The sequence below is a fragment of the Athene noctua genome, chromosome 28 (assembly GCF_965140245.1).
Source record: "Athene noctua chromosome 28, bAthNoc1.hap1.1, whole genome shotgun sequence".
Lineage (NCBI taxonomy): Eukaryota > Metazoa > Chordata > Aves > Strigiformes > Strigidae > Athene > Athene noctua.
Window position 1 is genome coordinate 3,545,181 of NC_134064.1, and position 60,948 is coordinate 3,606,128.

The 60,948-nt window shown below is 46.2% G+C and overlaps 1 protein-coding gene across 3 annotated transcripts; it reads right to left on the reverse strand.

The window, feature by feature from the left end:
- Positions 1-5,856: 5,856 nt before the first annotated feature.
- DPYSL2 (dihydropyrimidinase like 2) lies at positions 5,857-60,722 on the reverse strand. Of its 3 annotated transcripts, XM_074928739.1 has the most exons (17): positions 60,516-60,702; positions 54,783-54,804; positions 50,089-50,125; positions 48,586-48,638; positions 45,705-45,797; positions 44,188-44,372; positions 26,197-26,361; positions 25,187-25,248; positions 23,929-24,009; positions 22,972-23,040; positions 18,307-18,427; positions 14,726-14,882; positions 14,422-14,563; positions 14,036-14,206; positions 11,042-11,221; positions 9,435-9,600; positions 5,857-8,783 (listed from the first exon to the last, which is right to left on the reverse strand). In XM_074928739.1, the coding sequence occupies exons 1-17, from the start codon at positions 60,685-60,687 to the stop codon at positions 8,692-8,694; spliced, it is 1,968 nt and encodes a 655-aa protein (XP_074784840.1). In that variant the 5' UTR covers positions 60,688-60,702; the 3' UTR covers positions 5,857-8,691. The 3 variants fall into 3 exon arrangements, with proteins under 3 accessions (XP_074784840.1, XP_074784839.1, XP_074784841.1); XM_074928738.1 differs by lacking the exons at positions 48,586-48,638; positions 50,089-50,125; positions 54,783-54,804 and having other exon boundaries at positions 45,705-45,793; positions 60,337-60,722; XM_074928740.1 differs by lacking the exons at positions 48,586-48,638; positions 50,089-50,125; positions 54,783-54,804; positions 60,516-60,702 and adding an exon at positions 48,995-49,155 and having other exon boundaries at positions 45,705-45,793.
- Positions 60,723-60,948: the final 226 nt, after the last annotated feature.

The following is a 60,948-nucleotide window of genomic DNA, read 5'->3' on the forward strand; positions in this document are numbered from 1 at the left end:
AGAGAGGGTAGGAGAGCAAAGGGGAGCAAACCACAGGGTCTTGTGTGGAGCTTTGCTCAATCCACAGATAATCTGGATCTCAGCCTTGAAACGTCCAGCTGGGCTGAGTCCTCTAGGACTTTCCCTGCTGGGACTTTTTACGTTTCTCTCTGACCAAGAGGTAATACGAAAGGCCCAGAGAGGTAGGCCACATTAAATCTCATGGCGTGCCTGCTCTTTAAAGTGTCACACAAAGCAAGCCATCCCTGGGAATCGTCTAGCATTTGGAGCCAGAAGCCTGAGAGTAGTTGATGAGCTGTGACATTTGAATGTCATCTAGTCCCAGTCCAACCCCCAACTGGTGTTTAACTTGGCAACTGGCCTCCCCTCCCTGTCCCAGAAATGCAATGCTCCACCAAGGTGACATCCACCTCCAAACCTCTCTGCCTCTCCCATGCTACCTTTGTCTGTGTCCTGTAGGAAGAAAAAGCTACAAAGAGATGCATAAATAAAACAAGATGTTTTCCTGTTTAACTGATGCCATTAAGGGAGAGAGATGCAGCAGTTTTCACCACGCTTTGACTGTCCTGTAACAAAAAACTTGCAAGAATGTGTAGAAAATGCCTATAGGGTGACTCTGATGGGACTCTTAGAAAATCACTAGTTAAACTATAGCTTTGCTGCAGAATTCTGTGTGTGAATTTTAAAAAATGCAGCGAAAAACAGATGATTCCCCATTACACTTACAGGTAATTTTGATTTGGAAAAAAAAAAAAAAAAAAAGAGATTATTTCAGTTGTGTATGAACCAGCATCTATCTAATCTAAGACAAAGTAAAATATGGCAGGTTCTGGTGTTGAAAAGCATAATATATATACACATGCCAAGGCCTGTGTACTCTGTTTAAGCAGGTCCATATGTGTTTATGGAGGAAGCAATGTGAATACGAGGAAGAAATAACCTCAAGAAACTCATAGAAAAGCAACTTAAACACGTGTATCTGGTGCCCTCCTGTGGAAACGAGCCACTTCCGAGGAAAGGAGCAAATCCTCGGTGGTTTCTGATGAGCAAAAAAAGTCTCTGGGATAGGGATTACTTTTTGGATTTAGGACTAAGAAACTAGAGCTCTGTTACCAATTTAACTCATCATTTCCCAAAAACTGCTGTGTGATTTTCTGGCCTAACAACTGAGAGAGTTTTACACACTGTTTGAGTAGCTGTAGTAATCACAGCCCGTTGCTATTACTACCTAACCATTAGTAAACAAAGAGTTTGCATTGGAATGCTGTGCTCTGCTTCCTCCTGTTTTAGGGACTGGCAGAGGACAAGATGTGGCTGTTGCACAAATGAAACTGGAATTTATACGTGAGCTTACGTAAAGTTTCCTACCACTTGTCTCTGAGATCTGAATGAAACAAAGCAGAAAAAAAGGGTAGCAATCGTTATGTTTTGGAATTGAAATTCAGAAAGCAGATCAAGCTCTCACTGGACAAAACTAAGTAACACTGATTTGTGATCTGCTTTATTGATTCTTGCATTTGCACTACTTTATATCTTAGGAATGTTTTGTGTGACAGACATTAAATATAAATGCCCTCAACTGCTGTATGGGGTCTGGCTTGGGCACCGAAGCATGAATTTCTTGTCATCCTCTACGTTCCAATCCTAACAACTCAACACTGCTGGTTAAATGTGATGTCTCTTACACTCACAGTTCACATGGGAAAAAGGAGTATTTTAATTTATTTTTTTTTTGACCAATAAGCATTACTGCTTTTTAAACTGCACTCATGGGGAACAAATATTGGCCTTATTTACAACTTCAAAAAAAAGAACTGCCGTGAAAAGAGGCTCTTCATTTTCTACATGCACTTACATATACCAGCAACAGAAATCCACAGCCACAGCCAAAACCTGAAGAATGCAGGCTCCTCGGGTCAGCTCCTCCCACAGTTTGAGATGGGGTTTTCCATGGTGTTACGAATCCTCTGCAGTAACCCCGTCTCATCACTTCGGGCTGGCTGGACCGTAGCTCAGATGGGCCAGCGAGGGGAAGCAAAGGGTCAGAGAGGGGAAAGCATCACAGCCTTCCCCAGCACGCAGTAGCTGGCTGAGCTGGTAAATACTCAGGGGGATGCTGGTTGCAGATGTATCACTCTCCTGACACGAGGGGACACGCTGCCCCTCTGCAGCAGGACGTGGTGGGATCGGCTGCTTGAGCCACCCATCAAAGAAGAGTCCCCCATCGCCCTTAGAGGCATCTCTGCTCTACTGCGGGAAGGCAGAACAAAACCTCCTGGTGAGAAATGAAAGGCAGGCCAATTCAAATCAGAAGCAAGGGAAAAGAATTAACCATGAAAATGATTAATCCATGGAATAAATAACCAAGGGATTTTCTGCCATTTGAGGCTTCGCAAGTCAGCACTGAAAGACTCGCTATAAGGTGTCTGCCAAGTTTTATTGGTTAACGGTCAAAAAAAAAATGCTTGTGGAGAGAACACCACACTCAAGTACACAGTGGTAAATCCACAGTCAGGGTGCCAAGGCTGTAAGTCAATCACAACTTACCAGAGTTAGCAAAGGGCAACTTCTCTGGCCTGTGTTATACGGGAGAAAAAAATAGATAATGCCCTCTAATTGTACAAGCAGTCAGTTGGCAAAGTTTGCAGTTCTACAAGAAAGAGGAATAGGAGGAGCAATAGCAAAGAAGGAAAATTATTCTCCTGCAGATACAAACCAGCAGCTAGCTCTTGGAAAGGCACGGTGGCACAGTTTGATGCTGATCAGAATTAGTTTTGATTATTTTCAAGAAAGAAAATGATTTGGTTTTCTGAGTGGCGTTGGTTTTTTTTTTTGTTTTAAGGGAAAACTTTTCCTGCTACTGGTAAGAACAACACAGAGCAAAAAAAAATCTGCGTATTTTCCATGTTAGAGAGGAAGAATCTACGGGGTATTTTTTCTGAACTTCTATTTTTCACTATTTTCTCAATGAGAAACGAGTGGAACAACTAATACGATAAACCAAACAATCGTTCATTCTTTCTCTCTTTTTCCCCCTCCACCAGTAGCTACTTATGCAGGGGACGGCTGCACAAAGCCAAAAGCCAAAAAATTTAACCACGGGAGAGGGGCAGGAAATGGCAGAGAAGAAACAGAAGCATTTCAGAGGATGGAAAACTCTGCCATTTCTTCAAAACTACCTTACCTCTGCTCTTGGACATCATACTTTTGTGGAGAACAGCCAAAATCGGTTTAAAAAAATAATGTTTGGGGTTTTTTTACCTGTAACTAAATTGGTAGATAAAGTTTATGGCTTGCTCTGTATTTTATTACAGGAGGGTGGCTTGTTGGGCTTAAACTGTAACAGAACGCACTTAGATGATTCATATCTTTTTAACATTGAAATACTATCCAATATATTAATATAATAGAAAGGATATATGTGTGTGTCATCTCTCTGTCACAGTAATCATAAGCCCTGTGCATGTTCTACATTTATTACATCCTATATCATTCTCAGGATGATCCATGTGCCTCAAGGGAGTTTGTCATGTTGTAGGTCCTGCTGCCACCTAACGGGAGTGAGCCCAACCTTCACCTTTTGTGCTAAAAAAAGGGGAGAAAACCGGTTCCGAAGCTTCTGTCTGTGCAGAGCAAGCAGCTAACAGTACTAAATGCTTTAATTTTTAGAGTCTTAAAAGTCTTGGGAAATTTAAGTTAATTAAACTTAGTATTAATTAATAGGATTTTTGTCCTGCACAAGCCATCTAGAGTCACGTATAGTAGCTTAGTTAGGGGCTTGATACCATGTTCCATGTGAAGGTGCCAGCCCACACTAAGGGTTACCCAACAGTGGGGTTTTTTTTGAAGTGCAAAGCAAGTAGGTCCATACTGCCAAGGAGCCTTGGGGGCCTATGCACTCAGACACCCTCAAATTACTGTGGTAGCTGCAGAAATACTGGTTTTAGCTGGCAGGAAAATAGTGCAAATTAAGCTTGTCTGCAGCAAAACCGGTTGGGTTGGACAGAGGCACGTAAATATGTTTTTATATAGATATATAATATAAATATAGATATGAATGAGCCCTAGGTCAGAGAAGCCTTGGCTTTGAAAATGCTGTGCTAGGTCTTGGCATATGCTGAAACGGGACAGATGAGCTGCAGGGACCAGTGACAACTGCTCCCAGCACCCTGCCACGCTGCCCTCTGCTCCGATAACCCACCGCCCCTCCCGAGCTGACAGCTAGTCATCCAGGCCACTGAGTCAAATTCATCACCTACTTTCTTTCTCCTCTGAGCCACTAATTCTGTATCAAAGTTAACATCAGATTAGCTCTGTATAGGTGCGTGGCTGCAGAGAACCAAACCAGCCGTGAGCTGGCCCTCACCGCTGCCGGCACAGAGAACCACCTGGGTTAAGGGGTTGACAAAACACGACTGTTCTCGTGCTCTTCTGCAGCAGCAAGTCCTGCCCCACTGACCTGACCCTGCTCCCGAGATGGCTCCCTGGCTTGGCTCCTCAGTACCCGTTAGATTCAGATCTGGCTGTTGATGAATTCTTCCTGAGCTCAAAAACTTCCGTAGGTTTCAGTTGATATTTTTTGGCCTGTTCCAACATGAACCAGGTTCACTGAGTCCCTGGAATTGATTTCCTGGGGAAGAGTTTTCTTTGGTTTCCCGGGGGAGAGATTTCTCTCTTTCCAATTTAGGTGCTGGAAGACGAAATAATGATAGAATAAAAACATACGTCTGCAGAGCCTCCATTTGTTAAGTAAACCCCAGTGCTTTAGGCTGAATGTATCTTTCACTGGGATATTGCTGGGACAAGCTAATAAGTTTTATACAAATACCCACCAATCCTATTCTATGGGATTTGATTGCATATATGCTAATAGCTAATTTAGCTGCCAGTAGCCAAATAACTGCCTGTCATTTATGACAGAGCCAGGATCCCCACATTAACCAGAACTCTTTTTATTAGTTTATTAGATCATTTATTAGATCATTGCCCCTTCTCAACAGATAAAAAGGAAACCCTCTTAAAACCTCCCACTGGCTAGGGGTGCCAGGTTTAAAGCCGTGTGGAGACAGCGAATTGCCTTTCACCGAGCACTTAAACATTTGGTTTTGTTCGGATGAGGAACAAGAGCTAAACATCACTGCAAAGACAGCTGCAAACTCCAGCTGTGCTGGGATTTGGGGGGAGAGCACCGAGAGGGTCGATCTGGCGGATGCAGGGATGCGGCAACCAAGGACCCGAGCGGCTGATAGCGACGGTGGCTCCTTGAGCCCTTCCCACGATCTGCTGCCATCTCTCTCACAGCATCCCTGTAACACAATAAAACCCAACCACCACCACCACCAGTTTCACTGGCGTTCCTCCAGGCAGCTCTAACACTCCCCATTCCGTTATCTGCGTGTGGCGTCTATTTACGGCTGTACTTTCTCTCCCCTCCTCCATCGCTGTTCGGAGGGTCCAAGTAGAAACACATTGGAGGGCTGAGGGCTATGCCAATAGTTTTAGCTTCTTTTGCTCGCATTTCATCAGCGATCTCTGCAATGCGGAGCCAGGATTTTTCAAGCAAATGCCCCTCCTTTGCCAAATACTGTTTTAAACAGACAACTGCCCCGAGGCTTGCTTTTCTCTAAAGGAAATTATACTGCAGACCACTGATTCCTCTTTACCATCACCATCCTCCAAGGAACCACGGGACCTTATTTCAGCTCTGCTACTGTACCTCTCACTCCTACGCAGGACTACCACCAGCCTACACGAGCACCAGCTTCAGGGCTCAGCCTGTTTTTAGCTGTTGAAGGCCCCAGCCAAGGTACGCGGTTACACAGAACACGTATTGCCTTGAGACACAGATGCACCTAGTGAAACAACAACATTTTGTCTTTATTAGGAGTTCCCATGGTAATATAACACAGAGTTCTTAAGGAATAAAACACAAGACTTGGGGTTGGGGTGGGGGTTTTTTTGCCATTGAGACAATGGTCAAATATCAGTACTTCTTTTCGTCTACACACATGATCAGCTTTAGCACTTACAGCTCCTCCACTCATGGTTCACAATCACAAATCCAAGGGTTAAATCCAGCTAGTATTAAATCCTACTTTTTTTTTTTAATTTTATTTTTAGAGCTTCAAGTCACTGCGGTTAATTAATTAATTAAGTCATCGTCTTTTTTTTTTTCTTTAAGCATTTACATATGACATTCATTAAACAGACACAAAGCGGACGAGCTCTCACAGGAAAAAACATGCTTACATAGCCTGCAAAAATCTTTTTTTGTGATTTTTTTTTTCCTTTTGAAGAACAAATTAAAACTAAAAAGTCATCATGAGTCAGTGAAGGAAAAAAAAAAAAAGGAAGACTTAAGTGAATACTGAAGAGCCGCAAGTGTTTCGCAGAATTGAAACGGATCTGCAATTCTTTTTTTTTTTTTCTCCCCAACTCGTTCAAATTGATTTTAACATACAGGTGAAAAAAAAAAAAAAAAAAAAAAAAGAAAGAAAATAGCTGCAATATATATTAAGTTCACGGATTACTTAACAAACAAAGTGCAAACTCTTTTATGCAAAACTAAAAGACCCAAGAGTTAAACCGAAATGCAAAATGCGTGGATGAATATGGCAATGTTTTTCTTAACTTTCGTGTTCAAAAGGGCCTAAAGGAATTAGGTGCTGAAGCTGGGAGGGTTTGGGTACCTAAGTAGCTTCCAGATCCTTTGCAAATCCCAGCATTGATACTTCATAACAACAAATTTGGTACTTGTCTCTTAAAAGCCTTCATATATATAGTTTTTTCCCTAAAAGAACCTGTAAACACCATTTAAGAAAATACTCACACATATGAAAAAACAAGGTCAATGTACGTGGCAAAGTACAAATAGAAGAGAAAGCAGAAGATGCAGCCAAGTGCCAGGGCATGCAGAGAGTGGAGGTAATGCTGTGTTAACTGCGGGTAGAAAAGCTCTCTGGGCTAAGAGACAGGCCAAGTCCGTGGGACTGCCGAGCCCTCCAGATGAGTTTAAGTGGGAATCTAACGGTGCAGATTTATTCTCCATGTCCTGAAAACAGTGACCCTCCAATACCAAGGCTCAAAGACCTTCAGTCCCAAAAGAGAGTTAAATGCCTAGATCCCGCTCACTGCCACAGAAGCTGGGGCTCCTGAACTCCTTTAAGGACCACTCGAGACCTTTGGTTGCTCCAATCTGAGGCAGCAGGCATCTGAGGAAGGGTGGGGAACCACCAGGCCTTCTCACGAATGTTTGCACAAAGGCAGATTCCTGAAGGAATGAGCGACTGTGAAATTCGCACCACGTACGAAATTCTCAGCTGCTGTTGACCCGTGGAGCTGCTCTGAGGCTCCCAGTTACAACAGCTGGGCATCTGGACTCGAACTGGAATGGCCGCAGATGCTCGGGCACACCCTCAACTGACCAGCCTTTCGGCCAGAGCCAAAGATAAGCTCTTGTAAAGTTTTAAATAACCACTTGTTGACGGCCAGGAAGGGGGAACATGGCTGCTACAGAGATCTTACAAGCAACACGTTGCTCTTTGCCCATGGCCCCATGCTTATCCATTTCCACCTCCAGGAACAGCAGACAAACTAACCACTAAGAACTTCTCAAGAGACTCTGTCTCAGCTCCCCAGCTGGTATCCAGCCCCTCTGTTTGCACCAGCTCGAGTACACTGAAGATCATAGCTTATGAACCTGCTCCGTGGCCTCGTCTTGCAGCTAAGTGGCAAGTGTTGGCTGGAATGATGCAACCTAGGAACACCTGAAGTACCAGGGGGGCAGTGGCAGTGACACTGGCGGGAGTCTGTAACTTGAATGAGGTTTGGGAAGGACCAGAAAGAACAGGGAGATTCCCAGTTCTCAGATAAGGCTTCGTAAACACAATGATACAAACATATTAAAAACACACACACAAACATAAAAAAAAAAAAAAAAAAAAGTTTCCTCAAGGACCTAATTTGCAGCAAAATCCAGAAGGAAAAAAAAAAAACAACACATAATGAAAAAACAAACCAACAGAACCAAAGTCCCCAACGATTCTAGCTCACCCGATGGGTGGGTGCGATGCGCTGTGTCAATTCCTAGTGCTGGGTCCTGTTTCTCTCTCTTGGCGGCAGACAGCTATTCAGTGACCTCAAAGGCAGTGCTGGGAATGGTTACAGACAGCCTGGGATTCCTGTCCCGCCGTGCTTGCCTAGCTATTCTGCTGGAACACAGAACCCTACAGAATATCCAGTTTAAAACCCTTGAACTACTCTTCTGCTTGACATTTTTTTTAAAAAAAAAAAAAAAAAAAAAGGTATTTTTTACATTTATTATTTATTTATTCCTTTTTTGTGTGTGTCTTAAAGGCAGCTCCCGGGAAATTCACTTTATCCTTCCTTTATTAAAAGAAAGATGCTGAATGGGACAGAGGCCACATATCTCAAACATCCTCTTTACATTTACTTTCGCATGTCAGAGGTGTCAAAACAGGGTTTATTTCTTTAAATGTGTAGGGGCTGAAGGGGGAAGTGAGAGGGGTTGGTGAAGATGAGGAGGGAATCTGAGGGGACTGAAAGAGGCGCCTTACTTCAGCCCCCCCTCACTGGTTGCCCGCAGTAACTGTCACAGGCTCTAAAAGGATCAGAAAGGGTCTCCAGGTGCCCCGTCCCCGTCCGCCGGGCGGGCACGGGAGGGGTCGGTCCTTAGCCCAAGCTGGTGATGTTGGCACGTCCGCCCGGCGGTGCCACGATGCGCTGAGTCGTGCGGCGTGGGATGTTGTCATCGATCTGTGCCCCTGCGGGAGAGAGAAGCAACGTCAGGTCCCCCCCAGGGCCAGCGAGGGTTTGAGATGAGCGAGGGGCAGGACAAGGGAGTCAGGAGGGCACCACGGCACCAAACCCCATCCAGGCTCTGACGGTGTGACCAAGCTGCATCGTCTTTGAGGGAAAAGCCCTTACCAGCCTCCAGTGCCTTCATTCTGCTGAAACCTGCTCTGCATTAATACCTCCAGAGCCAACACCTGAGCCCCCCAGCCCTGCACAGGTAAGAGCTGGCTAGGGGGTTTGCCCTTAGGGAGCCTTTTTATTCCTTTTTACAGTTTTCCCTGACTGAACTGAACCAGCACGCTGAGAAACCAAACCTGCCACATCCCAGACCCACAGCTGGTCTCAGCTGGCAAAGCTCTGCTTGAAGTTGGTGCCATCTGCCCCCTCCAGACACCCAGCTGAGGACTGAGCCTGGAACACGAGGGGGTGTTCAGCACTCATGCCACAGCACGAACGTCAGCAGGACTTTCCTCCTGTACTGCTCTTCTTCCTTTCTAAAGGGATAACCTCCAAGCTAAAAACACATCACAGTCTCTCTCACTGCCATCCAATTAATTCAGAGTGCGGGAGTATAAACAAGCCGTGATTTCACAGCAATTTAGCCCCATCAAAGTACGTACCAGACAAGCTGAATCCAGACTGGTGCAGGTTCCTCACGGGTGGGGCCTGCTGTTTGGCAGGAGATGTTTTAGCTGAAGACGCCGGCGTGACGGTCTTCGGTGTCACTGACACTTCGCAGACGGGTCCGTCGTAGAGGCCTCGAGGCACACCCCGCAGCTCAGCCAGCTGCAAAACACAGAAGCAGGCAGCCTTCAGGGCCAAAACAGCCTCCAAAACAGCACTAAACAGCGGGCCAGATGTTGCTACACCAACAACACAGATTTCAAGATTGGTAAGAGGATCTGACAGCGTACATCATCTCCTCCGCGCTGATCCTCGCGTGGTGGCTGGTCTCCGAAGCAGCACGGACAAAATGACACGTGGTCTGGACTGCTGGGCTCTGTCTAGTTGCTAGCTGGTGTGAGCAGCCTACAGAAGACAGCCAGTCTGTCCCCTGCACCCCGAGTTCTGTCTTTTAATGAGCTCACCCTACCTGCTGTTGTATTAAGGGCTCCTGACGACTCTCAAATGAAACTTGTTACTCATCCCTAAAAAGCAAAACACTGCTGAGACAGAGGCAGGTCTGCATAAAGAGGAGCCAGGCTAGCTGCACATGGCCAGCTTGGGAGCTTTAGCTTGGGTTAAATGCAATTATTCCAGTTGAGATGCTGCCCAATTGGATTTATAGGTCAGAGACGTATTTCTGTGCGAGACCAGCGCACAACAGAAACCACGGATCTGTTCTCTGCAGTGCTAAATTACTAAGGTTGTAATTTTGATAACTTGCAATTTCTTCCGAGAACAATTGAGGGAAGATCATTTGCAGAATGTGAAGATTACCCACAGTCAGCAGAACTAATACAGCTCTGGTTTTGGCCAGGAGAGGGCAACACTTCAAACATCACAACACTTCTCAGAAATCTGACTCCATCTAGAAACAAACTTCTTAAATTCTCAGCAACTAAGTTGCAGCTGAGTTCAGTGTCATCTGCTCCATCAGTTTTTACCAACTAATGGCATATCAAAAGGCAGTTTCTGTTTTGAATGGGTGTATTTTACAAACCATTTTCCCAACAGTTTTAGCCTCTTAAAAATAGAAAACTCTCCCTTTTACACAGTCAGTAGGCTGCGCTGTGACTCACCAGTCATCAGACAAGAGCATCTGATCATATCTGACAGAAGGGAAAGCAGCCTAATGCATCTATAACAATAAATTAGAATTCCAAATTGTTGCTGAAAGGTTTGATATATAAATGCTATCCATAACTTCTCTTGGTTCTTCTGTGACAGGAGAAGCCTGCTGGGTTATGTGCAGATGGACTCCTCTCCAAACTGGACAGTTGCTGGACACCTGCTCTGTCTAGGTGTCCCAAGACAGAGAAGAATTAAAGAGCAGAAAAATAAAATTTGCAGCAAATCCAAGCTCAAGGCAAAGCATATTCCTGTAATGACTCAAGTGAATAGCAAAAATGAAAGAGGAATGAGATAAATATGGCTCCTATCCAGGGAACATTTTCTGTTGCAGAAGTGTGTGTCTGCGAGCCAGGGGACAGCATCTGTTTTCCACCCACTTTAACTCAGAAGTTTCAGCGAGAGCACAAAAGTGCATCCAACCAGCTACACTCACCCTGCTCCTTGCTTTGATGCGCTTGTAAACGAAGTCAGGGAACGGTTTCCTGGGGATATATCGTCCAGATCCCTCAGTGACATGGAGATTCCCATCCTCCAGCACGATCTTCCCCTGGCTGATAACCACCAGGGGAGACCCACGGCACTCCATGCCTTCGAAGATATTGTACTCCAGAGACTAGAACAAACAAAAAAAACAACATGAGGCAAACATATTCATCCCAGCAAAGCCTGCTGTGCTTTAATTAGCAATCACCGGTCATGCTACTTGACAAAATTTTAAGGACAGATGGAAGCAAACAACAGCATTTACCTGCCTTGTACATGCTGTGGTTTAATAGAAAGGCTGGTCTTTTTTATCCGTCTAAATTTATTAAGGATGTACTCATGCAAAATTTCCATTGCAACGAGAGTCATAAAGAGGAAATAACAGTTTCAGATGAGAAAGTCCACCTGTTTAAATGCATCTAGGTGCCTATCTCCGCTGAATCGTGGGGAATTTAGGAGGCAAATAAAGTTTTATCTGAGTTTCATACTAAAAATAGTGATAATTTTGAAAACCTGCCATTTCAAACCAGCATTTTGGTTGATAGATCAGGGGCCAGGACAATCTTGTTTTACTCTAATGGGATTGCTCATCCTCAATTAACAAGATTGGAAACATTACACCATGGAAAAAAAAAAAACCCAAGCTTTAAAGGAATCCCTGGTAAATGTCCCACCCATGAAGCATCCTGGAATCCGATGCACAACGACCATGTTATTTGGGGACTGTTACTCTAGTGACCATCTCTGAGACAAATCCACGTCTTTTTTACTGAGTTAATAATGGAGTTTGCTCTTGAAGTGTGTTATAAGTATGGGTAGGCTTGACTGCAGATTTACAATTAGCTAGAATGGCGGTTAAACCGACACTAAACCAAGTCCAGTCTGAAAAAAAGTTGTGGTGGCAAAGGAGGAGGCTTGGTTAGAAGCTTATGAATTAGGCTGGTTCCAAGAAAAACACTATCTCCCCTCTCTAGCTCCTAATGTTTCCCTGCCAGACAGTGGCAAGAGCAGTGTGAATTCTTGGAAAATATCCGTATGTTGCTCTAGCATTTAAAAAAGCAGCAATCATCCGATGCCACATAATCACTGCATCTCCCCGTCTCACAGCAACCGCTCTGTCTGGCTTTCAAAGGGGCTTTTGTTTTAGACTTGACTCTAAAGGCATCGCTTGGATCAGTTTCTCCTCTAACACCACGCACACGTGCAGTCAGACACAAACCAATCCCCCAGCAGGTGTAATGCCAGGTATAACACGCGACACAACAGCAGGGGAAGAGGTTAGAGCTGGACATTGAAGAAAACAAGCTGTGATTTCTTAGCCAGCCCTTCAAGCTCTAAACAAACCACTCGAAAAGGAGAGCCCTTCATCCTCCATCGTCTTGGCACAACTTAAGAGGCAGCCTTTGGCAGTAGCTGATCACGGAGTGCTAAGGCCTCTTACACGGGGCAAGAGTTTCAGGGGGATCTGCAGTCCTTAGCGTATAAAGAATTTCTGAACAGCTGCTCCACGGTGGATCGGGTTCTCCTTCAGCCTAGCCTAGATCTACCGCAAAATCATGGAGTCAATGCTGATTGTACTGAAGCATATCCACAAAAGATAAAAGACTCCGAGTTTTGTGTGTTCGGAAATTGAAAGAGTTCAATTCGTTTCCTAAAGACAACGGCCGTTACAGGGCTCTCAAACACTCCACCCAGCAAGCTACCTCCAGCTCCCTGAGCCATTCATAAGCACAAATCCAGGTTCAGACCACTAAATTTGGCACCTAATAGGGGTATGTCCCTGGGCTTCCTCCTCTAAGCCATCCCTCTCCAGACTGGAGGTGTGAAGAGTCCAGAAGCACCTCTGAGGTGACTGAAGCAGCCAGACTTCTGAGTCTGGATGCCTCTGTTAGAAGTCTAAGCAGAGGCAGAATGAATCCAGGCCATCTGTGACCAATTCTGACCCAGAGTTAAATCACAGGGAAGTGAACCAAACCTGTAAAAAAAGTTTCTTTGTGAATGTGCCCAGGGATCCAAGTGTGGAAGAAAATTTTGCTCCTTCAGCTCCAGAGTGAATGAAAGCATTCACGGAAAAAAAGAACAAGGAGTTGTTTTTTGTTTTTTTCCAGGGAAACATTCCATAGGTTCATCGCCTGCAGTGAAACAAGTTGTCAACAAATGCAAACAGTGGTTGCTTTCTCTGAGACAGCGCTCGAATGTCACAGGGAGACTCCAACCAGCCCTTTGCACTGGGACCATTCTGCAGTTTCCCACAGGGAGGGACAGCTTTTTCACTGGAGGAGCCAGGTGTAAGACACGGGCCACAGCTGTGGGCCACAGCGGTGCCTCTAACAGTGCCACCACAAAGCCACAGAGAAACAAGGGGAAGGTCTGGTTAGTCTGGGTGCTGCCTTGTGCCTCCCTGTGCCACCTAACACTGGGATCATCACGGGTAAAATCATGTCTAGGTATGACTCCACACACAAGTGCCAGAACAATCCACTCAGGCTCCTTGATCTGGATCAGCTCTCCAGCAAAGACGTCCACAAGCTGACAACCTTCACCGACCCCAACTAGGAAAGGGGCAGCTCACATGCCCACTGCTAATGAGCCAGAAGGTCATAAGTGACACACTGTGGGAAGAGGCCTTTTGATATTTTAGGAGATTTAAAGAGCTTTCTGTGTGCTCAGATCCAAGCATCCAACACTCAGAAAGAGCAGACAATCTCTTTGCTCCGAGGGGAATCTCTGGGTAGTTCATGTGATTTCAGATTTGGACTCAGTCCTCTTCCCTTCTGCTCACACAGCTGAGCTGTACAGGGTGTAAGACCAGAGAGGGCTTGGGGCATCGAGACAACAAAGCCCTGAGTTGTCATGAGCTCTAGTTCTTGGCAGCACAGTCTGGCACTGAAGGAAAAGAGGAGGAAATGAGCAGCAGAGCTCACATTGTAGAAAACATCCTTACTATGTTATGAGTCTTGGCGGAGATTGTCTTGACACTGTCAGGATCCCAGATAACCAGATCAGCATCCGAGCCCACTGCAATACGGCCCTTCCGCGGGTACAGGTTAAAGATTTTAGCTGCATTTGTGCTGGTCACAGCGACAAACTGGTTCTCATCCATCTTGCCAGTCACCTGGGGAAGAGACAAAAAGGAGTCACTGCGTTAGCCGGGTAGGGACCACTCTGAAAAGCAAATCACTGACAGCACAGCAGATTCCCAGTGATCTCTGCAGGGGCAAAAACCTCAAGTGGGAGGCCCAGAACAAGCGGCTGGGGGAGGTAACAACACCCTGCTGCAGCTCTTTCAGCTCTGAAAGTCTGGCTGCAGCCTGAGCCTATGTGACGTACCACAGCCTTATCCCAGATGATGGACATCCTCTCCTCGGTCCCGTTGGTTCCCTCAGGGATCAGGGTGAAGTTGTCCTTCCCAACAGCTTTCTGGGCAGTGTTGAAGGTGCAGTGGGCACTGCCAGTAACTTGGAGGTCTCCACTGGAAAGGGCAATGAGAGGTATTTAAGATATTTTATTGTCACAGGTTTACTCCTAAAGATAAAACACCCTCTTGCTTGCTGGCAACAACAGCTATCATTTTTATCAACCAACTGCCTCATGATGAAGCATGTGTTGTAGGAACACCAAGAGCTCTACTCACCAGGACAGTAGCGAGTTGAGAAAATCAGGAGTGGTTGGGTCAGGACTCAGTGGTGGGGAAGTAACAAAAGCTGCCGCTTTAGCCCAATTCTTGCTCCAGTAATGAGATCCATCAGTACCCAAGCTGGCTGTGATGGGTTCTCCATACACCACAGTGCCTACAGGACAGGAATACAGACAAATCCACGGTGAGCACCAAGCAACATGCACCTCCAGCCTGGCTTCCAGGTGTAAAACATCCTTCTGAAAAAGGGCCAGTCCGGGAAGTCACACCAGCTCCACACACCGCAGGGTTTCTTGGTACTTCCTCGCGAGTATGTGATCACAGAGACACAACGTTGGACTGAATCCACTGGCCGGCATAACCAGATAATCAGACATCGTTAAACTCCTGACCTGATCAGTGCTCCTCAAACTGTTTCACAAGCAAACTCTTAATTTGACATGTTTATCTCGAGATCTCTAAAGAAACACCGAGTATTTTCCAAAAACAAGTGCCTCAGACTAAGTATCCAAACAACTAAATACCTGAGTTAATAACAAAGATATTGTTACTGATAAGAGCTTGGAGCAGCAAAACGGGCGTAATTGCTGAGGTTGGCACTGATCAATTGTGCTTGGGTTACTGTAGAGATTCACTGTGTTGTATCCTGGGCCAAGAACCTCATGAAAGAGGCTGAGGGGAGCTGTAAGAGTGTGAGGAGATCCAGCCTGACAGAAGTGATGTGGAAGAAAAAGAATGACGAAAATAGCGCCTGCAATATTTTTATAAATGGGTATGTATTCGAGATCTAACAAGGCTGGGTTTCTTGGAGCAAGCTCTATGCATAGATCTGGTAAGAGAAAACTCCTCTCAGGGAAGTTTCCTGCCTACAGAAAAATCCCCTCACAGAGGAAGTATCAGTGTTTCTGGTTCACAAATGCAGCTCAGGGAAAACTGAGCGATTCCCCCAAGGGTACAGGGAAAATCTGTGGCAGAACTAGGAAATGAAATTGGATCTTCTGACTCTCTGTCCAGTGCGCTAACCACCAGTGCATCCTTCCTCTTCATTAACATTTTTGGAACCACATGAAGGAACGGCGGATCCTTAAGGCCGCGATACTTTGCAGGCTGGAACGCACCACCAACATCTGCACACCAAGCAGATGCAAGATGCTGCAACTTCAAAAGCTGGTAGCCCCACAGATCTGCTCACCAAATGCAACCTTCCCAAAATCTCTGCTAAGTGCCTAACCCTTTGGCTTCTGAGTCCAGACACTTCATGGCTTTGTATCTGCCTGCAAAAGACGAAATACTAACCCTAAATACTTCAAACAGACTGGCAAAGGCAACCCCAGAATTGGTCAGCAGGGTTATACACCTCGTCATGCGGAGTAAAAAAAATTACGATCTTGCTTTCACCGTGTTCTCTTGAGCTACTGTGATGTCCACAGGCTCGAGCTAGGTGGGAGAGCGCATCAGCTGGGGCAGAAGGACGCATTAAGTGGTTTCACGCTGCTTCCAGGACCACACTGAAACAGGAGGTGTAGGAACAGCCTTTGTCAGAGGGGATCCACCAGCAGAGGAAGAGGCCGTCTGACATCACTTGCCACAAATAGGGTTACGAAATCAGAACAAGGCAAAACACACGCTGGCTATTAATGGAAGGCCTGTCGTGGGCCAAAACATTGGGAGGATTGTTCTGCGGGGAGCGATGTTTTGAGCTCCCAGATCTGCCAACGACAAGAGTCTGCAGGGAATCTCCTCCGTAACAAATGCCACTGGGAACATCTGGCTTTAAATAACATTCGTGCTTTTTCATTTAGCAAATCAATTCTGTTTTGTTTTCGCCTTGGATAGTCTTCAGTTATGTTTCCTCTGTTGCTTGGGAGGGCAAGACTAGTGTGTGTGGCCCTCCTGGGCTACCCAGTTGGGTAACTGCACAGCATTTATACTGAACTATTTAAATAAAGGAACAGAGAATGGCATGTCATTTATACCCCAAATTCTCCTTATAAGGAGAAAAACACAATCTGAATGAAAACTGCATATGCCAGTTCACTCAGGCTAAGCAATTCTGAATTCTGTGGATCATTCACCTGGGACAAGCCCAGCACCTTTCCCAGGCAGGGTAACACCTGCCCAAGTCAGGCTGTGGTTTATGACTTCTGTGATGTGAGTGTATGGTCCCTCACCCCAGTGCCCCTCTCTGCTTGCCAGCGAGTGATCTCAGGGGACAGCGAGCGCAGCAAGAAGGTATTTTAATTGATGCATCATCTCTGTGGTGCATGTCTCCAGTACTTTACCTAGAAAGAGGAAGGGATGTTTCCCCGGACTTATAGGATTGAGTTGCACAGTGACATCAAGTTGTTTTCTGGGGTAATGCAGCTGCTTTGCCGTGTCAACGCATCTTCTCATTTCAGCATGATCTCCGCTAACGGAGCTAGGACAGGAAGGTTTATCCCAAGCAGCTTGAGCTGCTTCCACGCCACGAACAGAAAGTGATGCCTTGGAAATTAGTCTTCCTCACCAACTCTGAACTCATTTAACAGGAATCATGGGACCAAAATACTTCTGAGCCAATACACAAACACAAATCTGTTTGCTGCGGTAGGAAATTAGCTCTTCTCACACCAAACACCCAGATGGAAAGTGATGTCATTTGTATATCCATTCAGGCTTGTTCAGACTGCATAAAATTAAATCCAACCCTTCTGAGGAAAGAAGGGGGAAAATCATCCCTCCTGCTTACTCACCCACCCAGAGCTGCTCTAAATGGAAACGAAGGGTTTAGTCACAGAATAAAGCAGGGAGACAGGCACTCACTGTGCTTTGTAACCCATGCTTCCTGGGGCCAAAGCAGCTGGATCAGGACTGGGGAGAAGCTACTGCATCACTGAGAGCAGCACAGCTCCCCCACAGACCTCAGCTAGAGAGAAGAGACCCAAGGCAGAAGCATCCACGGTAGGTCTGAGTCTTGCTTCTTGCAGCATCCTCAGGCAGAGTTATGAGAGGCAATTGCAACTCCCAGCCTGACTACTGATCCCAATTCCTGTTGGGATGCCAGGCTGTGAGTTACAGCACATGAGTTACATCTACTCCACAAGCAAGGAGCACTGTGGATAGCTGGAATCAGTAACCTCTTCGGCTATTCCAACTACAGCCAGTAGGGCTTGTGAGTCAAGACCTCCGTCAGGACTCTTGGAATCACTTCGGAGCCCAGGAAGCAGCTCAGCAGAGAGCACCACGGAAAGACCACAGCAGCTGGAAGGAGGACACAGCTTGCAATCTCCAGGGAGATTCCTTAAACGGAGGCAGCACGGAATTACTCTGCAATAACACGAACACATGGCTCGATGTGGCAGGGTGAGCGTGAGGAGAGAGGCTTTAGGCTTAAAGAAAAACAGGTCCTGGCACTGGTAGACCATTGAATACTTGTCTGTGGCAGATGAGACAGAGGCAGTTGCTTGGGACCTTTTAAAAAAGAGCCTGGACAATAACACTGGAAAAAGAAACCTTTCCTGTAGGGATGAAACTTATGTTGGCAAGCAGCTGAACTGCATGAGCTAATAGGGTGCTTCCATCCAAGGGAAATAACTTACCCTTTTTCCTGGCTTGAGCAATGACATCAGCGGCACTTTTGCTCATCACCTTGGTGATATAAAGGGGGCAGTTGGTTTGGTTGGCGATGGTTATTGCCCGGTTCACAGCCTCTGCCTCCACCTGAGAAACAAAGTCAGGAGCAAGTTAGTAACATCCCACGTGTGAGCAGATCCCATTCCCCTTCAGAGAGTCACAGCCTCTGCTTTCACGGGAAAACAGGGTGTGCAGGGCCAACACGAGACTTTCCACCTCTCCGGTTCTGAGCCAGAAAAATGTACAGTGTAATCATGATAATTAAAGTGACATCAAGCTATAGTCCCCTCTCATTACTATCTTTTCTTCCAGGCTGCTTCAAAGTTTCTCTGCAAGCAGACTAAATCCTATAATAACACTCCAGGTGCTCAAGGTCAGAATGATTAAGTCCCTTCTTTAACCTAGACAAAAAAAAAGCAACTAAATGTTGACTCAACAAAACTATTCATGCTCCAGCCCATGCGGAAGAGTTGCTGTAGCCACACACTCTGGTAAGCCACGTTTGCAAACAAGCCTCCTAAATTGTACCCTCCACTACAATATCTGGCTTGGGATCTGACAGAGCGTGAACCACCCCATAAATCAACTATTTTTTCTTGCATGTGTAGAGAGATAACCTCAGCAAGACTGAGGGTCACTTTATAACTACAGCCTCCGAACGAACGTCATCGCTCTGCAGACTTTTAGGGATCACACATCCCAATGAAAGCAGTCCAGATGGCAGATTTAACAGCAGGGTCACGCTCACAGTGCCCACTGCCACGGAGAACCCAGCCTGCAATACCACAGCCATTTTCCAAGCGAACAACAGAGGACACTGAAATGCAGAGCAATCAGCCACCCGATTCCCAAATGCAAGAGCCTACCAGCACCTCCCGGGGGCTCCCAGCGAGACTGGCACACGCTCAGCACTATTGAAAAATCTGCTCTGTGGTGATTTATCACAGGCCAAGAGCCAAAAGTCATCATCAGTCGCAGAATCGGAACGCACTGACTTGCTGGTCCCTAGCACTGTGCCTGGTCCACCAAGAGAAGTACCTGAGATTAGGGACCCAGCAGCTTAGGGAACTGTGTATTCACCAGAGGGATGATGTCCAGGTGCTCAGAACAGCTCTGCTCACTGACAAAGCCACCACTTGTAACGCCGCTCTGTCTGCAAGCTGGGCTGCTTCAGAAAAACAACTCAACAGCTGGGAGTTTTTTTAAAAAGAAAACCAGCCCCCAGACCCAGCCGGCTGGTCTCTAGTGCCAAAAGGGTTAAAGCCCTAGCCCGTCACCCCTCCGGGGCTTGTGACAAACCCTCCCAGGCAGGGTGATGTACAGAAGGGGACATCTTCTGGCCCAGCTGCCCCATGCAAATGGAAAAGGCTGCAAGGAAGGGTGTTCATTCCACAGCCAGCAGCCCAGCAGGGAGACAGAGGCTGAAGGGAAGGGCCAAGAAAACCATTCTTCTCCCTCCTGAGAGACAAGGAGAGAGAACTCAGGTGGGCCAACGCTTCCAGGCAATGGCATCAGTTTGCAAATTGCCCATTTCAAGCAGGCCTGCACACAGCTCTGCCACTGCAGCTGCTGGAAGTCACGTTCCCACCCCGTGCCTTAAATTTCCCCACTTGCAAAGCAGGGATAAAACAACAGGCACCTCCAGACTTTTGACCAAAAGGCATTTGAGCAACAGCTAAGCAGAAGGAGAGTATTTTCTACCCAGAAGAGAACAAGGCTGCTGAATTCATGCCTTGTGCCCAGATGCTATGGTGATAGGCACATAACAATAACCCAAGGACTAGTCCAAAGGGGAATGTTTGCAATTACCAGTATGCACTAGAAGCCCTAGCACAGCAGTTCTCTTGGAAAAAAAGACAAGACATTTCCTGGAGCACTTGGACCGCTTGTGCTTTCGGCGTTTTTGTGGCTAAAATAAAAACAAAAAAAAAAAAGATGGATTGCTCTCAAAAGTCATCACGGAATGAGCTGAGCTATGTGGGGGAAGAGTTTTCCAGAATGTGATGGGTGATGCTGACCTGGGACGGTGGTGTGTCCATTAAGGCTCCCTTTGCTGGCTGGAGCAACGTGCTGAATACCCTCACCTTGGCTCAACCCAGGTTACTGAGGTGAGAAAACTAAACCCGTGAGTCAGCAGTGAAACCTAAGCCTTAATTCATGCCTTCTGCTCAATTTGGAAGATGTGTACACTCCAAGGAAAATGCAAACAGCACACGGCCAGACCCTGAATGCTTCACTCTGACGTAAGTCTCGCTGACTTCAGTGGGAGTTTTGATTTAATATTGTAGACTTGTTCAACCTGCTAGTTTGCTGTAGACAGAGGTCTGAATTAAGCATCTCTACAGTAAGACGACAACCACCAGAAAGTCCTTAGGACAGGCTTTACACTCCATAAGGCACAGCATGAAAAGCCAATTCTAGTGTTTACCCCAGAGGGATACCAAGAAACATCCGCTCCTACTGAAGTCACCAGGAATCATGGATCTGCTGCCACCCTCAGAATCTGGCCTTCAGCATCAGCCAGCTTAAAGGGAGTTGTATGTTTTTAAAAACACAACGTTACTCCTGCGCCAGAGAAAAGGAGGGGAGGGAACCAGATGACATCGTTTCCTGCTCTGTTTCCTATGACTTTCAAGGAGGAGAATTTTGGCCCAAATGTTTCCACTCCGGGCAGACAGCACAGCTGAGCTCGGCTGCACAGAGGCTGCCCAGTGACACTGGGAACAGGCTTTACTGATCCTCAATTTGAGGCAGCCACGTGTCCTCAGGCAGCCTCCCTTGCTACGCTGAGGAAGAACACATGTCTGCACAGATGTAACAAACCAACCACGGCAAGGAACCACACAGCTCACACTTTAAAGCTCCTGCTCCACTCAGGATGAGCTTTGAAGTAGCCAGACAAGACTTGGCTAGTTTGATGGCCAGATCCTTTAAGGTAAGGAACAGCTTTTCTTTGAAGTCAACAAAAGTTTAGGGGTGCTCCACAGATGAGCCCCAAGTGTCATGTCAGCATCTGTTCCCACTCTCCTGATGCAAGCCAAAAAATATGTTTAAAAAAAAATGCAGGGGTGGGTGGGTGGAAAGCTCAGTGCAAGTGTTTGCTCACAACTTTCAGGAAGCAAAAAAATTCCAGCTCCCAGGGCCAAACACAAATTCTGTGAAGATTCACATACTGCCCAAGTTGAACATTTTTTTCCCCTTCTGCATGAAGCAACCGAATAATTTATATTCCTGCTGAAATGTCTCTGGATGCTGCTTGTCTGAACCAAGGGGAGGAAATAGAGAGGGAGCATGAGGGGCACGTGTGGATGATCTCACACACCCAGCTTCCAGCTCCCACATCTGGCAGTCAGCAAAGCCCCAAGATCTTGGAGGAACAATAAGAACTGCTTGTACATAAAGGATAAGTCTTCACAAACCCAGAATGCCACGGCGAGATGTCTACCTTAGAGGTACTGAAAGACTGGAAATGAAGAATGCAATGGGAACCAGCCTGAAAAGCAAAGTTTTAAGGTTCTTTCTTGCTCTTGAGATTTATTTTAAAGACTTAAGAGAGAGTGAGAGGGATTGGGGTGCTTGACTCTAGAAAAATCAATGGAGAAGTATGGACGTTAGCTATTTAACATGCTGGGCTAAGATCTGAGAATTAACTCCCCTCCCTGGCACATACCTTCTGTGCGTTTAGCAAACCACTTAGTCCCTTGGTGTAAAAAATCCACCACTTGTCAAAATGTCCATCAAATATTACGGTAATGGATGCTATGCAAGTGCCTGAGAGACAATGTCAGGATTGGGGCATGTATTAAAAATTTCTGTTGCTTCAGAGGAAGTCTGGACAAAATAAGGACCAAGAGAGAAGCCCAAGAGATGGGATTTAGAAAAGCCAGTGGCAGAATCCTGCCTACATAAACCCAAATTCTGAAGTCTTTGCTCATACAAAACTCAACTGAAAGCAGTGAGAAACTACAAGAACTTCAGGGTCTAGCTCCATGAAGACCAACACCATCAATCAGAGCATGTAATCCTTCAGGGACTCCACCTTAAAGTCTTCATGTGCAGCACCGGAATCAAGGAATTGGTGATTTGGGTAGATCGTGCTCTACCTGGTCAATGTTTTCCACATCTCCCAGTGTAGGATTCCAGGCTGGGCTATCGAAGGCATGAACTGAAGATAGGCTAAGTACCAACAGCTCGCTCTGTCTCGAGGGCTTATCGTGAGCTCTGCGGTTCAAACACATCTCACCTCACTTTAGATACCTGATGCGTGAGCAGAGCCTTTATAAACCATCTCCAATATTTAACAGAAAGAGATGAGCTTTTCCAGAGGGTGAATCAAATCTTAGGCTGGATGAATTATTATTCCCTGGAGTGTCCCCTTCTCCAGTACAGAAGCTGAGGGGGCTCCTCAATTCCTTATAAATACCCACAGCAGTCAGTCTCTAGAAGAGACTAGTTACTAGTTAGTCCCTAGAAGTGTCCTATCCTCTTCCCTTACCCCACACAGCATATAATTTTTACAGCCAGGATGAAATCATGTTTCTGGCCACATTCATCCCAATATGAAGTACTTGATGGCAATGTAGAAATGTTATAAATTGGGGGAGTAAATGCAAAGGCAGTAAAGTCCTCACCTCTTCAGGTCTGCTCAACACATGCCCTTCAGGACCTGTGATTCCCAGTTCCAGGATCCTTTGCTGCTCCTAAGGCAAAGAGAAAAAAAGCAGGAAAAAGATTTAAAGCAAGACACACTTCTTCTGGCAAGCACAGCTGTTTGAAGGAGGTACAAGTAAGATCCTAGGCATCTCTGCTAGCTAATAATCACATGGGGCTTTACATCAGGGCCTTACAACCAGAGTTCTCTCCAACTTCCCTTGTTGAGAATAACCAGAGCTCACAAAACCCTTGCTGATTTGTTCACAGGAGGTCAGGGAAACCTTTTCTTTTGATTTGCTTCACACTGAGTTCATAGCCCCTCGACTTTCACTACTCATTTGTGCCCATAAAATAATCTCTGAGATGTGGCAAAACAGTATCTCATGAAAAAATCATCCGGCAACTGGGCTCAAAGGTGCAGATGGGCTCTTCCCCAGTCAGACAACACAGAAATCCTCTGCAACACCACGTTTTGCATGCTTGAGGCGTAATGTATAAAATGAGCTGGAGAGCAGATTAAATCCAAATAAGTTATTAACATTTCTTCTTTGTTGCTGGTTAAAGGATGAACAGATCCCAAACATCAGCACCCCAAGCACAGTATGAAACTATGACCCTTCCCACTCCTCCTGATCTTCGTTACCACAGAATATTTTATTGTACACTGAGCTGCTCACACCCAGACAGTCTTTCACTTCGGAAGAAGAAGGCAGAGATGGCTGATATCCACCGTCAACTGAAAGCTGCCACCCAAACCTGCTTTATCAGTGGCAATGAAGGGGATTAAAATCTGATGTACAGCTCTGCTTGCGTCCTTGATACGGCTATGTCATGCTTTTAAAAGTCCGGGTGATTTTGTTTGCAAAGAAGGAGTTAGAGTTTAAATCCCTCCCAGCATTTTGAAGTTAATAACCCACAGAATAAACATGACATACCTCAGCAATGATGTCACCATTCTCAGCATGCACTTGAGCTGTCGCGCCAATATCCCGGATTACACTCAGGACCTCATATATCTGGAAGACAGAAAACACAGATTACAATATACCCTGAGCGTACACTCAGGTACACACCTGTTATAAAGGATACACTCCAGACTCCTTCAGCATACAGAATTTTGCAGAACGAGAAGCAATAAGAAATATAAGATATGGGTTGCTGGATAGATGTGATCCATTTTCCTGCCTATAACTGAATTTCCCAATCTGTACAGCTGGATGCTACTGAGAGGGCACAGCAGCACTATTCAATAGCCAGGCTGGGTGTATTTACCACACTGGAGGAAGAAACAGCAACTGCACAGCCCTACATCTGGAGTGATTTTATTGATTGATTATTTTCATTTAATGAGCTCACAGAGTTGTACCTGTTTCATACCTTCATCTACTGGTGCCTGGCAATAAACAAAACATTTTATTTTGACAGAGAATCCATCCCCATCCCTCTCACTGCCTGGGACAGGAGCAGTGTGATCTCTCCCCTCCAGCAACCACTCCGAGAGGGCTCAGGTTGAGTTAACCCACAGCTGACACTGGCTCCATCAATGGTCACTCATTAAAATGCTTACCAGAGTCATTAGAGATAACTGTCCTACACCACTGCCTCCCACACTGTTCCAAATGACTCCCAGGCATTCCTCTCCTCCCACCACATTTAGAAATATAAACTGCCCGTCTCAACAATTAAATGTACCCAAACGTATCCAGCAGAATAGCAAACAGGATTTTTAAGGTCCCAGCAATTCGAACACTAAAGCCAGAAACCCACTTCTGGGCCAGGATCAGTTTCAGCTTCTAAACACACAGCGCAGTTACGCCAGAGCTCTCGCTGTCCTGCCCCACGCCTGGGCATGAAGCAGCAATTTATAAAATTTCCCCTGCTTCCACACCAAAGGAGCTGGAATAAAACCTTAGATCTCTCAAAATGAGGGTTTTGCCATTGCTTTGCCCAGCCAAGCCTTTCAGGGTTTGTTGTTGGTTGGATGGTTTTGGGTTTTGTTGGGGGTTTTTTTATTAAAAAAATAATCTTCAAACCAGAGCTCTGGGTGCCGTTGCAGATCTTAGGTACTGTTACTCATAGAGAGATTGAAACCAGAAGAGAATGTCAGATCCCAGTGCACTGAATTTAAATCCTTCGATGTGACTAATGCACAGCTCGCAGCAACAGAAGCACGTGAACATTAAGCCTTCCTACCTGAGAATCAGTTAGCTGAAAGCGATCTTTGAAAGCCATGTAAACCAAGAAGGAGTTCACACCTGGTAGAAAGAGAGCAAAGAAATTATATCTGACATACAAATTGCAGGCACAAAGCCACGAAACACATCGTTTGTCATAGAGAGAAGACGTCCCACTCAATCAGCCCCCCCAGCCAGCAGTGACGAGGGGCAGACATATAAATTACTTGAATCTACTGTGAGATGTGTGCACACAGACACACGCGCTCTCAGCAGATCACAGTACAACACCAGGATCTGCCAAGTAAAAAAATATAAGCAAAATGCATCACAGACAAAAGCAGAGACTGGGCCTGGCTGCCTGATCCCTCACTCCCTGGGAAATCTGTCTGTCAGCGTGTCCTCCTGCAACGTGGTCGTACTGACCAGGGCACAGGGAGTGCTCCTAAATCAGCTTTACCTCCCTCACCTTCTGAGCCAACAAAAGTGTGGGAAAGCACTCATTAGGATGTAAGAGGTTGGGTTTTTTAAACTACAAACAGGATGGAAAATTACTCTAGCCTAAGGCTGAAACGTCAAGGAAATTAAAGAGGGGAAAAAACCTATGAGGTCATTTTATTCAGCTCTTCATCACTTTTAGCAAAGTGCTGGATTGTTCCTTCTGGGCCTAATTCTTCCCTTGTTTACAACAGTTTAATGGCTGAAGCTGTCACCTACTGCACTAATGAAAATCAAAGGTGCTCCTCTCCATGGCGGCAGGAAGAGATCCACCTCTGCAAGATCACTGCTCACCCACCTCACGCTGCAGCGACACCAGCGTGAACCACCTCCCGGAGCCCTCTACAACAGGGACACCCCAAACCTTCACAAGAAGCCAGAACGGGCCAAGGTGATGTCAGGGCCCAGAACAGCTTTACTGGGATACAAGAGTCAAATGGTTCACAAGGGCCAGTCCTAAAAAATAGGGGAACCAGTCCTGAAAAATAAGAAGGGGAAAGGCTTCCCTGAATTTTTAATAACTGCACTTACCATGATCTTTAACCAGAGCTTCCATCTCCTCCTGGACACCTTTATGCCACTCGGTGATATCCACATGCAGAGAGTAGTCACAGCAGGATTTGCTGTCTGCCCATTCTCGCCACTGGTCAAACGCAGTCAGCAAACTGGTCCCTGGCTCAGGAACCACATGATCAACTGGGAAAGACAACCAAAGCACTGGTAAACGGCTGGTGCAATAACCTCCCTGGATGCCCAAGACATAAAACATGCCTTGCAGATGCTGCCGCAAAACCAAGACAGCCCCTTCCCCTTAAAATATGAAGAACCTCGTTTCTAAACCCCTACATCTGAGAATGCTGCCGGGAAGCTGATTATGGAGCAGAAGCTGAAGGAAATAGTTTAAATACTACAGCCCGTTTACTGCAATTGTTTGTGAATGGAGTAAATGAAACTCCCAGGGCAGCAAACACAAACCACTGCAGAGAGCTCTATAAATACTGCTCCCCTCTTTGGTGACAAATAAACAATGACATGGGCAGCATCCCCTGCGAGCATCAGTCAGCAGCTTTCAGTACTCAGCACCTCAGGTTCAAGCAGTGTCTCCGTCTGTGCCTCTGGACATGCTAGAAAAGGTGTCCAGAGAGCAGAAAGATGTATTACTGCTGGCACGTACGCAGTGACAACCAAGGACTCCCCACATGGATCTGAGCTGCTTTGGGCGCCTCATCCCAACCGGGAGCACCTTCCCCAGACAGCATACAAGGGAGGACTAGAAGAAGCAGGACCAACAGTCTGGAGAGACACCTCCTGAAGACAAGACAGTGCTGCTTGCCTCTGGCATCTGCTCAGGCTGGTCCTCGTTCCAGCCTAACACATTAGGTCCAGCAGCAACTGGGTTCAGCAGTAGCTACAGAATACTCCACCAGTGCTACAGATGTAAAACAGCCTCAAAGGGTAACAAAAGAGATTTGGATCTGAAGGTTTAGTGTTCCTCACAGTAATCTGAATAGCATTCAAACTTTTATTTGGGTGCATGGGATCTCTAAGATCTTCACTAGATGCAGTGAAATAAAAGAAGCAAGCCAGCATCTCAGAAACTGAACTGCTGCTGAGAGTAGGAAAAGCCTGCGGGACTTCAGGGGTCACAAACTGGTCAGGCACTGTTGGGGAGGAGGAGAGCGCCCTGGCTTGATTTTCCATCAAATCAAACAAAAAAATAAAAAGTTGCTTCAATTATCAGCAGAGAAAATCAAGCAGTTTTATTTTTAGCTTTACTGTGAATATCTGGGCTGCCATTGGCTCAGCAGTTAGCTCTAAATCACATCTGGGATAAGAGACAAAGTCCTTGGGCCCTACTCACTCTCAGTGAAGTACAAAGCTTTGCTGCGCCCCCACACAGACACAACAGCCTAGATTTACTGGTCTTGCACTGCCTTAAGAACTGGATTTACCCCGGGAGCTCTCAACGCCCTGTAAAAGCAGCAGAGCTCTCCTGAACGACCCACACGCCTCAGCCACCCAAGTCGGGAACGACGTCTCCAACGTTTGAGATGCGCAAACACTGTAGAAAGTCAAGATCACCCAAAACAACCATCCTTCCCGCCAAGCTCTGCCCAAGGTGACTGCATGACAGAGAGCAAAACGGCGGTTAAAATACTTGTGCTTCTCCCAAAGGCTTGTGTTTGCCCCTCCAAGTATCACGCTAGCCTGCAAAGGGAAGGGTGTGATGTGCAGGTCTTTGCTGATGCACGGGCACAACAGCTTTGATCTGCAGTGGTTTAGGGGTTCAGGAGTGGCTGGTGGCCTTCCTCTGCTCAGACAGCAGTGTACTGCCCATCAGAGAAATCCATGCTCTGAGCAAAAGCTCTGAAATTTGCCTGGCGACTGGCATCAGATCAAGGATGTGCTTTTCACCACCCTGGGGAAAAGCAACACAAATTTAACCAGACAATAAACTGTCCTGTTTTGTTTTTTTTTTTTTAAAAAAAATCATCCAATTTCTGCTCCATGATCTCTTCCTCCCCAGTGGTCTGAAACCTTCCAGACTGAATTGTTTCTTGGCCAGTATGTAGCCCCTTGTCACTCTGCCAAAGTTAATCTTTAGCTTAAGTAGTATGAACAACAAGGGGGAAAGTAACATTCTCTCTGCGTTACCAGTGGGATACAGGGAAAACCCAGGTTTTCACAAATGGCAACTGCCTTAACACAAGAGCTGTCCTCTTCAGCCCACTAATTAAAAAGCCCATTTAATCTCTAACACCTCACAGTCATAAGTCCATCTCTACTTAAGATGAAAGGTGCTCCAAGAGCTCTATCAGCCCCAAGATGATATACAGCTTATGGACATTAAGAAATTCTGCCTGGAGGCACCAAGGGGTTAACACAGTGGAGTCTTCACAGCCCAGCACGGAGCCCCTAGGAATGACTCTGGTGTCTAGGATCAGAGCTTTATCACCATCTTATTTCATGCGCTGCCCAAGTATGACTAATGGGAGTTTGTGGAGGGAGTGGGAGAAGGGGTAAGGGAGCTCCATCAGATCTTTGACAAAGTCAAACCACAGCTGGTTACAATAAGGATAAGGGATGGAGGTAGTGGTGCATATGTGCATGAAAGTCAGCTCTGGGGATTAGGAATATCTTATATGGAAGCTGCACTGCCGACACATCTCATAGCAGCTCCCTGGAGCTCACCGATAGCCAAATCACCCATCATCCCCATCAAAATAGAGCACAGTTTGTTTCCATAGCAGCTTTCTGCCAGGCAAATATTACTGATCAACCATTGCATTATATTCCCATGGAAGAAGTCAGCGAGGAGGCCTGAATGTGCAAGGTAAGCCAACAGCCTTCAAAAGCCTGTGGTTTAACTAGTCCAAAGAGCCTCGGGGAAGGAGCAATGTGACAGAGCACAGCGTGGGACCGTCACAGGGACAGGGACATCCCCGGACAGGGGTCCAAGTGCTGGAGGGCAGCTGGAGCTGCTCAGTGGCTGCGCCTGACACAGGCACCCTGGAGCAGGAGGGAGCTGTGCTGCCACAAGTGAGGCAGCAGAAGTGGTAGGTGCTGCACGTAAGCCATGAGGAAGATGGATGTAGCCCTATGTGCTAATCTAGAGGTAATTCAGACACAAATGCAAATGTCTCTGCCATTCCACCATCCCTTGATGCAATGGAAGGGGTCAACTACATTGCAGGCTCGTGGTCTACATCCCTCCTACATCCCTGCATGCTAGGGTCGGGGTTTTGGGGAGCCCAAGTAAGAATGAGCCTAGATCCTTTAAAGGAGAAGAGTTAAGATTGATTCTCTGCCTGCTGTTAAAAGAACTGAGCGTTGCAACTACTTCTGCCTGTTGGTATGAATAGGAATCACCCACATGCAGCTCAGAGGAAGTTCTCCTTCTCACCCTCAGGCACAGCTCAAGAGTAATAAACAAAAAGCTTTTTCTTTAAGGTCCCTGTGCTTCAGAGCAGTACAAAGCAGCTGATGAAAGCTCCATCCGCCGCATTCCCACAGCCCCAGGTTCCCAAGCTGACCCCTGGGTACGATCCACCACAGGACCATGGACACAAGGTCGTCCGACCCACCGGAGCAGGCAGCAAACCCTGCCGTGGAGATTACCCCGGAGGTTTCCCATGTGAAAAGCAGTGTGCTGCCCTGACCCCACTGAAGCACTTCTCTCTAGGGAACCCGACAGCTTACTGCCTCATCTTTTGTTTCTTCATCTCAGAAACCAGGAATGTTCGATTCCTGCGGCCGCCGGAGCGGCCTCACGTCTGCAGGATGCACTCAAGGCAAACTGTTGCAACGCAGACTGTTGTCACCCCTTTATTCTCTAGACCACTACAGCCTTGATCTCTTCATGCTTCCAAGCCCAGATGTTTTCTTCCTGTTGCTGATTATTGCTGTGCAAATGATATCAGCTGCTGAGGCCTGAAAAGGAAGTTGCCAGCTCAATTTAAGCTCAAAGCTTGCTCCAAAAGCAGAAAACACAATGAAGTAAAAAAAGAGAAAAGGAAAAGATCAAGTAAGTATCACTTCATCAGGACTAAAACCTTCAAAGGAGGAGTTAAATAGCTTGCGGTCCTTGTAGTGGCTCCCTGAATCAGAGTGAATTTCAGGCCTAATCCTAATGTTTCTCTTTACGTAAGATACACTCTCAGCAAGTTACATGGCAAAGCCAAGGTTAGGATTACAGTGGTTTCTCAGCTATGAATAGAAAACATTCCATAGATTTATCTTTTAACCTTCTGAAATGCAGAATCCAAAATGCAACAGCCTGTGGCTTCGAAGCAAGCAAACCTGTTTACATCAGCAAGGGATCTGCTTTGTAAAAAAAAAAAAAAAAGTAAAAAGGATTTTGTGTTTTACAAATCATCTCATTTTTCCCTGGCTAAAATACTGACGAGATTCCAAAATTACTGGATAGTCTGTTTCTGATAGGGCGTTCACCTCCCTTTGGAAGGCAGTGGGATCTGAGGACCTGCGTACCCAGTGTGCCATGATTGTTCCAGCCACAATCACCAAGACTTTTAATTACCTCTCTCATGGGCCTGGTTTTGCTCTCCCATCATTACACAGGGTTTCACATTGTGCACAAGGTGCATCTGCTCTTACTTCCAAGTATGTCAGCTCCCACCCACCCACCCATCATCCGCGGCTGGTTTGCTGCCTGTCTCGCTCAACGATCCTTCACTCCTCCTTGGACAGATTAATCAGCTCAAGATTAAAGGCAGACCATAAGCTGAAGGGAGACAACAACACCAACCACTGTTGGCTTATCTGTGTGGCTTTAATAACACCAGAGCTGGCATTCAGCCACGCTGAAATGTCACGTGTCCAGTGAGCCGAAATGGTTGACTGCTGTGGGGGAGAGATAACAACCACCGGTGCATCAGGCACTTGGTGTTAAACGAAAGGGGAAGGCAAAATCTTAGAGGAATTGATTTAAAGGGAATTTTCCAAATATGGGGAAAATAAAGTAGTATTGTTTTAACACAAGCATGAAAACTCTTAAGTAGGGTAGGAGAAGTGAGAGCAACCGTTTATAAAGCACCAGCATTTATTAATCACATCACCGGGCAGCGCAAGTATTAAGGCTCAGCTTTAAACATATCTTTGCTCTTCATTCAGCTGTTATATCTCCACCCATACTGTAAAACCATACCGACCCACCAGCTGCACAGCACAGGTAAAACGGTGCCAATCTCAGCTTTAAACAGTGACTTTATAAAATGTTGCATCACATCTTGGCTCCCTTTTACAAACTCAGCTAACACTGTGGCTTTCTGGTCCTTAAGAGCTTCTCTGAAGCAGGGGGATACCTGTGGGTCTCAGCTCACAGATCAGGCCCTGACCAAGCTCCCAGTTTGAGAACGGAGGTAGCTGTTCTGCATGGGCACGAGGGATCACACACAGAAGACTGGGGAATTTAACCAACAGCCTGCAGGATGCTCTGAGACTGAAGCCATAAAAAATCCCATATAATCTCTCTCTGGCACTTTCAATCTCTCCAAAAAAATGCAGTTTAAGTGCCATGCCTTTATATTTTTGACTCCTCACTAAGCTCAAGAGAAATCACTGCTTCAGTAGCACAGCTGAATTCAGCTTATCAGCCTTGCCTTGAAAACAGAAGTTTACTTTTTGGATGGATGTCCTCATGGGTGGGGATTAATGGGGTTTATAGCTTCCTGGTATTGTGGCATCTTCAATTTTTTTCTTTTTTGCATCCTTCCTCATTTGAGCAGGCCTTGGCATGCTAACAACCCCTTCCTGGAGTTTCTATTAATAGCCTTTGGTTCTAGCTTTCCCCCCATAAAGGTGTTTTGTTTTGGTTTTTTTTCCAGCTGGCTTAATTACATGTCATCTAAAGCATGCATGAAATTTCTTCTGGTCTTCAGCTAATGAACACCGCTACCAGGAAAGAGAAAAGCTATTTGATATGGACAATATAAACGCGAATTAGGGTCAGATGTTACAAAAACTGTGTATGTAATAAAACCATGTATGCAGGGTTCCAGTTGCTATTATAAACTGCAGTTTTACACATTATGTCCTACTCCTACTAGCATTGAATGTGCCTATTGTTTAAGAGGAGTTTATAAGGTGAAAATCCTTAACTTTTAAGCTTAACTGTTAGCAGGCAGATTTCCCCTACCCAAAACTTTAAATAGCAGCTTAATCACTATAAACACATCTGCCTTTTTAATACTACTTAATCTTCACAGCAACTGCATGTGATGAAATCTGGTGGATTTATTGAGTTGTACATTCTGTCACAAGCCATTTTATTGAGAGGTTGTAATTAAATTCAGCCCTGGTAATTGCAAAGCTCCCTACTTAGAAGTCTGGAGTTGTTGCTAGTCTCTGGCTGCAGTAATATTCTCCTGGCACTGGTGTGAACTGGGAGTAACGCTATGAGAGCGAGTGGAATAAAATCAGTATGAGTGAACTGAAAGTTGGGTGCTTGACTGACCCAAGGAGCTTCACAGAAGATTATCCCATAATCACAGACCTTATTTCACCCAGAGACTTCAAACTCTCAGCTGGTGAAATACCACAAACCCTTCTACTATTAGTTATGTATCATTACAACCCTTTGACATGTCAAGAATTGAGCTACCAAAAGCTGCCTTGTCCAGTAACAAAGTTATTAACAAAGTCAAGCCTCCCAGCAACAAGAGACTTCTGCTTGAAATATTGAAACACAACTACCAGCTCACTGGCTCTGCATCGATTTAGGCTAGAAAGTGACCTCAGCATTTATTCTGAGCTCAAAAAATCCCAAATCAAGTAACCTAAAAGAGCTTCACATCTCCTGTGTTCCAATTTCATACCCGGCTCTTCCTCTAAACCACACTCCAGGTGATGTTTTTGATCTAGGACAAGAAAGGACAACTACAAGATTGCTTCTAAGGTTGCCTTTTCATGTACCTAACATACAAAAGCCGATACACTGGAAGGTGATGAAAAAATCAAATGAAGAACCTTCTTGACGTCCTGGATCCAGCAATCAGATTTCCGCTTTGCATATTTCTGGGGATTTATTCCCACATTATTTTATTATTGGAGGGTTTTTTTCCCCCCAAGAAAAGATACTTGAAATAAAGAGATTATTCCGGAGAATAACAGCACTCTGCACAGAAGAGCATTTGCTGCGCTAACACAACTACACAAGGACTGCTCGCTCGTACACGTCTGCCAAACTAACAGAAGAAAAGGCAGGCTAAATGACATCGCATGTTGTTTTCTGTCACTTTAGATCCAGTTTATTAGACTCCATGCAGGGAATCAGAAGCTGGACCAGACTCAGAAAAATTAGACATATCCATGCTACACTGATTACATTTTCAGACTGCAATGTTCTGTTAGTCCCTCGTTGACGTCATACAGATATTTCACTTGTCTTTTTAGCTGATTAGATCCAAAATATGATTAATAATTTAATGCCAGCTGGACACAAATGTAAAGAATGGGGGTCAGTATGTCCAAACAGTAATTAATAACCCTCTTAATAACAGCTGGAATGACTATCTATTTAGATCAGATCAAAAAAGGCTCCATTTCTTTACATTACAGGTTTATTGTACATCCAAAGCTATGCTTGTATCTCAGGAGGTCACCATGACAGAGGAGGTGGGGAGCCAAGTTCAAAAGAGATATTTAAGTGATTCCAAGATTTATTCTTTCTTTTAGGCATACGCCACGCTTCAAGCCCATGAAAAAAAAAAAAAAAAAAAAAGTGCACAGGACTTCAAAGACTTCCATACAAATTGGCCTGTAAACCGGGAGGGAACGGGACTGAGAAAACCTCTGCTTGTAGCCATGGTTTTCAAGTCAAGGCAAAACACAACTGTAACAACACATCCAAGGGGCAATAGTTTGATCAGAAACAAGAGGATAAAAGATCAAGCGCTGTAAGCCAGTTCTGTCCCTCTCAGGTCAGTGGAGATATTACCCTGCCCGCCAGGCTTTTTCCACTAGCCAGGAAGCTGGAACGATGCTGGATTTGCATCACTGTCCACAAGACCAGATTTTGGCTTCTCAGCTTCCTTTCACTGCCCATGGTTGTCTCAGGGGGGCGTTGGAAATGAAGAGGAACAACTGCAGAACGGGGATTTTTACAATGGAAATTTGTGATGGTTCTGAGGGAGCTTTATGTTTTCAGGACAAGAAAGATTTTTTTTTTTTTTCCCCAACAAAATAAACTAAATGCAAAGAGTTCTGACTCTACAGAATCACTTTTAACAGTTTGTGAGGGAAATAAAAAAAATATCTGCTTGGTGAACGTGTCCTTTCCCTCTGTGTATCTGCCATATAAACATCTCGCCTCGCTGGACAAGGGCCAGACACTTCCTCTTCTCGTGGCCGTGATGAAGTGACATCACGCTTTGAGGAAGAGGTTTTCATCAATCACCATCACACCACTTCCACTTCTGGTAAGACACTAAGAGTCCCCATTCTGTCCTCAGTTAAGGCTGACTTTGATGACTGCCAAACAGAACTAAAGACAAGGAAGCACGGACGGAACCAGATCCAAGTGTCCGTGTGTCCACAGAGAAAACTGGTGGGATCTGATGTGGGGGTGAGCAGAACCTATTTTCTAACAAACCTATTGTAGGACAGAGACCAAGCAGCACATTCACACTGCACATGTCAATTCTGACTACACTGAGCCATCTGCTAGTTTTCTATTAACTCCACAAGGCTACTGTTGCCTGCCAAAATACCTATTGTAATAACAACCCGTAGGAAGCCTGAAGTAGATCTTCCTTAGTTTTAATAGGAATCCTGTGACGCAGTCCCCAGCTGCCAAATTTCCTTCCTCCGGGTCTGAAATAGCCCTGTCCAGCCTCTGACACAGTCTGGGATCTTCCCAGGCTCACAAAACTTTGTTTGGGGGCACAAAGCACCATGTCTGAGGCACGGAAGTCTGCACGCCTGGGTACCACCTGCGCTGGCCAGCCCGAGGATGGACACTAAGCCTCCGACTCTTCTAGTACAGAAGCCCTACAGCAAACTGCTTAGGAAAACTCATCCATACAAGACACTGCCTTTTATTTTTGCCACGCATTAAGCTTTCAGAGGCAACTCTTACATTCTAGACCTCAACTTAATTTCCTGTCTCAAACACGAAAGCCAGACTGATCAATAGCCTGCACTGCCCCTGGATCCACGCTGCGGGGCAGCTCACCACGCGTCATTTCCATACAGCTGCCACTTTCCCCTTTTATAGTGTTTGCACAGCAAAAGGACCAACGGCTTCACAAAGCACCAGAAGCCAACTCTGGTCTTGGTACCATGGCCTCATTTTACCTCATGCAAGAACATCCTGCACACCTACATTTTTCTCCAGTTACTGTTGGGCTACAAAAACTTTTTCAGTTCACAGTAGACAAAGAGTCTCTGCACATCAATCTGAAAAGTACTTTGTACCCCAGCAGTAGCTGAACTCTTAGGACACTGATACAAATCCTGAGAAATCTTACCTGAAATAAAGAAAAGTCTGTTGGGAAGTATCATTAACTGACATGCATTTCTGAAATGAGATTTCTGAAGCAATATTGGGTTACCCTATCTCTTGCTGTGCTATGCTTTGGGAACTTTCCCCCTTCCCCTCTGCACAAAAGCAGTGCTGTGTAATAATACAGGATAGTTCTCAAGGAACTCCTTTTCCACCTCACATTGTCTGTAGGTTGCGCCAGGGAATTTAATTCATATGTAAACCACCACAGAGTCCCCCAGATTCCAAAAGTATAGGAACTGCACATATGTAACTGCTTTCAGGAACAAAGCAATCTGGTGAAAATATGCCCTAGAAGCAGTCAGGAAGAGGAACTTCCAATAGCACGGCCCTTTTTGATGGGCTTTGAAAATTCACTGGGAGATTTCCCCCTTAACGTTTGCATGTTGAAGTCTCAGGGTTCCTCCTATTAGTTAAAAGAGGCTTTCAGGATCCAGGAAGATCATTTTGTACTTACAATAGGAGGGTCTAGGTGAATTTAACTCATCTGAATTAAAGCTTACAACTCCTCAGCAACAAAGCCACCTCCCGTTATGGACAGCTAGCAACTAGCATGGAGAAATTAAATGACATACCCATTGTCACAGAGACAGTCCTAACGCTATCCGTAACCTATCAAGGGAAGAAAGGAGTTTTTCCAGAAGCCGTAACTCTTAACTCCCCAACGCTGCATTCCTTTGAGAAGCACATGGCTTCCATGGGAGTTTGGGTTGTGCAAAGATGCAGGCACAGCCCCAAGTTGGTAACAACTGGCAATTTATAAGCATAATTAAAGTATGTTAGACAGGAGGAGCTAATTTGTATTCCTTAAACATTTCTCTCTCTCACCAGAAAGATTAAAAAAACAAAAAAATCTGGTTTTTAAGAAACAGATGGGACCTATGAACTGAAGGAAAGATGGAAGAAGACTCCACTGACCCAAGACGTCAAATTCCACTCTACAGACAGCACTCACCCAAATCCACCCCGAGTGAGAAATAACTGCATTTCGTTTTAGCCATCACATTTCAGGCATCACTTGCTTCCTTCCCCTGACACGCAAATTGGAAAGGGAAAAGTTCCTGTCTGACAAGGATGGTTTCTGCTGAGTCAAACTCACGGGAAGGTAAAAGAAGCCAAAGGATTGAACACTGGTAGGAAGGCAAAAATCTGTGCCCAGAAAAACAGGCCAAGAAAAGAGCTGGAGGCACCATTTCCTTCTAAGACCTTGTCTCAACTTGAAGGTGATGAAGACAGGTTATCTAGCAAGATTTACCACATGTGCCCTAAAAACTTGTCAGAGACAGCTAATGGTGTTACATTAACGGAGGTGAATAACCGTACTTTATTTTTTTTTAAGATTGCTTTTCCATCTACAGCAGACAAGCTTTATCTGGAGGACTCAACGTTTACACCTGCACCCCTCAAAGTATCACATATATTTTCCAGTGATGTAAGGGGCTGTGTAAAACACAACACATCAGTGATACCCGTTAGCTCTTTACTTCTCCTGCCATGTCATCCATAAGGCATGGGACTTGGGGATGAAAGTGCTGGACACAAAGCAAGAAAAGCATTTAAAAGTAGCTCTTCAAACAAAGGAACATGAATTCTTCTCCATGCAGTGGGAAAGCAGCACTACTGATCCCAACCGTTATATGGAATAAGAGGGATTAAGTGCTATTGCATAAACAGACAACACTGGTTATTTCTGAGCGAGTGCCAAATCCCTCTTTCTGGATGCATGGAAAAATCTAGGTCAGTCACATCTGCAGGAAGACGGCTGCACTGCCAGTGGTGTTGCCATTTCAACATTCATTAGTTCATAACTACATCAGTCTCCAGGCTCCAGCACGTGTTGGGGAGCCCCCATCCACTCCTTCCTCCACAGTGACAGGGGTGGAGAGGGTCCAGAGCAGAGCAGGGCAAAAACAGAAATGAAGCCAGGGCCCCACTCACCTGCTCTTTAAAAAAAAAAAATCAGTGTTGCCAAAGAGGCAGAAGGCTGAGAGAGGAACAAGGGCCAGGATCCAGAGCAGCTCTGGGGAAGGCAAAAGATGGGAAAATAAGGAGAAATGTACTGACTGACTTACAAACAAGCTGTGCTGGACTGCAGTGGTTCCACAGGACTCCAGGCCAAAACCAGACACTGCTGATTTCACCTTTCAGCACTATGGAGGAGAGATGGCCCAGCTGGTAGGCAGAGTCATTAGCCTGAATATCTGACAGCCAGGGTTAAAGACACTATCACACCACAGACCCCCTGCATCACCTCAGGCAAAGCTACAAGCTCCTAAAGTCATCTGTTCCTCACAGGAGCCTATTCTCTCAGCAGCAAAGAGATGACAAACAATAGCTGCAGCCCAAAGGGGGAAAAAAAAAAAATAATAAAATGCCCACAATAACACACAACGTATGCTGAGGACTGAACAGCTGTTTCCTTCTGTGCTAACTGGCAAGAGACATCAAGGGCTTGGCAGGTTCATTTCGTTTACTTCCAGCAAGACCCCTTTGGACAGCCCATCAGAACAACAGAGGTGATGCCATCCAGCAGAACCTCGGCAGCGCAGGGATGCAGGAAGCAGAGCCGGGCCCAGCAAGGCAAGCTCTTGGCCCAAGAGGAGCTGCACACACCACTAATGGACTTCGAGGGGTTTAAAAGCTCGAGAAGAGTAGCTCGCAATGGGGGACTGCCCAGCTCTTGTTCATGGACCCACTTTTTCATTAACGATTTTAAGCCCGCTCTGAAGGAGGGCAACACACGCATCAGCAGCAAGCTGGGAGTCAGTGAAGCGAACAAGATTTAGAGTGAATCAGTGCAGAGGCTGAAGAGTGCAGGGGTATAAAAAGCACCGAGGGGAGCTGGGGAGAGGAGAGAAAGGGCCAGAGGGACTCTGCACTCCTGTGTGGTAATGTCATTATCTTCATAACAGAGTTCAAGGCAGGCTTTACCCATATAAATCACCAATAACCTTTTCTACAAGCAAGTGGACATTTTCATTACATTTCTAGAGAATTCTACATTTCTTTGCTGCAGAAGAACCACTGCCAGCTGCTAGAAAGTGAAACGAGCCATACGCCCCAACGCAGCCTGTCTGCAGCACCAGTCCCCAGCCACACAGTTCCTCTTTTATCTCTGCTGCTGGATGAAAAAAAAAAAAAAAAGAAATAAAATTCAGGCTGGTGTCTGCAGAACAATGCGGTGCTGTGTACGCACAGCCACAGAGACTTGGTGAGACACTGCAGCTCTGTGGTCACTGCTCTTGGACTCAAAACGCTTGGTTTTGTACTTCCAGCTCGACCACAAGTTCCTGCGTGACCACAGCCGTCACCTCCTTCCGTGTCTCTGTTTCCATCCTCCTCCTTTGCCCACCATTTAGACTCTTGCTCTCTACCAGAACGGGACTAACCCCGATAACATAAAATAGCAGCTCCCAGTAGTGCAGCGTGTGATCTAGTCTTCACTGGTGGGTCTAAACACCATCCCAGACCAAGCTGCCCTTGACTTCTTCTAAACCCTGCTCTAAGCTCACACTATTGCAGTTTTAGACTCTGATCTCCTTTGGGGCAGCTCCGTTCTCTCAAGTCACGCTCAGTTCACAAATCAAGAGGTGAGCAGGCATGCCAGCCTTGAACCATTTCCTTCCAGCAAGGTGGTGATCTTCAGGATGACCTAGGACACCTGGTGTCACCTCACTACAGATCCGACTGTAGCTGAGCAGCTAACCCACTCCTGAAAACCTCCGCCACCCTGCACACGAGCTTTCTCTTTAATAGAAGCATAAAGCAGTAGGAAGCAGACTGCAGCCCATGTGAAGTTCCCCCTCATTTTCTGAACCTCCCAAGACACAAGGGCTCATATCCCCAGCGTACATTCTCCATGTTATTAGGATAACTGCTAGTCAAGTTCAAAAGGCAGCTGGCTTCCAAGTCACCAAGCCAGAAAGAGCTATAATTTCTCTCACTGTAATTTCACTCTATGATTATAACAGTGGTTGACTGACTCAACACAGGCAATGTCAGCAAGCAATTTTACTCAAGGACAGCAGATACCCAGGAAGAAACGCAGCCTTTGGGAGAGGGGGGGGCCGACATGTGTGTGGGAGATGGCCTGGATAGATGCAGTGCTCACTGGGACATTAAACATGCTAGAGGGATCAGAGAGCTAGTAAATATACACGGCTTAACTTCATCCTTTCCAAAGGGTTAGGAACAGAGAAAGGCAACCCTGCCTCCGCTGAAATCAGGGGGAGTTTTACCATTGTTTTTTGATGGGATTTCATCCATCACAGTTAATGAGCGACCAAATCATCAAACGACTTGGGAGAGGCCACCCTGTTCTTAGCAGTGGTATCTTCCTTCTCTAACAGCTCCAGAGACTGTTCTATATCCTGGGGCATCAACCTATCTCAAGTTGGGACAACAGGGGCTCAGAAATGCCATCTTCAGCTCAACAGAACTGTGGCTCCATAGGCTCCATGGATGAGAAAGAGTCTCTTGTAAACGGCAACTTCAGACAGAGTCCTCTTCCAAAATTCCAGAAGGACTGTTCTCTTTCCATGGAATACAGGGGGGAGCTTAGGGAAGCTACCCCGAACGAGCTGGAGCCTATCTAAGACTCTTCTCTCCTCCAAAGTCTTCTGCGGATCACCCTGGAATCCTCTCTTCAACTTAATGCCCAAACACTGCATTCTGACATTTTTAAAGGGCAATAATCCAAGTTTTTTTCCGGAGTAATGTTATCCTAAAGCCTGCGCAGTGCTGTTCACCCTTGGCTGACATACCCACACTAATATCGTTTTAAGGTAGGGACAGAGAAAGGATCATGCAAATCGCTGTTTCAGAAAAACAAACAATCATATCACAATACGTCACTTCACCTCTCAGCGGCTCCGCACAGCAAAACCAACTGTATTTTTTCATGCGTTAGCAGAGTCAGCTGGAGTCTTCCCTTTGGCACTGAAGGGGGTAGAGACAGAAGGATCATAGCTGGAATTCCTGTTCAAATGGCCTCCGTGGAACGAGTAGCTAGAAAAAACAACCAGCCCTAACTCCTGAGTGGAGCAACCTAGAAGAGGGCTCAGGAAAGTGAGGACTGGAGGGCAGGAAAGGGCTAATTCAGCTCATCACCTCCAGCCGCTCTCCCTCACCCCAGCTGAGCAGGGGATCAGTTGGGAAACACTGGGTTGGAGCCAGATCTGCTTCCCACCCGGATCAATCTCCGCCAGTCCCACACAGAATACGGGGCTGCTCCACTGGCCACCAGCTGAGTTGGATTCTCCTCTCCTCGATGCTGTAGTAACGAATTTATTTTAAAGGGGAACGGAAGTAAATGAGAACAGGGCTTGGAAACAATAGGTTACATTCCTGAACTCCTGTGTGCTTCCCTTGGATGTGTTTGCCATCAGTATTAAAGGAACAACACCGAATTTGAGCTGAGCTGAAAATGAAGTTCACTGAAACCAAACCAGACCTACAGGGTGAATTCCCGGCACTGCTGAGGTCAGCGATAAAACTCTCTGTTACCTCACCGAAGCCAGGATTTCACCCACGGTTTTTATGAAACCAACAGTCAGTAGAAACCTATCCAAGATTCTTGTTTTTAATTTCACTGAAAAATGTACATAAAACAAACATTTCCCTGCAACGATTGTAAAGTAAACAGCCGTAAAGTGCCCTCCTGTGTGCAAACGTGAAACAAAGCGAAGCATGAAGCCAACTAACCCTGCCCAAATGAGGGCTACGTAAGAAAAAACGGATGGAGCAAAGGTATTTGTAAATAAATAACGTGACGTTTGCTTAAAGCACAAATGAAGAAACATGGGTGGGTTTTTCCAACAAAGCTCACATTTGTGTGCCCAGTTTTTCCCATAAAAGCCTGAAGAACGGAGGCACACAGGTATTCCCATGAGAGAAGCATATTCTCTTTCGAAAAGCCACAGGCACGGTGTTTAAAATATACCATGACATAAACATTAGTGTGTCATTTTCAGGCTGCACTTTGTTTGTGATGTTATGAATCTCGCTCACTAAATGTTGTCCTATTTATTATAAAAGCAAAAAATGCTGCAATCAACTGCAACTCCCACCTGCTTTGGGAAAAACCAAAGGCCACCCACCAAGAGCATGCTCACGAGGGCAGTTCTGCATGCTTCACTGTGGAAAAACATTTTTGAAAATGGTATAATTTTGCTCAGAAGAGAACACAGCTGGGCTGACACAGAGCAGAGACTCTGAAGCTTTGAAGTCTGGTTGGATTATTTACCCTGCTTTTCCACTGTTCACCTCCAGTTGCTGATGCCCACCCATCAGAAATGTCTCTCCATCATCCTAAGCAGTTCCATTAGTGTCCTTGCTGCTATGCAAAATGGTTTTTGTTCAGAGATGACTGTGGATTTTGGTATCCTAATCCAGGAAGGCATTAAGGTCAAGTTTAGCCATCGGCCTTCTCTACATGGTTTTCCCATGGTCATAATCTACATCGTGCTCATTTTTCAGAGCTGTAAAATGAGAGGTTATAAACTGGGGGCCTCTCCTCCAACTTCCCTAACTCAAAAAATACCATTAGTGAGATGTTCAGCTACTACAGTCAAAAAGGCAATGTACATGTACGCATAAACAGAAAGGTCCAAGCATTTCTGAAGCATGAGGCTCCACATAGGTGAAGTTGGCCAACAAAAGCAAAGGGTTACTACAGAAAATTTTGCCTAAGCAATTTCTGCTTGAAATGTTTTAAGAAGTGCCACTGGGGGAAATAATGCTGTTGAAAGGTCAGATGCAGATGACAGAAAATGTTATTTTGATCTAATCCAACTTAACAAGGAAGAACAAAATGATAATTCAAGTGTGAACCAGGTGTACCAACAACAAAGGAACAACCAGCGAAACAAAGTCAATGAACTGAAGCTGAAAAGAAAATACGATTTCAGTGTTATTAATTTAAATTGACAGCAAAGACTTGAAGAAAAACTAGATATTAGTATGCACAATGAGACCATCCACAGCTACATTCCCACTTTACGTTCTGTGTGTGAGGTCATCTTCACAGACAAACTTCATACTCTAAAGTGATAACATTATAAAAAATAATGTCCTGGGTTATTTTCAGGTTATTTATTTGAAGCATTAGACCAAGTTCACAGGCTAGACACAACCTCTTTCAAGGTCCAGACCCAGAAAATGATTGTTTCTGAAAGAGAGACAGTCTGGCTGTGTTTGGACCAGCTCCTACTCCCAATCTCCATGTCAATCCATCCGAGTCCGCCCACCAGGCCAGGGATCAAAGACTGCTCATAACCATTCTCTAAGAGATGAGGATGTTCTAGTCCATAAGGAGCTAGGTTTGAACCGAGGAGAGTTAGTCTGACTCCTGGCTGTGCCTAAGATCTCTTTATATTGTGGATCAAACAAGAGACACTAGTATATGTTCTGAACCACGCTCTTATTCCTCTGCACCTTAAACTCCCCTCCTGTGAAATGGCAGCACCTCAGAGTACACGAAAGAATGCAAGATGCTCAGATATTCTATCACTTTACACCTTTATCCCTGACTCCCACATGCAGCAACAGACTCCAGGGCGCCGTGTTACAGCTTACATGTGATCAGCTGCACTGCAACAGTGGTTTTTATTTTTTTTTCTCTAGCTCAGACAATGTTAACGACAATGACTCACTCACAGAGTTTTAAGGTCTGACAAGCCAAGCATCTGTAGCCAATGCAAGCAGGGACAGACAGCCTGGAAGTCATTCACGAGGCATTTCAGAGCCAGAGTGGAACACCATGAGTGTCTGATCCTGGTGTTAAGTCAGTCTGTCTTTTTATTTTGAGACATTTTCATTTCCCAATTTCTCTCTTCCTCCAAAAGAGGATATGAGCACAAAAGGAACAACGCTAACAAAAATCCTGGTGCTAAAGCCGTGTATATGAGTGAGCATGTGCAAATCCCTAAGTAAGTGGCCCAGTTTTCAAAGACACATAGTACACTGGCATCAAGATTCTGGGTGTGAACCATATGACGGACATCTATCCATCCCCAGACAAACCTGTATGAAGTACCTGTCCTCCTCTCTGTACGTGCAGCAACCGCTGTGCCAGAAAGGCTGAACTCCACAGATCAAAGAGTACAATCCTCTTGGAGTCAGAGACATGACAGAGAATGGGAACCGAGGCACAGGGGATGTGGAGAATCTGCTGCTCATACTGGAGCCAGAAGTCAAAGTGACACTGGTTCCACTAGGAGCAGACCCAAGAATCTGGTAAAGTCACACAAGCAGCAAGGCAACCCCTGCCAACAGAAAGGACAAGAGTGAAATGATTGACAGCTGCAAGATGGGCAAATCCTGGGGTCTTGCTTTTCCATCCCTTTTCCTACACAAGCTTTTCTCAGCAACCTGGACAGACATCATCCACTGCTGGTACCTGGTCCAAAATATCATGTGACTTACACAACCCACCGTTTCTGTCCTTATCCGAGGAAGAGAAAAGTAAAGCTTTCTTGGAAGAGACAAAACAGTCAGCTTACTGATCATGGTGGTGCCCCCAGCCAGTGCAGCCTTGGTCCCTTGGAAGAAGTCATCAGCAGATGTCATCCCCTGTTCTGGCATCTGGAAACGGGTGTGAACGTCAATCCCTCCAGGAATCACCATCCTGCCATGGGCTTCAATAGTTTTCACTCCCCCAGGCACAATCAGATTCTCTCCTATTTGCCTGGGTAAAGAGGTTTCAAACAGCACATCAGACACAAACAAGGCCAAGAGCCTGTAAACATACACCCTCCTGCTACTTAACCTGGCTAGCGTTTTCTTTTTCCGTATAAAGACACGTACAGGATCAGCATACACAGCTGATAACGTTTTATTCTTCCCCTTGAAGCAGTTGCATAATTGAGAGCAAAGTGTGCAATTACTTCAGGACCTCGGGGCAATATTAGACTTAACAGGAAGGAAAAGAAGGAGCCACTGGCAGGCAGCTGGAGAAGGGACCGTGCAGATAATCAGATGATCGCTGCACCAAACACAGCCAGAGCCTTGTCAGCAGCTTTACTGGGACTGGACTGGGGTTGCCAAGTGGCAGGTCAATACTTGATTCTTACCATCTAACAGCAATTTAGATGTTCATATTGTTTTGGGAGCACCGGGAAAATTTTTGCCTCTATATTGTCTACTTTCCTTTCATGTAGAAATATTACGTAGTCTCTGCACAAACACAAACCCATGCAGATACTGGTTACCAGACTCCTGATGGGACTCTCAAAGGTCTCTCCAGTTTAGCTCTTCACAGACGTATTTTTAGAAAAGTGCCATGTCGGATGACACATTGCAATCAATGAGCTCTTTTTGGCTCGTTCCTATAACTTTCAACCTTGATTAACAAAGCACATGTGCTGACCATGTAGCCAGAACAGGAAAATTCCCTGTTTGTAACCTCTGGCTCGTCCATTTTTTCCTAAGAGTAATTTTCCAAAGAAATTTGTAATATGTTTAACGTGCCAGAAACGTATGTTTTGGGACTGAAAAACACAGAAGCATGCTGGAAAGAGGTCTGAACGCCAATCCTTAAACTACAGGAACATTTTTAACATTAAGGGGGTTTGGATCATGGATTCATAGAAGACAGAACTACAAGAGACCTTAAGGGGTCACCTAAGTCCACCCTCCTACCCTAAACCAGAAGAAACTGTATTTGGATGGTGACCCCTGGATTCAGAATATTTTAAGTCATAACTCAGTAAAATGTTACAACACAGATAACTTCAAACATATGTGCTGTCTCAGCATGGGGCTATTCACATGGCTAAAATTAAACACATGTAAGTACCTCCTCTGACCCACACTTTAATAACAGTGGGGGTTTGGGCCATTTGTTTATTTAATTTAACGACTTGTTTTTAAAGTTCTTCCATCAAACACCAGGATATATGTGAAATATTCATTTTTCATTGCAATTTAATATAGCTCACTGAGACGAAGTTATTCCTTGCTAACCTGCAGGACATTTATGGACATTTCCAGTCACAACACGGTTTCAGGCTTCACTTACTTTATCAACCCATCTTCCATGTAAATGTCTGCATAAAAAGACTGGTCGTCATTAACTATTTTACCACCTTTGATCAAAAGACGATCACTCTGCAACAAAGAAGCATACAACAATACATAATTATTCGGTGAGAAAGCTGACAGTCTGCAGTGTCACTTCAGAGATAAAAGAGTAGAGACAGGAACAACCTCTGCATTATTCAAAAGTGCACGTCAAAACGCAAGTCAACTGCTGCACTTTCAACTGGAAAGATAATATATTTTATTTCATCTGAAAAGTCCTTTCATCACACTAATGATCAAAAAAAAAAAAGTCCGAGCAGAAGAGGAGCTGGGTTCCACTGGGCTTGTCTACTTGGCAGCTTCGCTCCTACCTGCAGTCTGCCACCATCACCTACAGCAAGAGCATTAAATAATACTTTGAGCGATGCGTAATAGCCACATCCCTTATTTTTTTTCTGCCTTGGTCGTATGCAAAATTTCCTATATGCACCCACACACTGGAGTCACTACTTGGCTAACTGTGAGTCAACTGCTGTCAGGGAAGTGGACCAAAAGTCTGTTGCCACGGGTTACACCACACAAACAAACTCATTTTGTCCAACTCAGTGATGTTTCGATGCAGTGGACACTTTTACTGCCTTTCCAGAGCACTACTGCGTAATCAGATGGAAATAAACTTTAATTTGCTAATATGTGCTTAAGAGAAGGACTTAAAAAACGGTTATTAAAATTAGAAGACAGTTTGGCAGGAAGAGGAAGGTAATTATAACAAGACAGCTATCGGGAGATGTGCTTTTATCACAGCCCAGGTTACACCTCGCTTCTGCAAGATTTTAGGTCAAAACCAAATTTATCCTTTTTTGCAGTAGTCATAAACAAGAGTGAAACTCAATCTGGATGGGGAGGGGAGTTCAAAGCGACTGCTACGTTCTTCTGGTTCCTTCATTCCCAGCATGAGAGACGCGCACCTTTAAAGCAAAGCACAGACACGGTATGCAGTGCTCAGTTTAAACTACACCTTGGCCCTTACGTCTGCACTCTGATCCTCCTTCCTCCTCCCCAAACCATCTTTTTAACAGAACAAAGCTACACCAGAACAGCACTGCCAAAGACTGGTGAAACCAAAAGCTGACTTCAAAAAGGGGCAGAACGCAGGACTTTTACTTGGTGGTGCCTTGAATTTACAGCAAATACGTGTAAGACAGTGACAGTGGTGCTCAGGATCCTTATTTTGAGCTGGGACTCCGCTCGACAAACAGGAGAAAAGAATCAGGCATTTTCCCAAAGAGCTTATAATAAAACCGAAGAGCTGGAGCACCATATTCTCAGCTGACACAGGTTGACATGGCTCTTTTAACACCAAAGAGCTACACAAATTGCATCAGCTACTGATTTACACCATTATATCCATCTTTTATACGACTGCTAAACACCTATGAGATGTTAAGTGTCTCTCCTTCCCCGTCCTCGTTTCCTTCTCCTTCCTCCTACCGATGCAACGGAGAGTTTCCCTGAATAACACCACCAATTTAAAAAACAAAGAAAGAAACCCCCAAGATTTAAATTTAGGATCTGCGGTGAATGCCAATAAGCCTGAATGAATTAACTTGGGGCGTGAAAAACCCACTTGTCTTTCAATGCCAGCCTCTACAGCAAACTGTCCTACATGTTTACCATTTCCAGAAACACTGCGGTATTTATGCCCACCTCTAGTGCAGCCTCCCTGTGCTATTAAAAAAGACGAAACCAGCTAGTTTGGCCATCGATGTCACTGACAGCCCGAGTCCTAATGCAGTGGGCACCAGTTAGGAAGGAAAAAAAATTTAAAAATTAAAAATATATGTATAGTGATCAACCAAAATGCAGCCTGGGCCATTTTAATGATGCTCTGAATGCTTCTGCTAGTAAACAGGTCTCCTGCTGCGGCTGAGCGGTAGGATCTGAAATCAGAACGAATCCTTCTGCTCATTTCAACCACCTTGGAGACAAAAGCGCACGCAGTTTGCAACCGGGCGAGGGGCCTGCCCCTAAATCTGTATGTATTTACCCTCCTGATGCACTCAAAACGGGACAGCTAGACAGCGAGCATCCTCCTTCTTCAAGCATCAGCCTCCGTAGATCAACTGTAGGTTTATACAACCGCCAGTAAGACCAGAATCTGATTTTTTCTCCCCCTTCTCTTTAGAGGAGAATTGCATCGGGTGCACACCACGTAAATCAGAGCATTCACTTGTAAGAAAAATGCGTCAAGGCTACTTTGGGCCTGTGACAGCGACTCGGCAGTAACCTTCATCCTTATTTAAACGTAGGCATGTTTTTTAAACTCTCTACCACTGGACTCTTGGATGGAAACTATCCACCCTCCCCTCCAAAAAAAAAAAAAAAAAAAAAAAAAAAAAAGAGGATACTCCATGTATCACGTAACAATTTTGTGCATCCCCTGCCTTTCCTAAACATCCTTTCAAACCTAACTGTACGGCCCAGCGGCTCCTGCACGAATGTCACACTTCAAAGCTCCATTTCAGAGCTCACTTTTCTGCCTCCGAGGCTGAGGAAGGAGGACTAGGATGGGTGTGTCCGTGGGGCTGGGAGAAGGAGCCGCGGCGCCGCTGCCAATAATGAAAAACTCTGTGTCAAAAAAAAAAATACAATAAATAAATGGGTGTACCAGTCCGTTAGATGCGAGTATCTTGCCTTACGTAACGAAAAGTTAGTATCCTCGGATCTGCAATACCTGCCCTAAATCGGCTCCCACAATAACGACGTCAAGGGAGGGGTTTATATAACGGCTCCTTCCCCGCTCCCCCAGGCTGGCAGCGAGGAGCGGAGCGAACCGCGCGCCTTGCGAGAAGCTTCTTGGGGAAGAAAAGGGAATTTTGCTGCATCCCCAGCGCCAGCCCGCCGCGCTGGGGGGAGAGGGGGGGGGGGGGGGCTCCGGCCGACACCCCCACACCATCCCCCTCTCCCCGGGGCCGCCCTTTGCCGGGCTGGGGCAGGACGGAGATGGGGGGAACCCCCCGCCCCGGGTACAGCCCCGGCGAGCCGGAGCCCCCGATGCCGGTGACACCCGAGGCGATCCGGCCCCCGGTGCCCCGCGGCTCTCCCGCGCATCTCCCCCAAGGGCAGCCCCCCCCGCCGTGCCCCCCCCGGCCGCGCAGGAAGCGCTGCATTAGCCCCTGATCTTATTACCCTGCCCCAGCCCCTGCACCGCGCTCCCAGCACACAAAGGGCTTAATCCCCGCGCACCCCTCCCCCTTCCCCGCTTTTATTCCCGTGCACTCAACTCACCGTGATCCGTGGAATATTTTTCTTCCCTTGATAAGACATCTTGGGAAATCACTCCCCGATGTATTTATTTAATTTTTTTTTTTTTTTTTTTTTTTTTTTTCTGGGGAGGGGAGGGGGGAGATGCGGGGCGGCTGCTGTATGGCTATTGTCTCCCGTGCAGCAACTGCTCCCCACGATCTCCCCTCCACCGGAAAAAAAAAAAAAAAAAAAAAAAGAAGAAGAAGAAAATAGATTTAAAAATAAATCCCCCAAGCCCCAATCAATGCGATCACAAGGCAGCGGAGCGCGGGGTCCGCCGGGGAGGGCGCGGCGCGGCGGGGAGGCGAGCCCTGCTCTCCGCAATGGCAGGAAAGCGAGAAGCAGCCACCCCTGCGCGTCTCCCTTTCTTCCCTCTGCCCGGAGCCCGGCCCCGCGCAGCCCAGCCCAGCCCAGCCGAGCCTAGCCCAGCCCAGCCCAGCCTAACCCAGCCCAGCCCAGCCCAGCCCCGGCCGCCAGCAACAACAGCGGCGGCGGCGGCGCGGAGCGGGGCGGTGGCGGCGCATGCGCGTTGGGCCGCGCCGCTCCCCGGCGGGAGGTGGGAGGGGGGAAAGGAGCGGCTCAGCTCGGGGCGCCATTGGCCGAAAACCCGGCGGGGATGCAAATGAGAGGCGGCCGCCGCCCAATGGGGAGAGGCGAAGGCGCTGATATGCAAAGTGGCGCAATGGAGACGTCAGGGCGGGCGCGGGGCCGCGCGCGCGGGGCGGGGCCTGTGGCGCTGAGGGGAGGGAGCGGACACCCCCCCCCCCCCCCCCCCCCCCCGCCATCTCCCCGCTCCCCTCCGGGCCGGGCCGCGGCGGGGACCCCCGGGCACGGCGGGGCCGGGGCCACCCCTGCTCCTGCCCCCGCCGCGGCGAGAGCGGGGTGCCCGGGGAGCGGGGAAGGCGCTGCCCTCCATCTTCTTTGTCCCACCCCGCCCTTCTTGGCGCTACCGGAGCGGGAAGCGCTGCGGAAGCGTTAGCAAATTGCGGGGGGGGGGGGGGGGGAGGTTTGAAGCCCCCTGCGGTCTGTCAGGCTTCTGAAGTGCCTTCTCCCGCACCAAATCCACCAGAAAAAACAGCCCGGCTTGAGGCCCCCCCTCCTGGAGTCACTGACCTGGGAAATGGGGGCTCAGAGCCAGCGCAGGGGCAGGGTGGTCCCCGCCGGCCACGTCTCACCATCCCAGGGGTGCCAAGTCCAGCGTTTCTCTCACGCTTGGAGCCTCACATTTCTCGGTCCCTGAACCCTTGGTACTTCAAGGAAGGAAATGTGTTAAATCGCACAAATATTCCCTCGTTATTTCCAGCGCAATGAGGAGAGCTGGGGAGTCACGGCCAGAGTGTGGGATAACCATCCCAAAGGCCGCCGGAGCCCCCCCCCGTTCCCCTTCCATCAGTTGCTCAGGGGAAAGGTACAAAACGCCTTTTGGAGAAGTCAAACAGCACAAATTCCCTTCTGCTTGGAGGTTATATCAACGACCGACAGAGACTTACCTTCTCCCCTCAATCAGGAGTGAACTCCAAGTCACACAAAGCAAACTGCAAGCTGCTCCTGTCACAAAATGTAGTGATCTCTACACGCCCAAGTGGTTCCGTGAAACACGGGGCACAGCCCGTAAGAAATTAAAACCTGCGGCATATTACGGCAGTAAATGATTCTAAAGGCAACATCTGTTCAAACAGGTGACTATCGGCACTTTTTATGTCCATTAGCTCGCATGAGGCTATAAGGAAAAGAGTTTTTCCTGGGTATCGGTCGGGCATCAGGCAACATTTAGGGAGCTAATATCCAATTTGTAGTAAATGAAAAAGTAGCTCGTTACGACAGTAGCAAAATGATTAATTTGTTAGCCTGTAGGGTTTTATTTTGACGTATTGATTAGACTAGACAATACTAAATGAGTTATCCTGCCCCTCTCTGATCTGTGCTGGAAGAAATTTCAAAACCTCAGCGTATTTTTGCTCCGAACATGGAAGAAAGCATCTACATCACATTTCTAAATTTAGACAGTGCAACTGTTCCTTTTTTCTCTTTAATGCTAGCTTTCCTCCTCAATTTTATATCTGAATGGTTTCTTGCCTTTGCTTGTCAGGTAAAAGAGTGTCTTCAGCTATCAAAGAGGGAGCAAACACTGCCTGAAGGTTTGAGAGACTGCATCAAGGCCCTCGGGCAGCCGATCCGAGATGTGCTAAGTCCAGCTACCATTTAAAGATCCTGCCCTGGCAGCAGCAACATGATTACAGAGGAATGAACACAAAAACAGGTGCAGGGAAGTCTACATCTTTAGCACTGACTCGCCTCCCTGATCTTGGCAGGTCATTTCTCCACGTTACGCTAAAAGTTGTGGAATACTGGTAGAAGAAATAGGACCTTTAAGAGGATGATGTCACCAGCATGCTAATAGTTCTAAAGCTATTCTCATCTGCTCAAAGATAGCTATTTAAAATACTTTTTTAAAAAGGCAATCCTTACTGCATACGGGCCTAATTCAGAACAGCAGTTCTTGAACTCTTAGTACATTCCATAACTTGAGTCCAATAGTAATTAGGTTCAGAAAGTAATAACGAATCTTCAGATGACACTTAGCTTTTTCCTTCCCATCACCATGTTGCAAGAACCTAAGTAGTACAGGATAAAATAAATGAAGAGATTAAAGAGCTGAAAAACATGCTTGTTCAATATTCAACATCTACACAGCACTGAATTTTAAAAACTTCCATATGATTTAGCGTGTACCCAAGGGACCAGAACTGAGCTCCCAAGTGTATCCTCAAGCTCCATTACACCAATTGGCAATACATCCCAATTTTCTTTCCTCTTAGCGATGAACTAAAAGGTTCTCAAAAAGTAAATAATTTGAAAATTATTAATGTAGTTGCAAACTGGCTTATTTAACCTTGCTAAACAAAGGCAATGAATGGATATTATCTGTTGTATAAACACACATGAGGGGAGGTGACCAGGAGGGAAGGAGAAGAGCTACTGAAACTAAAGGACAACGTTGGGATGAGAACAAGTGGGGAACCATCTCAGAAAATACCAAGATGTAGACCTGCTTTTTTTTTTTTTTTTTTTTTTACAAAAGCTCATTCATTCCCCTGGTAAAGCTATAGTTTATGTACGAATTCCGCCTGTAAGTGAAATGAAGAAAGATAACTATTTGTGAAATGTCAGGGGCAGGAGTCAGGTCCTAGGTTAAAGGAAGAGGGTTAAATTCGCTTCTTAAATCCTTGCAGGTTTGTATCCAGCCCAGCTGTCATGATGGTGCCGTTACCTGCCAAGGTGTTGCGGGAAGCGATGCGATTTCTAGATAATGTTGATGCACTTTGTCTTCCATCAGTCTATTAATGCACGCGGCAGGCTGAGCAGGCTAAAATTAGAAGGTGCTAGAGAGAACGAGCACTGCCAAATCTTCCTTGCCAAACATTAACGAATGGAAGCGATGAAGGATGGCTGGCCAGCCCAGCCCAGCTCCCTGACTGCAGCCACTACGACAGGACCAACAAGGTTGCTGCAGCCAAGTCACATCAGCGGTAGAGGAACCGCAACGGAACATAAATATCTTCAATTACGCTCTATCAGCACTTCTGAGGGCCTTGACAACATTCCCCAAATGGCAGAACAGGGGAGGAAATGCACAAAATGGAGCATTATGCCCACATATGCACTGCCAGCCTCCACCCCAGCCACATACAGAGCTGTGCTCTGCCCCGGCTGAGTGTCTCTGGCCCGGCCCGAGGCTTCGGGTAGTTGGGGGGCGCATTGGCCAGCAGATGCCCGCGAGTGCCATCAGCCATTTCTGCACAGATATCAGCTGGTGTAGGACATCTTGTGCAGGCTCATTGCAGCAGAAATGCATTTCACGTTAAAGGAACGTCTGCGTCTAAATTTGTCTTCTGGAAAGGTCTAGAGGGAAAAATGGCACAAGAATACGAGAATCTCTGTACAGTGATAATCTATGCTAAAATAAATCATCACAGACAACAGTGGAAATCAATTTACATCAGCTCTGAATCTTAACTTTACAGATTCTGTGGACTACCGTAATGCACATAGCAAGGAATTTTATTCTCACTGAGGAATTAGTGGATGGTTGGGGAAAAAAAAACTATTCAAAGAGTCTCTTTCTTTGTGGAATTTTAGTGTAATGCAACAAACCGCACAGAATTTCTGCAACACCCGATTGCTGAATTCTTAAAGGTTTATCCACAAGGACATTTTGCTATGAAATTATAAAACCTGCAAATGGAAATATACATTTTAGAATGTAACGAAAAGAGGGATCAGAGATGGATTTAGAGCATTCCTGGAAGGATCTGAAATTCTAGCACATCAACAAGCTCTAGATTTCCCTTTAGGCTTGTTAGATGCTAATAACCCCCACTCCCTATTGGGGAATCACCCCCTGCCAAAGCCAGCGAGGCTCTTGTTATTGTCATCACAGGCAGCAGGACTGGGCCAAAAGAGCTTTCATGAGGTCACCCATCAGGCCCTGATTTTCTGTCATGATTCTGCCCATGCCAATTGCTGCATCACCCCCGAGTCTCAGGGACTTGAAAGGAGTTTCCCATGGATCCAGCAACCCCCTGCATCTTATGAAGTGTTGGGAGGATTAAATACAGGCTGATACAGGGCAGAAGGAGTACGTCTGTCCTTCCCAAGAGATGATGAAAGAACTGTCCATTATTATTCGCTATAAATTAAATTGCAGAGGGGAATTATACTCGCCAATGGGCATCTTTCATTTGTTTTATTATCTTACGGGAGAAAATTAAAATTAAGTGTCATGATATGGAGATGGCCACAAAGGTCAAACATGCTACTATGAGGTAAAAACCATACAACTTCTCAGAGAAACAGCCTACTTTTTTTTTTTTTTTTTTTTTTTTGAATACAGACTATCTTAAATTATGATGAGGAGATTCACTTTCTAGCTGCATAAACAGGTCGATAAAAATGTACATTTGATCTGCAAATTAAAATTAACCTTCCAATTGATTTTGTTTCCTTTAAAATCCCAGGAAACCTTGAGAAGGTTCAGAAATAACTTTCTAAGACAACTTACTGTTATAGTGAGTTTCGTAGAGGAAACGTCCTGAGCATTTCAGGTGTGCTACAATCTTAATTGTCCTTAAGCAAGCCCGAGCCACTGCTCCCCAGTTAATTTACTATCACGTCCTGTTATCAGGACAGAAGCAGCCCTCTTCAGGTTCTAGACAGGGATCGCTCTGTCATGGGCAGTACAATACAGAGCAAAAATGTGCTCTCCTCTCTAAGCAGCTCAGAGCCTACATTCATGCTGTGACCTTCACTTTGGTTAAATACAGCATTTCTGGAACAAAGGCATGGGACATTCGGGCATCCTTCTCCTTGCCCCTCCCCAGTGGAGAGAGTTTAGCATCTCCAGGCCCATGGGAACTGCAGGTAGGGTCTAAAAAAATAGCTATTAGCACAGTGATCTGGACTGTTTCTTACCATTATAATCCCTTCCCCAAGAAACTAGAGGCCAAAGCATCAGGCTATCAGCAATTGCTGTCATTGCTTGTGTCAGGCAGCTTTGCCTAGCTCTGATGTACAGGACAATCATTACTCCAGGCAATGAGAAAATTAAATTCTGACCTCTATTCTCCCACCCTGAGATTCATTCTAGATCTCTAGGAGGTGACCAAAGAACAGGACATTGCACTTCTGTGTCAGTCTTAAAGAGGTCCCACATCACAGAATCCCAGACTGGTTTGGGTTGGAAGGGACCTTACAGACCATCCAGTCCCACCCCCTGCCCCGGGCAGGGCCACCTTCCACCAGCCCAGGTACCCAAAGCCCCGTCCAACCTGGCCTTGAACCCTTCCAGGGAGGGGGCAGCCACAGCTGCTCTGGGCAGCCTGTGCCAGGGCCTCACCCCCCTCACAGGGGAGAATTTCTGCCTTAGATCTGATCTAAATCTCCCCTCTGTCAGTTTAAACCCGTTACCCCTCATCCTATCCCTCCCCCCAGATCAAGAGTCCCTCCCCCCTTTCCTGCAGCCCCTTTCAGCCCTGGGGGGCCGCTCTAAGGTCTCCCCGGAGCCTTCTCTCCTCCAGCTGAACCCCCCAACTCTCCCAGCCTGTCCTCACAGGGGGGCTCCAGCCCCCCCAGCATCTCCGTGGCCTCCTCCAGACGGGCTCCAGGGCTGCTCTCAACCCACTCCTCGCCCAGCCTGGATTTGTGCTTGGGATCGCCCCGACCCATGGGCAGGTCCTTGCCCTTGGCCTTGTTGAGCTCCCTGAGGTTGGCACGTCCCCCCTCTCCAGCCTGTCCAGGTCCCTCTGGATGGATCCTTCCCTCCGGCCTGTCCCCGCCCCACACAGCTCGGTGTCGTCAGTGAACCTGCTGAGGGTGCCTCGATCCCGCTGTCCGTGTCCCCAGCAAAGCGCCGGTCCCAGGACTGACCCAGTACTGTCCCTTCCCAGGGTAGGAGAGTTCATGCAGAACACACACTGCAACTTCACATGAGCTTTGCTGCCTCCATCATTTCCCAACTTTATAACACCACCACAGAAGGCAGACTCAGATTTCACGTGCCACAAGACAGACAAGTGATAACGGGAGTTAGACGTGGTCCTGCAGGTAAAAGGTTTCAGGCAGACCTACACAACTGCTCAGCACCTACTAAAAGCAGACGGCTCATGTCAAACGATGGCCACAGCATAAGGGTGGCACGCAAAGCTGCCAGGCTCATCGTGCCAGGTCCTGAGTCTATCCCCCGAGATAAAGCCTGCATCGCAAGGCGCTGCTGAAAGAACTGAATCGACTCAGCTCCAAAGCGAGTGGGGAGATCTGGCCCCAGGTGTTTTAAGTTTTTCCTCCAGTCTTTAGCCCAAATAATAAGCTGGCTCTGTACCAAAGCCTCTTGGCTCATTTCTGCATGAGAGTGGTATTGGTACTAACAGACCGCTCCACGAGACACCCACTGGATGCGTGGCACGTTCCAGCTACACAGATCGATGGTTCTGAGAGGGATCTAAGAAGTTAAGAGGAATTTGGCATTTGTGCTCATTATTGTTAGTTTCTCTATGGCTTTTTTTGTTTTCAGTAGCCAGACAAACTATTAAAATCCATTGGAGGAACATGCAAGTCATCCTCCTGTATGATTATTTTGCAAGCAATGACTGTCGAAACAAGGCTAGAAAAATTGCAGGCATTGTAAGAAATTAAACTCAGAACTGCATTTCCAGCTGTCTGGAACAGCTTCTTTGTTTTACACAACAGTTCCATTAACGTTCCAGAGTCTATGATTATTTGAGCTCTCAACAACGCCCTGTTATTCATTATTTCTCTCCAGGAATGAACAACCATGATCCTAAGAGCTTTGAGGTTTTAGCAAAAAGCCCAGTCATATCAAAAGCTTCATGACACTGTGTTTTGCAAGTGATTCCTCTCCTGTCAGTTCTAAAATAAAAATATTTTTCCTAGTCTGTTTATTTATGATTGCGATTTATCTTATTACAATAGGGCATAGCTTTGTTGGTTTAGACCAGTAGTTTACACCCAGTGCTCTGTACTTCCCAAAGGTCCATGAACTGTTTCTGAAGGATGCAAAAAAGGTGTGTAAAGGTAACTGTTTGTTGCACAGGGGAACCACCCGAATCACTGGAATAACGACAAGGTGGCAACGGGAACTTTAAGTAGCAATTTAAGAAGGGATCTGGGATCCCGGGGCTTGTGTTAGTGTTGAAGTGTCTTAGCTCCTACTCGGGCTCTCTATGCAAACTAGATTAAAGCAAGCCCCAGGCTGGCTGATCCCTCCTGCAGTCAAACCTTGCTTTTCCCTATAGATGGTCCCTGAAAGATTGTCTCTGTCCCGAAGAATTTCAACAGATGAGCAAGACAGGAGCAATGCCAGTTATACACATGGGAAATCTGGGAAATACAGAGGGAAATGACCCAGGTCAAGCAAGCAATGGCCAAGGTTTTCCAAAATCCAGGTGAATGTGTATGTCTCAAGACCATTCATCTAAGGAACAGAGGACCAGTGCCCTGGGAAACCATTTTATCAGTCCCCTTGCTCTGAGACGAGGTAACTTGCAGCTTCTGCGCTGACTACTACAAAGCAGCGCTATTAAGTTCCACAGGTCCCTGCCCTGGTGCTGTCTGAAAACCAACCGCGCTGTAGGAAATGGGCTTGCAGGTGCACAGGAGTTCATGAAAGCCAGGCCAGGTGTTCATTGTCTCAGTCAAGAAATCCTGGATTTGAACATCACATTCTTGTTAGGCTGCAGTGGTGGCCCAGCTGAGGTCATGGCCTCAAAGCACTAAGCGGTGCTCAGACATTGAACAAGTAGCTCCAGGACCAGGCATTAGCAGCCTAAACAGGGAAGGCGACAAAGTTTAAGACGGGCAATAGAAGCACAGTTAATTCTCCAAGGCCTGACAGCTGGGAAGTGGCTTGGCTCCGATCTGCTGAGTTGCAGACCTGTTGAATAGGTCACACTGCCTCCAGAGGCCTAACTGTAAAGAGCTGCTTAAACTAAGATAGAGAGCCTTCCTAGTGCCTCTAGAGATGATCTTAACCCTGAATGATGAGGCAGCGTGGCCCAGAGGCAATAAAGCGAGGCCGTGATAGATGCCTGTAGAATACCCTCGCCAGGGTAGACGCAAAGAGATTTGATTACCCTTATCTTTGCCTGCAGAACAATATATTGCGATTTAATGTGGAATAATCGGATGCCTTTTTTTATCCTCTGAACAGTTAAGAACTCAGGAAAATAAGACAGAGCTTGTCCATCCTTTGTTAATTATTTCAGTGGAGATTAATACAAGATCCGTCTGTACAGTGACAGAGAGGATGACTGTTTTAAACTCGCTTTGGCTTCAGCCACTGGCTAAAATACTTCCAGCTATCTCCATCGCCTCCAGGCCATGGGCACCCATAGCCATCGGCTCACGACAGGGTCCTTTGGTTCCTCAAACAGAGCACGGACCGTCCTGTGTGTTGATTGTTACATGTATTGATAAAAATTGCAACTATCACCAGCCTCAAGCTAAGGAAAAAGCAGCAGTAAGATTTCTGGCCTATTGTGAAATAATTCATGCAAGTTATAAATTCAAGATCACATAACATGCTGTTCCTTTCCACTGTAGTTTAGATTCCTATCGCATGGAAACAGTGTACAGTCTATCCAGGGAGAACCAATTTCAGATGTGTTATTAAATGCTTAAAACAGAGGTTTGAAAATAACGGGCCAAATTCAGTTGCAAAACTTCAGAAGCCTGTTAACTCCGATCTGAAATTATTTTAATGCCCCATTTCCTTTAATGCCACTTCCTGCAGCGTTATTTTTCTTTACCTTTTTTTTTAATACATTGAGCTTTGATTATGATCGAAAGACACTTCTGTTAACTACACTGAAGTGAAGCCAGTCTTGCCTGCTGAGGATCTAACCATTGATCCAAGTTTAGATGCAGTCTGCTGGAAAACCATCAAAGCTAAAACACTCCTGCAATAAAATGCCAATCCATAGCAAGGCATTTATAATAAAAGGCTGCACTTACCCAGACGCTCACAACCCCTCACTATACAACCTGCTGGCATCAGTGTTGTGTAAAGCTAATGAGAAACAACTCAAATGGTTTGCACTATCCCATTATTCCACACACTCAGTGAACATTAATACAACAATCTTTAAAAGTAGAAACAAAACACATACTTCTTAAAAAATGTGATTAATATTCTATGTGGACTTCTGATTTCTCACCATATTACACTTCGAGTTTTTTTATTATATTGGTACCCTTCAATCACAAAATAATGAATCTTTTCAGAATTAATATATCACCTGTTTATACTTATGTCCTGCAGGCCATCACCACATCAAATTGTCCAAAATTAGTTCTGAAAACGTCCTGAATTGCAAAACCTTTGATTCACAAAGCTGAAAAGGCGTATACCCTTTATTTCCGAGATGCACTTTGGTTAGGCCAACACGACTAATTAATCATGGGAAGTTACTCAGTTGGTAGGCACTTCAACATGGTCACATCAACCCATAGGCATTTCTAGTGGCAAACTTTTGTCTGGGTTTGGCAAATCGGGTTTGAGGCGGCGTGGAGCACATCCCACTCCTAATTAAAGGTTGGTGCGTGGCACTTGTGAAAATCAGGGCCTACCTTTGGGATCTCACCGTAAACAGCAGTTGTTCACCCACGTAAGTATGGCTGGATGGAGCCCTTGGGTTACGGCAGTAGGAAGAAGCAAATACGGTCTGGCCTGGGGAGGATGAGCCCCCAGTAATACCCTTAGTAATATTTCACATTTCTGAAAGCAGGAGAAAGCGGCGGACAAGCCCATATTATAAATTCCAGGCAGACTGCTCCATCAACCCGCTGAGGGACTACTCACAGAAACTCCTTCCCCGTACGCCAGGAGTTTATCGCTTTGCTGGTCGCTGCTTCATTCATTTCCGCTCTTCCAGCCCATGCCCAGGAGCCGGCATTGTCAGAGGAACACCCAGAGTATTTCACGGCTCAGATCTCAGAATAAAGCTTGCTAAAATCTATTTATCGAGGAAAGCAAATGCGCACGGTCAGCCAGACCTGTGAGTTGAATGGGGTTTGCCTCAGGAAGAGAATAGGGTTTATTACACCATGGCACATCCAGAGGGTGAGGAAATAGCTTCAGGAGTCTTCAAAGACTGGGAGGAGTTCAGTGGGTTTCTAAGAGAACGCCACATTCCTGTCAAAGTCCCAGATCTTCCGGAGGCAAAAATTCCCACTGTAGCCAGAGGCCTTGATCAAAATTGGTATTGAAATACAGCTCCCAGGGGTCACTCTGGAGTCTGCCCTCCCCTGGGAAGAGGGGGTAGGAGGTTCCCCTGGCAGAAGCCCGCAGGGATTTGATCCCTGTAGGTGGAGGCTCATTGATGCTCTTTTGCTAACAATTGCATTTCTGTTCCCGGGAGCTGCATTCACTAGCTGGGTGGGGCATTTTGCTACCGTTGTGCTGGGGGGAATTGCCTAAGAAACAAAAAAAGTCGGTCTCTATCACCAACTAGGAAGGCAGGGCGGGGAAAGGGAAGGTGTTTGTGGGTGCAGGGGCTCCTTTCTTCTTCTGCCCTCCTCCCTGTGCACATACACACACACCTGCAGAGAGCACACGGATAACATTAGAGGTCTGGCAAGAACGCTCTAGCAGAGATGCTGCTTCTTAGAGGAAGACACCGACTGCCACAATCCATGCAGGTGACATAAAAGCAAGAAAGCTGCAGGGTGGAAAGGACACATCCTTCTGCAGCCTCTCGTGTGTTCAAGTTGCATCTCTCACACACACACACACATATATATGCACCCACCTTGTCATTCAGGTTCTGCAGCGCCTCCTTCCCAGTGGCACTCCTGATCTCCACCTTTCTCCCGAAATCAACAGATGGTTCCCCTCCCTTCCCGCTCTGCCTGGAATAGACGGACTGAGCATCCGGACCCAGGTGGGCAACATCCTTCTGCTTTGCCACGACTTTGTTACATCCGCGGCCCACCGAGAGGGAGTCGAAGTCGATGGTCTTGTTCTCCAGGGAGCCTTCCACCGGGCAGAACATGCCACAGAATTTCTGCCGGGGCTTGGGACTGCCCGAGCCCAGGTTTTTGAAGAAGGCTGGCACTTCTTCTTCCTCGCCTTGCCGGCCAGACTGCTTCCTCTCAGCCATGGCTTGTGTGGTCTCCCTGCTAAGGGAAAATAATAACAGCGGTAACCAGGAGGGTCCTTCACACACACACACACGCACACACACGCAAAGAGGTGAAGGGGAAAAAAAAAAAAAAAAAAAAAGAAAGAGAGAGCTCGCTGGCTCTGGGTCCTAGAGATACGGCAGCATCAATTGCAAAGGGCTGTGCCTGGCAGATCCCCTGCCCCCATCGGTACAGCACAGCCTGTGGCTCGCTCTGGTTTCTTTGATGCAGCGCAAAGT

Bases quoted from the DNA above. Each gene is read 5' to 3' on its own strand.
- DPYSL2 (XM_074928738.1), bottom strand. From the start codon at position 60,687: ATGGCTGAGAGGAAGCAGTCTGGCCGGCAAGGCGAGGAAGAAGAAGTG. The intron at 44,373-45,704 runs GTAAGTGAAGCC...CTCTTTACCCAG, and splicing joins ATGGAAGATGGGTTGATAAA to GCAAATAGGAGAGAATCTGA. The intron at 14,207-14,421 runs GTACGTCACATA...TCTCTTCCCCAG, and splicing joins TCATCTGGGATAAGGCTGTG to GTGACTGGCAAGATGGATGA.